General features: G+C 37.2%; 2 protein-coding genes across 4 annotated transcripts; both read left to right on the top strand.

Moving 5' to 3' along the window:
• The first annotated feature begins 35,866 nt into the window (after window positions 1-35,866).
• Window positions 35,867-36,808, top strand: LOC127557972 (olfactory receptor 6X1). Its single transcript, XM_051991217.1, has one exon. The coding sequence runs from the start codon at window positions 35,870-35,872 to the stop codon at window positions 36,806-36,808; it is 939 nt and encodes a 312-aa protein (XP_051847177.1). The 5' UTR covers window positions 35,867-35,869.
• Window positions 36,809-40,016: 3,208 nt separating this feature from the next.
• ZNF202 (zinc finger protein 202) lies at window positions 40,017-69,633 on the top strand. Of its 3 annotated transcripts, none has more exons than XM_051985875.1 (7): window positions 40,017-40,134; window positions 59,426-59,908; window positions 60,586-60,805; window positions 61,205-61,293; window positions 65,484-65,613; window positions 66,525-66,647; window positions 66,997-69,633. In XM_051985875.1, exons 2-7 carry the CDS (start codon window positions 59,522-59,524, stop codon window positions 68,049-68,051), a joined length of 2,004 nt encoding a protein of 667 aa, XP_051841835.1. In that variant the 5' UTR covers window positions 40,017-40,134; window positions 59,426-59,521; the 3' UTR covers window positions 68,052-69,633. The 3 variants fall into 3 exon arrangements, 2 of the variants coding, with proteins under 2 accessions (XP_051841835.1, XP_051841834.1); XM_051985874.1 differs by having other exon boundaries at window positions 59,426-59,959; XR_007951979.1 differs by lacking the exons at window positions 59,426-59,908; window positions 60,586-60,805; window positions 61,205-61,293; ... (1 more) ...; window positions 66,525-66,647; window positions 66,997-69,633 and adding an exon at window positions 50,937-51,644.
• The last annotated feature ends 2,456 nt before the right edge of the window (window positions 69,634-72,089 follow it).

Below are 72,089 nucleotides of genomic sequence, written 5' to 3'. Positions count from 1 at the left end.
GTCTTCAAGATCAGTAGCTTTGACTCCTATAGAGAATATGTGTTCTTTTAACATTATTGCTATTTGCTTGTCTTCCTCTAGATTGTCCTTTTCTTCATTATTTCCAATCTGTTGTGGGTTGTTGTTTTTTTGCTTTTTTAGGGACATTTACATTTGTATTTTCACATTTTTCTATTTGTTAATTATTATGACATGTAGCTCATAAATTTTGACCTTTCTTCTCTTCTAATCTCTTCTCTTATTGTTTCCATTTCTTTTTTGAACTAATATGTAACATTGTATTACAACTGCCTACTTTCTTGGGTTCTAAAGAACTCTTGTGTTTTAAAGCATTGGTTCAATAGCTTTTGTTTTGGAATATTTATGGAGAGAGATTTGTAATCTTTTTGAAGTTTGAGTACTCATTCTTCCTTTTTTAATTTTAATAATCTCTCTGTTATCTACTTTTCTTCTAGGTTTTTAATAGAATTTTCTTCCTTTTAAAATCTTTGACAGTTTTAGCTTTCTTTTCTCATGGTTCCCTGTTATTCACTTTCTGACCTCTTTTTTTTTTTTTTTTTTTTTTGATAGTAAGAATATTTCCAAGACTGCAAAACTGCCTCAGCCTCCATCCAAGTTGGATAGATGTTTTTCATCCACAAAAACCTTACTGGGTGTAGATTCTAAAAGTACGTATGTGGCTCAGTTGATTTCATTCCCTTTTCCTTCAAGTCTGGTACAACCACTCCATTCAACATATTCATTAGTTCTTTGTCTGGGCTAACTCAACTACTGCTTTTTGCAGGGGTAAGGGAAGACAGAGTCGGTGTTCTAGACAGATTTCTCTATAGCTTTGGGGTTACTTCACCCAGAACCAACCTAGAAAGAAGGAAGCTCTATTTTCCTCTCTTCTGATCCTCCTTTCTGATTTGTTGATCAGTCAGTGTCTTCTGGTTATTGCAATGGAGTAGGGTCTGATCAAAGTTAAATAAAAAGGAATCCTTACAATACAAATCTCCAGCAGACTTTGTAGTAGGAAGGGAAAACTTGTGTAGGTCCTAAAATAAAATATTGTTGATCAGTTTATACATGCTATAGGGATGTGGAATCTAGTGAGGAAAAAAAAGTATACTGAGTGAACCTGTTAAGAATTAATGTTCTTCATTGTTAATTCATGTTTGTTACCTTCTTTGATTTCTTTTCTTATTTTGTGGATTCAGCTATATTTATTCTCTGTTTGGTATTTAAGGATTTTTTTTTTTGAGAGTTAGTGGGGACAGGAGAAAATTTTCTAGTCTTTCATCTTTTTGGTCTTGTCATCAATTGTTTTTTATAAATCTTGAATTAGATGGCCCTCAGATATTTCAAATTCAATTTCCCGAAACAAAACTCATAATATTTTCCCCAAACATTGCCTTATTTTCAACTTTCCCATTAGTGACAAAGATAACATCATCCCCCCCATAAGCCAAACATATCCAATCTGTTGTCAAGTCTTACTGTTTTTACCATCTTCATAGTCACCACTTTTCTGCTCACATAATCACCACTTGTCACTTTATGCTTGGCCTATTACAATATTACAATGAACTTTTTGGTTCATCTTCCTCTTTCCACTTCACTCCATCATCCACTCCACTGCCAAAGTGAATTTTCCATCACACTATGCAATAATCTCCAATAACTCCCTACTACTTCAAGCATGATCAAAAACATTGTTTGCCATTTAAAGTCAGTTAAAAGTGAATCCTTTCTCTCTTTTCAGTCTTCTCAGATCTGACCAACTCTATGATTCTGCTTTGCCAGCTTAATTGTAATTTCTCACACAGGACATTCTATCTCCCGACTCTGTGTCTTTTCATTAGTTATCCCCCATGATTAGAATACTATCTCCTTGTCTCTCACTCTTAGCTTTCTTTAAGATTTAGATCAAATTCCATTTTCTTCAGGAAGTCTTTCCTGGTCTCTTTCCCTAACTCTACCTCACTATTGCTAATGCTTTCTATAAACTTTGTATATCTTATGTGTATGTATGTACATATATATACACACACATATATACATGTATATATGTATCTATGTATATATTTACATGTTGTCTCTTCTATTACAATGCTAGTTCTCTAAGGAAAAGGAAATTATTTTTGCCTTTCTTTGAATCTCCAGCATTTAACATAATACCTGATACTCATTAAGTATCTAATAGGTGTTTTTTGGCTCGCTCAACTGAGCCAATCCTAAAAATCTGCATAAGATTAAAAAAAAGGACTACTGTTCAGGGGGTATCATAGCATTATAAACTCACAGAAGGGACCTTTTAGATTCTCTAGATTAATTCTCTTATTTATAGATGAGGAAACTGGAGTGAACACAGGTTAAGTGATTTGTCCAAGGTGACATTGGTAAAAGTAGAGCTAGGTTTGAATCATGAGCCTTTGACTCAACATCCTCTTTCCACTACATTAGGATTCAGTTAAATGAGCCATATCCTGAGCTAATGGATCATGTCATCATGAATAAATTGATTTGTCTGATTTGTATTGAAGACACACAATGAAATGGGTCCAGGATTGAATAAGAGGAAGAAAATGTGCAGAATTATAAATTACAATCATCTCAATGATACTAAAGACCTTCATGAAATCACATGATATATTTTCAACATCAAAAAACATTTTAGTAATAGTGCATGATTCCACATAGCAAATTATCACAATCTCCAAAAAATAAAAATTTTGGGAAACCCCATACATCAGTTAAAAGTGGACACAAATAGACTGCAACACATTACTTATTATACCTCATAGGCAAGAACATCATCCAGATATGTAATTGGAAAGGTGTATTGGTCCAACATATACTAAGAGTAGGAAATAAGGCAGTCTTATTGCTGCAGTGGAACCTATGAAATGTTAAAGATTTTCTAGAAATGTCTTTATTATGTTAATTGGACCAACTCTATAAGAGTTATGAGAAGATATGAACAAAAATCACACAAGATGAAAAGGAATAGATACCCATTCTTGCCAAGAGTGCCCATATCAAGATCACTGATCCATTGAAGCACCAAGGCATTTATGATTTATAGATCTAGCACCTTTTCTCTCCATATTGCAGGGAATTTTCCTAGTGATTTTCATTGAATAGTAATTTTCTTCCATTATATTTTGTAGTCTTGGGTTTAATCAAATGCTGATTCCTTTGCTTCTAATTCTATTGATTGTCTATTCTTTTTTTAGTAATCTAGTTTTCTATTTTTATGCAGGGCCAGATATTTTTTGTAATTATTAGTTTAAAACTGAAATATAGCTATGCAAGTCTCCTTCCTTTTTAATCTACTCTTGATATTCCAGTCCATTCTCACATATAAATTTTATTATTACATTTGCTAATCTTATGAAATAGCCGATTGCTAATTTGATTGGTCTTATATAGATTTAGTAAATTGATTTGGGTTATTTTAATACTTATTTATATTGAGTCAACCAAAAGGTATATATTTCATTCATAGAATCATAGTTATAATAAAACATCAAGGCCAATATAGTAGTACTAGTACAACTCCATCATTTTACAGATGACTTGATGTGCAATCAGATGCTCAAATGACTTGACCAAAGTCACAGAAATTGTCAGTAGAAGAAATAAAACTAAAATTCAGGTTCTCTAAGTCCAAATTCAACATTTTTTCTGATACATTTAATTTACCCTTTATTTCTTTTATAAGTATTTCATAGTTATTTGGGTTTTTTAATATAAGAAGCAGTGTGAAGGTAATGGAAAGAACATTGTACCTGGAATGAGATGAGATATTTGAATCCTTGCTCTCCTACCTATAACTTTTGTGAATTTGGACAAGATGCATCATCTCTCTTGACTTTAAATATTTTACCCATAAAAGAGGACTATAAGGTACTTTTCATTCTAAATCCTACCTGCTACATATTTTGCTATTATTTCTATCAATCTCTCCTGATTTGTTAGTGATATGTAATAATGCTGATTTTTTTTTTACATATTGATAAAATAGTCTATTTGCGGTTTTATTATCATTCCCCTGGATTTTCTAGATGTAGCATATCATTTGTAAATTGCAGTATGTTTATAATAATAGCTTATTTTTCAAAATACATGCAAATACAGTTTTCATCATTCACCCTTGCAAAACCTTATGTTCCATATTTTTCTCCTTTCCTTCCTACCTCCCCTCTTCCCTAGACAGCAAGCAATCCAATATAGGTTCAATATGATGTGCAATTCTTTTTCTTTTTTTAAATAACAGCTTTTTATTTTCAAATTATATGCAAGATAGTTTTCCAACATTCCACCTTGTAAAACTTTGTTCCAAATTTTTCTCCCTCCCTTCCTTGCCCTCACCCCCATCCCTAGACAGCAAAAATGCAATACACATTAAACATGTGCAATCCTTCTATATGTATGTCCACATTTTTATATATTTATCAGGCTACTCAAGAGAAATCAGATCAAAAAGGAAAAAAAAAAACAAACAAACAACAAAAAGGGTGAAAATACTATGTTGAGGTCCTTATTCAGTCCCAATAGTCCTCTTTCTGGATGCAGATGGCTCTCTCCATCAAAAGTCTTGGAACTGGCCTAAATCAACTCATTGCTCAAAAAAAGCCACGTCCATCAGATCCTCTCATAATCTTGAGTAATTCTTCTAAACATATTTCCACATTTATCATGCTGCACAAGACAAATCAGATCAAAAAGGAAAAAAAAAAGAGGGGAAAAAAAGCAAGTATGCAAACAACAATTAAAAAAAGTTGAAAAATATTATGTTGTGATACACATTCAGTTCCCATAGTTCCTGTGATACAGATGGTTCTCTCCATCACAAGTCTAAAAAGCAATTTTTTAGCCTCTTCTTTGACAATACTTAATTCCTTAATTTCTTTTTTCCTGACTTTTTGTGTCTAATAATAATGGTGATTGATAGTAGACAGTCAAGTTTCTCTCTTTTGTATTATGTTAAATCAATTTTAATTCAAATTTTTATCACATGAAGGGCAAAAATCTATTTATATCTTTAATTTCCAGTTGTTAACATAAATTAATGTTATGCTTTTGTAAAAAGCTTATTCTCCATCTATTAAGGTAACCATGGTTTTATGTTTTTCCTTATTAATATGACATTATACTGATTTTCTTTATAATATTGTCCTTGCATTATTCATACACATGTTACTCATTGTGCATAATAAATTTGTATGTATCATATATATGAAAATATCATATTCACATATATATTATGCATATATACACATTACTGGCAAACAAAATATAGCTATTCCTGACAAAGAAACCACAAGATACTGTACATAGTGAACTAGTCTCAGAATCAGATGCCCTCTGGCACATCCTGGTTGTGTGACCCTGAGCAAATCTCTTAATCTCTCAGGGAACCCAGGCAACACTAAATTTCAGAATAATAGCTAATCTACATTGGCTTCATTTCCCTCCACTAGGAAGTATCTATACTATTGAAACCACATCTCTACAGCAGCAATAACAAAAGAAATCTTCCCAAATACAATGATTAAGTTTACTGTTATCTCTTAAATTTAAAAATATAATGTCACATCCCTAAAAAAGAGAGAGATAGAAACAAAGAGAGACAGAGACAAAGAAAGAGACAGACAAGGAGAGATACCGAAAAACTGCAGAGAGACACAGAGACAGAGACAGAGAGACAGACAGAAAGACAGAGGATGAGAGACAGAGACAGAGACAGAGAATCAAAGACAGAGATAGTTGTATTCAGTTTATGTTGTTTTAATATTTTTGTATCTCTTTGCTAATGATCTTGTCAAACATTTTATTTTCTTGCTTGTCGTTACCAGATCTGAGATAAAAATCACATCTTATAAGGAAGAAAAACGCAACTTTTTATGGGGATTATTTTTTCCTTTTCCTTTTCATGTTGGAGAGTATTCATAGGTTTAGTGTCTGAGAAGGGATTCATTTGTGAATCCATCTAGTCTCAACAATTCATTTAGTCTATTTATAAGGCAGCTCCTTCCTTTTTTTTTTTTTTTTTTTTTGTCTACCTGAGTATTTTATAGTTTTATAAATATTTAACTATTTCTTTTTTTTTTTTTTGGTTGTACATGTACATTCTTTTTTTTTTTTTTTTAACATATTTCCTTTTAGATCATGTTGGGACAGAAAAATCAAAACAAAAGAAAAAAGCATGAGAGAAAAAAAATAGAAGAAATAAAAAGTGAATATAGCATGTGCTGATTTACATTTAGTCTCCAAACTATTTCTTTTAAATACTCAGGCTTTTGGGATTTATCAGCAATTGTAATAATTTTTTTATATTTATCTTAATTCACTGTGATCTCAACATTCCTATTTTTTCAATTACATGTTAAAAACAATTTTTAACCTTTATTCTTTTACAATTTTAACTTCCAAATTCTCTCCCACCCTTAATCCCCTAATCCCTCATTGAGAAGGCAAGCAATTTGATAAAGATTATACAGATGCAATCATTTAAAAGATATGCAATCATAAAAGATATTAGTTATGCAGTGAAACATAACATAAAAACACAAGAAAAATAAATTTTAAAAAAATAGTATATTTCAGTTTGCATTCAGATTTCATCAGTTCTTTCTTTGGAGGTGTATGCCATTTTTCATCATAGGTCCTCCATTTCTATTTCTGATTCTGGTCATTTGATTTTAGTCCTTTTTTAAATTAAATTTTCCAATAGTTAACATTATCATGTTATTCTTTTAAAAACAGGCTCTTAAAAATATTTTAATGTAACTGAGAAAATAAAAATGTTAAATATATAAATATTTTAAATAGTTTCTTGTATTACTAAACAACTCAGTATTCTTTTTTTGGTATGTGCTTAATAAGTATATAAAGGAGCTGTGAGACCAAAATTTTCAAAAGTGCTTGATTAGTCATTTAGGACTGACCTTGGAGTGAGGAAAGGTTGTTTTTAAAGTCTGCCTTGTTGGCCATGTAACTTAAGATGAGTCAGTTAGCTTCTCTTTGACCTTGGGCAACCCTCTAAAACTATAAATTATATAGTACAAATAAAAAGAATAGCAACAGCAAAAAACTGTAACTGTAATTCAGGGACAGTTCAAAGAAATCATAACAGAAGGCACACCTTTCTCTTCTATCAGAGATGAAGAACTATGGATTTAGAGCACAAGCAAGTGTAATGTCAGACTATTTTTGTCTATCTGTCTCTCTGTCTCTTTGTCTCTGTCTGCCTCTGTCTTGTTCTACCTCTGTCTCTGTCTTTCTCTTTCACTCTCTTTCTCTCCTTCTCTCTCTCCCTACCTCCACTTCATTAAAAGAAAATGTCTCTTATCTTTTTCCATCTAAAATAAATTCACACAGCTACTTTTCTCATGTACATCCTTATCTGAAATTATCCAATTTCCCAGCTTCACCCAACTCTGTTTTTACTTATTTTTCCTTCTCTATATAATCCCTATTTTCATTCTGCTAGATTGCCTTTTTTCTCTTAAGGAAGAAGCCCACAGAGCATGTCACCCCTCACCCCAAATAAATGCCCTTGCTTGATTTGGAGATGTTAGAGCTAGAATTCTTTCAGAGACTACATACATCTCAGCCCCACAGCACTACTTCTTTGGTATACCCCAATATATATATGTATAAAAATTATATTATATATATATACACATATAGTTTATATAGTTTATGTGTATACTATATGTGTTTGTGCATTTTTCTCCCAATTACATGTTAAAACAAATTTTTTATTTATTTATTTTTATTTTTTTAGTTTTGAACTTTTGATTAGGAATTTTCCCTGGCTGTCTCCCATGCTTGAAATGCTCTTCTTCATCTCTGCCTCCTGGCTTTCCTGGCTTCCTTTGAATCCCAGCTAAAATGCCACTTTCTACAGAAATCCTTTTTCAACTCCTCTAGATTCTGGTGCCTTCCCTTTGTGGATGATTTCCTATCTTCGGGCTTTCTGCAATCATCCTGAATTATATCTTACCACTGATCCCAGATGGTTCTGGAGATGAAAGTGAGGCAGGGGATCTTGTCCAGCCCTCCCTCACTTAAATCCAGATCACTTGTATGTCATGGCATCCCCTCCCTGATGTCATGATCCCCTTCAAGAACGAAGGACAAACAACATCTTGTGAGTTGTAATTGAAGCTGCTCCACTAGGAATCCAATAGAAATTGGCTAGTTGCACAACAGAGCTCTTTGTTTTTTTTCTTTTTTTCTTTCTTTTCTTTTTTTATCTTCTTTCCCTTCCCTTCTCTTTCCTTTGTCCACAAAAGATATCACACCCTTATCTGTGAATGCTCTGCCCAAAAGAATATAAATTATGATCTCTGAAACCTCCCAAGATATCTTGGGATTTAAGGACTAGATTTAAGTGGAAGGACTGTTGGTACATGATTTTTTTTGTTTGCAAATGATTAGGCACGCAATGTGGCTTCTGAAGCTGAGATGCAACCAAGTATGGATCAATTTTAGGCCGCTTGCGCTAATTTTGGTCCAACTTTTTTTTATTTAACACTATTATTATTATTAACACTAAGAAAACACAGGTCCTCCATCAGCCAGCACCACATCATTCTTATGTGGAACCATCAGTTACAGTAAATGGTGAAATTTTGAATGCAGTGGATAGGTTCTCTTACCTTAGCAGTATACTTTCCAGGGATGTCCCCCTTGATAATAGGATTGACACATGCATTGCCAGAACTCAGTGTTTGGGAGACACTAAATTAAAGTGTGGGAGAGGAGAACTATTAGACAAACTACCAAACTGTCAATCTACAGAGTCATTGTGCTGACTTCATTCTTGTATGCAATGCCCGTGAAACCTAGACAGTATAACAGTGCCATATCAAGAAACTGAATTTCTTCCATTGGTGTCTCTTTTTTAAAAAATAGGTTTTGTATTTTTAAAATATATGCAAAGATAATTTTCAGCATTCACCCTTGCAAAATCCTGTGTTCCAAATTTTTTTCCCTCCTTTACTCTACCTCCTCCCCTAGACAGTAATTCCATATAAGCAAAAAATGTACAATTCTTTTATACATATTTCTGTTTTTATCATGCTGCTCAAGAAAAATCACATCAAAAAGGGGGAAAATGAGAAATAAAACAAAAAGCAAACAAATAACAAGAAAAAAAAGATGAAAATACAATGTTGTGATCCACATTCAGTCCCCATATTCCTCTTTCTGGATGCAGATGGCTCTACCACAAGTCTATTGGATTGGCCTGAATCACCTTGTTGAAGTTGTGAAGTCCTTTATCCAGGTGTCTATCATTGACATGCTAATTCTATGGCCCAGAGATAGGAGAGATGGTCTCTGGAATTTAGATCTCACTGACCATATTATCACTGACAAGATTATCAATTAGCAATGAATTGAGTAGTGATCTATTCAGAATCAAGACAGTTGTTCTTAGATTGGGAATGTGGGAAGACTGAGGCAGACTCCAAAACCAGAAGATTTAGGTTTTCTGACTTATTTAGAACAGAAGCCAGCCCTCCCCCCCTTCTCCTCCTCACCGCCCCCCCACCCCTTCACCTCCCCTATCCCTACCCCCCCACCCCGCCTAAAATCAGGAGACCACAAAATCATGTTACATCAACCTCATTGTTGAAAAAAGCCACATCCATCAGAATTGATCACCACATAATCTTGTTGATTCTGTGTACAATGTTCTGATGGTTCTACTCATTTCACTTAGCATCAGTTCAAGAAAGTTTCTCCAGGGTCAAGGTCTCTCTTAAGAACTTTATTTTATTTTATTTTATTTTTTGCTGAGGCAGTTGGGGTTAAGTGGTCACACAAATAGGAAGTGTTAAATGTCTGAGATCATATTTGAACTCAGGTCCTCCTGACTTCAGGGCTGGTGCTCTATCTACTGTGTCACCCACCTAACTGGCCCACTCTTAAGAACTTTAGAATTGATTATATGACATGGGAGACACTGACACATGGCGTGCCATCATCAGAGAGGGTACTGTGCTCTATGAGCAAAGAAAAACTGAATTACCCCAGAAGAAATGTAAGATGCTCAAAGTTAGAGAGTCCGCCCCAAATGTTCAAAGGGACAATTTGTGTCCGACCTGTGGCAGAGCACTCCGAACTCATGTTGGTCGGATCAGTCCCAGCCGGACACACTGTGACTGGACTCTAACATTGTGATGTCATTTTGGTGCTCTTCAGAATGATAACAACCAATTCTTCTTAAGGATCATGCCTTAAACCACCCTGACTCTCACTCACTGGCCAGCAATAGGTACCAGGTATAATTCCTGCTTGGTCATTGTTTGGTCCTGATTGGGAATGTAAGGGAATGTAAGTCGCAACTGTTTCTGATTTGGCCAGAAACCCTGAGGGTCTTTTCCTCCCAGGTTGGTGTTCTTTTGTTTTGTTTTGTTTTTTGGCTAGATAAAGGAGATCATTCTTTGCCTCAATGCTTATATAACCTTAATCACTGAATGAGTTTTACCTCAATCATAAAAAGGCCAAGGTCTCCCATTGCAAACAGGGCCATCCTATTATCTTGTCACTGGACCCAGATGTCTCTGAAAAAGAAAGTGAAGCTGGTAACTTTGAATAGCCCTTTCTCATTTAAAAGTAATTCACTCAGTTCCTGATGTCATAGTCCTCTTCAAGAACAAAGATCTGCCAATCTGGCCCCATATTTTAACATTTTTTTTTTGAAACTTGCTTTTTTTATTATTTTGTTCAATTTCTAAGTTCATTAATTACAAGCAACTAATTTGTTCTTTCTCCTATCAATATAAACATTCAAGAATAAATTTTTAAGATAATTTAGTATTTCTATGTATGTGGTTCAGAAATGGTGAGGGGTCACCATTTAATAAAAAAAGCTGGAGAGATCTCTAGAGGCAAAGCAAAGTTTATTATACATTCTCCCGAAAAGGGCGTCCCATCCATCAAGAAGGGAGGAAGAACCTTCGGGGGAGGGTCAACACTTTTAATCCCTAGAGCAAATACCCCCTCCCACCACTGATCCTCATCCTTATTGGCTGGGGATCTTACATTCTAAACTCCGGAACTACCCAAGAAATTGAACTTGACCAATAAGTACATAGTGCCCATATTTGACGGAAACAGGGAGACACTGATGTCATCAGAGGATAGCAGAAAGGGGACTTAAGTATACCCTTGACTAAATGCTTAAAGTCCTTCAGGCCTACTCCAACTCTGAAACAAATGAAGCCTTACTCGATTTTCACAACTGTCTTGAAAGATCTCACCTCATCTCGTTCATATGCTTTTTCTTTAGTCCAGACATTATTCAATAACTGACTTTTTTGGTCTCTATAGACGTGCATATTTTGACTGTATTTTTCCCAGTCATTGTCTTTTTTTCACTTTCTATTATGAGATACTATAGCTCCATTTCCTGCACTCTTCACTATTTGGCTTTCCTTGCACTATCTTCTAATAGTAGCTTCTCCCAGTTCAAATGCCAGCTTTTGAGTATATAAACAATGAAGATAATATAATGAATATGTCAACATTTTACCAACTCTTCCACAACTCTAGGAACAGAACAGCTCCAGGTTACTTATTCTTATCGTGTTTTTGTTTTTTAAATTAGTCTTGGCCAAGAAGCATTTTTTTAAGCAATAGAAGGCACTGTTCTAGGAACTGGAGGTAGACAAAATAAAAAAGAATCACTGGCCTGGAGAAGTTTATGTTTCAGTAGAATGATACAATGAAGAGCTAATACAATATGTAAACATAAATATATACATTATAATTTGAGGAGAAGAGAAAATTCTGAAAACTAAGAGGATCAGGAAAAGTTTCTTATAGAAAATGGCACATAAGCAGAGCCCTGAAGGAAGGTAGGAATTTTAAGAAATGCAGGTGTTAAGGAAATGCATTCCAGGCATGATTTGTCCACTGGCAGAAAGATATATAAGACTTAATGCTAAGTCCAAAGAACAACAAGTAGCTTACTTTGGCTGGAACATACTGTGCAAGGAGGGGAATAATGTGTAGCGAATTTTTTAATAAGATGGAACCAGATTGTGAAAAGTTTAAAATGCTATTCCAATCTGTGCCTAACTCGGTCCAGTTTACTGATAATTTAAGTTTGATAATGAAATAAAATGGTACTCTAGTAAGTTATTTAAAAGTTAACAAAAAGAAATTGATTTAGTCGGAGCTAGAAAAGGACATTCAACAAGGACAGATATTGAGGATTTGATTAGGCTCCATGTCATGTGAAGAATTCACAATGGCCATACTCTTTAGCAAAAGGTAGATTTATTTAGGGAAGAAGTTACTGGTAAAAGGAAAGGATATAATAGACACTGAGAATGGTAAATATGAAATAGAGTGGAAGAGCATATGAAAAACAAATTCCTCAGTGGAACTCACAATTGCCTAATCGAAAGGGAACACTCCATGAGGCTTGGGTATGTCCTTAGCTGGCAGGCTAAATCCTGAAAGGGACTTTAGTATCCTAAAAGAGTTGAATACCTTTAAGGAAGAAAGAAGTGGGATTGGGAAGCAGAGTGGAGTTAGGAGAGATACCACGTAGTATGAGGAAAGGGGAAAGGGAAAGACATCTTAGGCAGAGTGCTGTGGCAGGCTCACCCAAAGGAAGGCAGCAGACATGAGATAGCCCATAAGTAGATTTTATAATGAAAACAACCTCAGGGATGTGACTGGGATTTCTGGCAGGGGGTGACAAGGGGAGACTGCTAGAGCCCTCCATAGAGGGTGAGTCTCAGGGGTTTGAAATAACTTGGATTTCTGACAGGATGACCTCCTCAGAGGGTGGAACCATGGGAAACTAATCTCTATCAGAGCTAAACTGATCTCTAGCAGAGCTTTTTTCCTGCCTGCCTCGGGGATCAATTCCTTTGTTAATAATCAAGTTCTCTTCACCTCTATGATTCACTAGCTCACTAACCAAGCATAGATCTCTCCTAGTGGTCCTCATGGATTTTTCCCACTAAAACAATCAGGAAGTAATGTTAACAATTTGTCTCTTGGTACAGAATCATCTCTTTTTTAAGGAAAGTAATTTAATTTTTCATGCTGAGAAGAAATAGGATATTTTCTTTTCCTAAATGCAAAACTGAGAAGTTTGTAGTTTGTTCTAGAAGTCACTGAGAAGTTTTGAGAAAGAGAATGACCTGATCAAATTTGTACTTCCTTCTTCAATGTGCTTAATACCTGGCTCACAATTTTTCTCTCCTCAACTTTTGCCTTCTAGGGGACTTCAAAATAAAATTTTATCCTTCTTAAATACCCCAACTACTCAGTTCCTCAATCTACTCAGCTAGCATGAGGTATTCTTCTAACCCACTTCAGCTACACACAAAGATCCTTGTACTTTGACCTCTAATCCTTTTGATGAAGTTAGTGACAGAGTTGTTAAAATCCCCTTATGGTCGATGCTGAGGCTCTTCATGAAAGAATTCATGAACCTGAATTATTAATTGGCAAAAATGAAAGTTTATTGTTGGATAGGAAGCCAATTTTTCTAAGAGACTGACTTCTTTAGTGGCAAAGTCCTATTAGGGAAATGGAGGCTGGCACCGAGTAGAGAATGCCTTCTCAGCGGGCAGGGTCCTCGTAAGCTGCTTTAGACCTTCTGCAAAGTCCTGTTAGGGAAATTGCTCTTTAAAAGGGGTCTTGAGGCTTCAGATTTCAGAAAGCTAAAGTTCCCAGGCCTAGATGCTTATCGGTATCTAGTCCAAATCTCCTATTGGAATTAACAACACTTCACAGGGGTGCTTTTTGACTAAGCTTTCTAATTGAATCAAAGGATCTGGTATCCCCAAAAGATAACTTATCTGGGGGGAGACTCCAAGAGGGATCACAGATCACATGAGAACAAAGAGCACTAACATCCTTTGTGTAAAGGGAACAGTTTCCCTCCCCCTTCACTTTGACTCTTCAGTTCCCTCCCAGATCTTCTCTCCTATACTAGTCACTTCCTCTTCGTCTTCCCATTTTTACTCCTTAGTAAACCAAATCAACTCTACCTGTTCTCCTCTCTGCTTTGAATCACCCCCACCATCAGTCACCTTTACTCCTTAATATGTACTATTGGATGAAAACGGAGAAAATTATGCAATCATTCTGACTGGGTCCACTACAAATTTATGTTACATAACTTCAACTTGGCCCTTACTGCTGCTAGGCAATTCTATTATATTTCACTCTCTATCAGCTCTCTATGCCATTTTTAACAGGAGCTCTTTAAATTTTTTTTATCCTTTCTCAACCCTCCCAGAGCTCTCCCTCTCCCTCAATTGAGAACCTTACCTTATATTTTAAAAACAGAACTTGAGGTCATTCATTCTGAACTCCCTCTTCTCCCTTCTGTCTCATTTCCTGCCACTCATTTGCCTTCTGTACTATTTCCTCCTTCATTCCTGTTTCATATGTTGAAGTGTCCTTACTTTTCATCAAAGCTAACAATCTACTGATTTGTATAATCCCATTCCATCCTATCCCCCCTTTTCACTAATTTTCAATTTCTTCCTATTGGCTCATTTCCTCCCACCTACAAACATACCCATATATCCCTTATTCTAAAGGAAAAAAAATAAAAAAAAACCCTCACCTGATCCTTCCATTTCTGTTAACTATCATCTTTATTTTTTCTGCCCTTTGTAGCTCAGTTCCTTGAAAATGCCATCTACAATAGGTGTCTCCACTTTCTTTCCTCTCACTGTCTTCTTTATTCCTTACAATCTGGCTTCCTAACTTTATCATTTCACCAAAACTGCTCCCTTCAAAGTTACTAATGATCTTTTAATTGACAAATCCAATGAGCTTTTTTCAACTGTTATTTTTCTTGATCTCTCTGCAGCCTTTGACACTGCTGATTACATTCCCTTTCTTGATGTTCTCCCTAGGTTTTGGACATTACTCTCCTGGCTCTTCTCTTATCTGATCTCTCCTTGATCTCCTTTACTAGATCCTCCTCTAGAGCATACCTTTTAATCAGAGGTATCCCTCAAGTTCTCTGCTAGGTCCTCTTCCCCCCTCCTTCTCTACTATTTCACTTGGTAATCTCATCAATTGCCATGGAATTAATTATCACTTTTTTGCTAATGATTCTCAAATCTACCTTTCCTGCCCTAATCTCTCAGGTGACCTCCAGTCTCATAATTCCAACTGCTTTTCAGACATCTCAAACTGAACATCCAGTAGATATCCTAAACCCAATATATCCAAAATGGAAATTATTATCTTCTTCTGTAAGCTCTCTTCCTTCCTACTTTCTTGTTACGGTAAAGAGCACTACCATGCATCCTGTCCCTCTGGCTCACAACCTCAGAGTCATCCTGGACTCCTCACAATTTCTTACTCCCTATATCCAAAGAATGTCAATTTTATTTTTGCAATATCTCTCAAATTTGTGTCCTTCTCTCCTCTAAAATTGCTACCTTCATCACCTCATGCCTGAATTGTTGCAACAGCCTACTGGTGGATCTGCTTAAGTCTCTCCCCACTCTAATCTATCCTCCATTTATCTACTAAAATGATTTTCCTAAAGCACATATCGTGTAACACTCATGTCCAATAAAATGCAATAATCTTTTATTGCCTCCAGGAGTAAATACAAAATGCTTGCTTTATCATTCAAAGCTCTTCATAATCTAGCTTTCTTCCTACCTTTCCAGTCTTCTTATATCTTCCTCACCAACATATTATTCTTAGTTCTAGTGACATTGGCTTTCTAACTGTTCTATGAATAATACACTCCATCTTTTGGCTCTGGCTATTTTCTCAGACTGTCCCTGGTGTCTGGAATACTTTCTCTCTTTTCCTCCCCAATTATTGACCTCCTTAGCTTTAAGTCTTAAATAAAATTCTACCTTTTACAGAAAGTGTTTTCCAACTCTTCTTAATTCTCAGGGCTTCCTTCTGTTAATTATTTCCCATTTTTCCTATATATAGTTTGATATACATATATATGTGTGTGTATGTGTGTGTATGTATTATGCATATAATGTCTCTCCCATTAGATTGTAAACTCCTTCTGAGCAGGAACTGTTTTTTACCTTTTTTTGTATACTTAATACCTTACACAGCACCTAGCATAATGAAAACTAAATAAAGATTGATTGATTGTGGCATTGTATTAAAGATGATATTGAAGTTGGAATCAACAATATTTGGTAAATGATTAGATATAGAGGGTGAAAGATAAAGAAGAGTTAAGGATGTTTTCATGGTTATAAACCTAAGTAACCAGAAACCTGATAATACCCTCAACAGAAATAGGGACATTAATAAAATGGAGATTGAGGTCATCGGAATTAATTCTGAGGAATGTTGAGTTTGAGATACATGCAGGTCATTTAGTGATAAATGTCCAATAGCATTTACTAATAAGAGATTGAATTTCCAAAAAGAACATAAGCACAAAGAGAGTGATGTGAGAATTAATATGTAAAATTTGAATTATAGCCCGAAAAATTGTAAAGAGAAGGGTAAAAAGAAAAACTACATAATGGACTTTCAAATTTTCACAGAAAATGCCCCCTTGTTTGTTTCTCTGTGACACTGAGATTTTAATGTTTATTGTTTACAATATAAAAAGAAATTTATTAACTATAAAAGAGAGAGGGATCAAAGGTATTTTCTTTTTTTTTTTTTAAATAACTTTTTATTGACAGGGTAATTTTTTACAACATTATCCCTTGCACTCTCTTCTGTTCCGATTTTTCCCTTCCCTCCCTCGACTCCCTCCCCCAGATGGCAAGCAGTCCTTTACATGTTAAATAGGTTATAGTATATCCTAGATACAATATATGTGTGCAGAACCGAATAGTTCTCTTGTTGCACAGGGAGAATTGGATTCAGAAGGTATACATAACCCGGGAAGAAAAACAAAAATGCAAGCAGTTTATATTCATCTCCCAGTGTTCTTTCTTTGGGTGTAGCTGCTTCTGTCCATCATTGGTCAATTGAAACTCAGGTCTCTTTGTCAAAGAAATCCACTTCCATCAGAATACATCCTCAAACAGTATCGTTGTTGAGGTATATAATGATCTCCTGATTCTGCTCATTTCACTTAGCATCAGTTCATGTAAGTCTCGCCAGTCCTCTCTGTATTCATCCTGCTGGTCATTTCTTACAGAATAATACTATTCCATAACATTCATATACCACAATTTACTCAACCATTCTCCAGTTGTTGGGCATCCATTCATTTTCCAGCTTCTAGCCACTACAAACAGGGCTGCCACAAACATTTTGGCATATACAGTTCCCTTTCCCTTCTTTAGTATCTCTTTGGGGTATAAGACCAGTAGAAACACTGCTGAATCAAAGGGTATGCACAGTTTGATAACTTTTTGAGCATAGTTCCAAATTGCTCTCCAGAATGGCTGGATGTGTTCACAATTCCACCAATAATGTATCAGTGTCCCAATTTTCCCATATCCCCTCCAACATTCTGCATTATTTTTCCCTGTCATTCTAGACAATCTGACAGGTGTGTAATGGTATCTCAGAGCTGTCTTAATTTGCATTTCTCTGATTAATAATGATTTGGAGCATATTTTCTTTTTATTTTTTATTTTTATTTATTTTATGATAACTTTATATTGACAGAATCCATGCCAGGGTAATTTTTTTACAACATTATCCCTTGCACTCGCTTCTGTTCCAATTTTTCCCCTCCCTCCCTCCACCCCCTCCCCTAGATGGCAAACAGTCAAACATATGATGGCAAACATATATGTTAAATATGTTGCGGTATATCCTAGATACAATATATGTTTGCAGAACCAAACAGTTCTCTTGTTGCACAGAGAGAATTGGATTCAGAAGGTAAAACAAAAATACAAATAGTTCACATTCATTTCCCAGTGTTCTTTCTTTGGGTGTAGCTGCTTCTGTCCATCATTTATCAATTGAAACAGAGTTAGGTCTCTTTGTCAAAGAAATCCACTTCCATCAGAATACATCCTCATACAGTATCGTTGTTGAAGTGTCTAATGATCTCCTGGTTCTGTGGAGCATATTTTCATATGGCTATAAATAGTTTTAATTTCTTCTTCTGAGAATTGTCTGTTCATATCGATTGGAGAATGGCTTGATTTTTTATAAATTAGAGTCAATTCTCTATATATTTTGGAAATGAGGCCTTTATCAGAACCTTTAACTGTAAAAATGTTTTCCCAGTTTATTGTTCCCCTTCTAATCTTGTCTGCATTCATTTTCTTTGTACAAAAACTTTTCAAATTTTTCTATTTTGTAGTCAATAATGATCTCTAGTTCTTCTTTGGTCATAAATTCTTTCCTCTCCCACATGTATGAGAGGTAAACTATCCTATGTCTTCCAATTTATTTATAATCTCATTCTTTATGCCTAGGTCATGAACCATTTTGACCTTATCTTGGTGTACGGTGTTAAGTGTGGGTCAATGCCTAGTTTCTGCCATACTAATTTCCAATTTTCCCAGCAATTTTTGTCAAATAATGCATTCTTATCCTAAAAACTGGTGTCTTTGGGTTTCTCAAACACTAGATTATTAAAGTTATTGGCTGTTTTGTCCTTTGAACCTAACCTATTCCATTGATCAACTAGTCTATTTCTTAGCCAATACCAGATGGTTTTAGTAACCACTGCTTTATAATATAATTTTAGATCTGGTACAGCTAGGCCACCTTCATTTGATTTTTTTTTTTCATTAGTTCCCTTGAAATTCTTGACCTTTTGTTTTTCCATATGAATTTTGTTGTTATTTTTTCTAGGTCATCAAAGTAGTTTTTTGGGAGTCTGATTGGTATAGTGCTAAATAAATAGATTAGTTTAGGCAGTATTGATTGGAGTATTCTCAACTGAATTAAGAAAGCTTTGAGGAGAGATTGAGTTAGAAAGGAAGATAAAAGGCTCCATTTTGGACAGGTTGTTTTTGAAAAGTCTACTTGACAATTGTAGGCAAATTAGTCATTAGTGTCTTCTCCCTCCCCCAAAGTCCTCATCAGTGTGTATTTATTTTGCATATATCCTAGTTATTGTTGATGAGTCATTTCAGTTGTGACTAAGTCTCCATGACTCAATTTGGGGTTTTCTTGATCTAGGATCATATAGCTAATCAATGCCTACGGTCCTATTTGAACTCAAGCCCTCCTGACTCCAGGTGCTCTTATTGCCCTCCAGTGCTCTTATTGACTGTACCACTTAGCTGCCCTCACCCCCAACCCCCTCCTCAGTATGGCAGAGGTGGAGAACATCTGGTCCACAGGCCTTATAATGCCAGCAAAATCATTTGCTAAGGCAACCAACTGCAGACGATGATGAACTGAAAGCTAGGTACAACCTCCCACTGCCTGAGTTCTATTAAGTTGATAATTTTGTATGGCCCACACATGATGTTATCAATTGCTCTTGGCAAAAAAAAAAAAAAAAAAAAAAAAAAAGGTTCTCTACTCCTGCTATATGTATTTATTTATTAACATGTTCTATCTTCTCTTGTAGAATATAAGCTTGTTGAAGACAAGTACTATCTCGTCTTTGTATTTGAAATTTTAGTACTTATCACAGTGTCACATAGTAATGGCTTAATGGATGTTTGCTGATAGATTAATGTCCAACAGTAATTAACACTGTAAGAAACAAAATATTTTATGATGAAGGGAGCCCCGAAACTCTTTCTCTTTCTCTCACTCTGACTTTGAGGGTGAGCCATGAGGTAAAGCACTTGAGAAGCTCCTTGAAGGAGAGATTCCCCTTGAATCCTGCCTCTGTGAAAGACCTGCCCCAGGATCAAGATAAAATGGTTTCATTCTGTTATCTTGGTGGAACTAGTTGAGTCCAGGACCACTCCTACTTAGCTCAAATTTAAGTAATCTCATTTAGCTGGAGATCTAGATTTCTATTGACCCCTATTGAGGTGAAAATTGGCTCAATTCCCAGTAAGTGGTCTCATCTAGGCCTGAGGTCAGTGACAACAAATGAGAATCTCATTTGATTGAAACTTCTGTCTCCTGATAAAAAACTACAATTTTAAACTCATTTCTTTGCAGAGGTCCTAAAAACGCCCTATCAAGGAACCACTCTCTCCCCTTCTCATAAGTGGCAACCTTCTGCCCACGGAAATGATATTCTCTTTCAGCGTTATTCCCTCTTATCTCTTTCTCTCCTATTTCCCTAACAGGACTATGTCCTCTTTACCTTCTTGCTGGGATTTCTCTGGCTGACTTCCCCAACCCTTTTTACCTTCCTGCTGGGATTTCTCTGCTAGAAACTCTCTCTCCCTCTCTGCCAGAACTCCTCCACTAGAAACTTTATATCCCTCTCTCGGGGTACCACCAAGGAATTCAGTCTTTCTAGTAAAGCTGACTTCCCAATGCCAATAATAAACTTTTTTTTGCCAGTCTAGCTTTTCGAGTTCATAAATTCCTTTAAGAAGGACCTCTGAGCCGATCAAAGGGGTTCCTACAATTCCCTGTCCTGTGCCAAATCCTAGGGGAATCAAGGGGACCCTGCGCCAAACTTCATCATTTGGCTCCCTGACCAGGAATTAGGGGGAGCCGAACCTCAAATCTTTTCATTACCAAAAACTTCATTGATTCCCTGAAGAATGCTAGAATGATTTTATTTCATATTCTTACAAGAATGACTGCCTAAGGTTAGTAGGCACATTTTTGAAAACTCAGAAGCAATCTTTTACTCCCTATCCTGAAATGCAAGTTCCTTCCCTGATTTCCCATTAATTGGGTGTTACAGAAGTTATAGGTTTTACCCCTCATTACATCTCAAAAAGTATCTCCTATTCTAATTCTTCATCCTTGGTTACATAAACCAGTCCCTGCCCTCAGGTATATTCTTTTGGGGAGAGATATTACAAGGAACCTGAGAAGGAGTAGGGGACAAAATCCAGAGGGTTCCTTTTCAAATCTAAAAAACCCACCCCTGATTTCATTATTTTATTTCCTTGTTCTGGATCCCAGTCTCCCATTTCTTAGCATTGAATTTTCTAATTTAAGTTTCATTTCTCCAATTCAATTTTCATTATTATGGAAACTAGATCACCATCCAATTCTCACAATGCTAACTGTAGTTGGAATAGAACTAAGGAGCAAGTCCAAGTTTAGATGTATAGATCTAAGAGTCAGGTGCATAGCAATAATAACTGAACTCATGGGAACTGATGCCTCTTCAGGACCTATAAGAACTGCCTTCTACTTGCCTTGTTCCATGTCTCCATGTTCTAATCGTGAGTGAGTTAAGATGATTTATCCTATGTGTCCCTCCTCTTCCCAAGATACAGAATTCTGAAATTCTTTTCTCTTACCAGAATCTCTTCCAGATCTCTACTCATACAAAAGCTACTCTTTGCCATTTTGTTGAAATCTGTTCCTTTTGTTGAGGCTCAGAAATGAGACTCCAAAAACTTAAGTATCACGTGGTTGTCTCAAAAGAATTTCCAGTCTTCAACCCACCTCCAAGTCAAAGGGCCAGTTAAAGCAAGCTAAGTCCCAAAGATTTAGCAAAGAACCAGGAAGTTAAATTTATAGGAAAAAGAGAGAGAGATCAAGTGTTTCATGCCACTGAAATTCTAATTTTATGACCTAAAAGTAGAACTGAGGAGTGGTCTGTTCACTATCATATTAGAAATTTGGTTATCACTGACCAGCAGATTAGCCATTTGAGAATCAGCAATGTTTGTAGGTATCCTAAAGTCAGAAGACTTTAGAATCAGACAGATTGGGTTAGAACAAAAGCACTCTCAATTCAGGGGATCTCATCCCTGCTATGTATCCCCTGGGAGCACTCTACCCCATCATTTTCAATTGTCTATTTTCTCTATCTAATTTACCCACTTTGATTTCCCTTGCCCTGATGTCAGGATTGGCCACTAGCTAAAACCCCAGAAGTCTTTGTTCCTCTGACCTTTTGCTAATCTGAACCTACAAATTCTTAGACTTGGTTGACTCCCATTGAAGAGGTTACAGTCCCCTTGATTCCCGGTGGTCAAGGAGCCAAATGAAGAGGTTTAGGGTTGTGTCCCCAAATGATGAGGTGCAGGGTCCCCTCCATTCCCCTAGGATTCAGCTCAGGGCAGTGAGTTGTGGGAACCCCTTTGGTCAGCGCAGCAGTCCTTTGAAGGAATTTACAAACCTGAAAAGCTAGAGTGGCAAAAAAAAAAAAAAAGAAGTTTATTACTGGCATTGGGAAGTCAGCTTTTGCTATACATGAACAGAAAGGCTGAATTTCTTGGTGGTAAGATCCCAATAGAGAGTTATAAAGTTTTAACAGAAAAATCCTATCCTAGCAGAGAAAGTGAATAAGGTCCTGTAAGGGAAATAGGTGAGAAAGAGGGAGTAATACTGAAAAAGCATATCATTTCAGCAGCCAGAGGGTTGCAGCTTATGCCAAGGGGAGAGAGAGGTTCCTTGGCGTGGCATGTTAGGTCCTCTGCAAGGAGTGAGCCCTAAGTTGTCTCTCTTTATAATTGAAACCTTGGCTAGAAGCTGGGGGCAGCTCTTGGTGGGGGCTGGGAGCAGTTTGGGTTGGAATCAGAATAGAAAATCTTGAAATTGAATGAGTATCTCTGTGCTAATTTCCAACTCAATAGGGTTAGGACTGGTCCTTGACTCAACCAGTCCCACCCAAATAACAGAATGAAAACCACTTTATCTTGATTCCTCTAAAGTGGGTCTCTCAGGAGAGAGCTTAGCTTCCCCCCCCCCAAAGTCAGAGAGAAAGAAAGAGAAAGAGTTTCAGGGCTCCCCTCGTCATTCCCCCCTCAAGCAGTCACCCCCTAATTCATTTGGGATAAAGGGCAAAGGTCTCTTCTTCCATAACTGCTTTGAGCTAGCAAGGGTTATAGAGATCATTTGGAGGTTCATGTCAGGAGGGGAGGTGTGAGTTCCGAAAACAACATCTAAGGGGTGTTTGTCCCAGTCAGTCGTTCCATGTTCTCCAGGCTGAAGGGCAGTTGAGAATCCAAAGATTGAAGCCTAGAGAAAACAGATCTCAGGAGCAGATTAAAAGTGGGGTGTCATTCAGGGTTGAGATGGTGACATTTGGGAATGGGGCCTTTTTGCAGCAATTGCAGGAATGTTTCTCAAGCTGAATGTCTCTGCTCAAAGAAGGATATTTTTAAGAAGCAGAGGTTTTCTGCCTCATTTTTTCTAGGGGAAAAAAAACCGTTAGTGTTCCCGATTCAATAGCTCTTTGTGTGACTAGAAAGAATGTTTCCAATTTTACAGTTCCTCATCCTTCTCTAGAGAAGGAGAGCAACAAAATGCTCCCAGACCAAGGCATAATTGTCAGAGACTTGTATGAGACTTCTCTGAGAGAATGCTACTCAAGCCTGGGGTTCCTGATGAACCAGACTTACCCGGGCGTTTGAGTGTCTTAGCTATAGAGTAGACAACAAGTCTAAAGAGAGAGAAAGAAAGACAGGAATCCCCATAAAGGAATTCTGCTCGGGCCTGGGGCTCTCTGACAACTCAAACCCCGTGTTTAAGTGTCTAGCTGGAGAATAGGCAACAACAAGAAAGGCTTTTTATTTTTATCTTGTCCAGATTTCAGGGTTCCTGGTCAGGAAACCAAATGAAGAGGTTAAGCTCCCCTTCATTCCCGATGGTCAGGGAGCCAAATGAGGAGGTTCAGGGTTGTGTCCCCAAATGATAGATTTGGTGCAGAGTCCCCTCAGGATTCAGCGCAGGTCAGGAAGTTGTGGGAACCCCTTTGGTCGGCTCAGAGGTCCTTCATAAAGGAATTTACAAACCTTTAAAAGCTAGACTGGAAAAAAAAAAAAGAAGTTTATTATTGGCACTGAGAAGTCAGCTTTTGCTATGCATGAATAGAAAGACTGAATTCCTTGGTGGCAAGGTCCCGATAGAGGGATATAAAGTTTTTAGAAAAAAAATCCTATCCTAGCAGAGAAAGTGAATAAGGTGTTGTAAGGGAAATAAGTGAGAAAGAGGGAGTAATGCTGAAAGAGAATATCATTTCAGCAGCCAGAGGGTTGCAGCTTATGCCAAGGGGAGACAGAGCTTCCTTCAAGTGGCATGTTAGGTCCTCTTCAAGGAGTGAGCCCTAAGAAAGGGACCTGTATGTGCCAAAATGTTTGTAGCAGCCCTATTTGTAGTGGCTAGAAGCTGGAAAATGAAAGGATGCCCATCAATTGGAGAATGGCTGGGTAAATTGTGGTATATGAATGTTATGGAATATTATTGTTCTGTAAGAAATGACCAGCAGGATGAACACAGAGAGGACTGGCGAGACTTACATGAACTGATGCTAAGTGAAATGAGCAGAACCAGGAGATCATTATACACTTCGACAACGATATTGTATGAGGACATATTTTGATGGAAGTGGATTTCTTTGACAAAGAGACCTAACTGAGTTTCAATTGATAAATGACGGACAAAAGCAGCTACAACCAAAGAAAGAACACTGGGAAACAAATGTGAACTATCTGCATTTTTGTTTTTCTTCCGGGTTATTTATACCTTCTGAATCCAATTCTCCCTGTGCAACAAGAGAACTGTTCGGTTCTGCAAACATATATTGTATCTAGGATATACTGCAACATATCCAACATATAAAGGACTGCTTGCCATCTAGGGGAGGGGGTGGAGGGAGGGAGGGGAAAACAATTGGAACAGAAACGAGTGCAAAGGATAATGTTGTAAAAAAAAAAAAAAAAAATTACCCTGGCATGGATTCTGTCAATATAAAGTAATTATTAAATAAAAATTAAAAAAAAAAAAAAAGGAGTGAGCCCTAAGTTGCCTCTTTTTATAATTGAAACTTTGGCTAGAAGCTGGGGACCATTCTTAGTGGGGGCTGGGAGCAATTTGAGCTGGAATCAGAATAGAAAATCTTGGAATTGAATGAATGTCTCTGGACCAATTTCCAACTCAATAGGGTTAGGAATGGTCCTAGACTCAACCAGTCCCACCTAGATAACAGAATGAAAACCAATTTATCTTGATCCTCTGGAGTAGATCTCTCAGGAGAGAGCTTAGCATTTTCCCCCAAAGTCAGAGAGAGAGAAAGAGAAAGAGTTTTGGGGGCTCTCCTCATCACCATCATCTAATTTTCCAAACATAAATGGAAATGGTGGCCTCTGTACTTTTTTTTAACTCTGAGATTCTGTAGTTATTGATTTCCTCTTTCCCCATAATTTCTGTAAAAAGTCTTTTCTTTATAAATATTCAACTATTCTAATCTTCCTTCTTCCCATGCAAATGTAGAGCAGGCTCAAAGTCTAGAAAAACTATCTTTCTTATTATTAACAATCCTAATAATCACTAATATTTATATAGTGTTTTGAGATTTACAGATCACTTAAAATATTTTTCCTTATCTCATTTGACCTCATTTTATGAGCTACATGCATTCTGCCAACTAACCTTAGCAATTGTTCCTTTACCTTTTCTCCTTATTCACTCACATGAAAGATCATAAGAATTTTGAGGTTAAAAAATGTTAAGGTCTTCCCATGAAGCAACCCTATCAAATTTTATTGGAACTGATTTAAACTGATGTTAACACAAAGCAGTTGTGTAATAGATTAAGCAGGAAAAATAAAAGAAAGCTTTAAACTCTCAAAGTGAAGTCTTTAATAGAAACTTTGCCTTAATAAACAGGTGAAGTCAACAAGTGTGTTTTAATGCCTACTATGTACCAGTGTGAAAAAAGAATATTTCTTTCTTATTTTTAATAACTAATTATCATTTTAGGACTAAGGTTTTTTTTTTTTTTTTTTCTACTTCCTCATGTGGAAACAAATCAATGTGGGAAATCTCTCTTAGAGAATTACTCAGGTCAAAATTCAATAAGACAGTAAAAGAAATTCCAGGTATGGACTCATAGGTGTATTCCTCCTTATTGTGTTTGTCAGACAGACTTGGAAAAGGTTGATTCTTTCTACTTTCTAATATGAAGACAAATGATATGGAAATTAATGTCTCTTTGAGTAAGATTTGAGTGACTGATATCACATATTCCAAGACTTTAATTTTAATATAACCTATACTTGTCTTTGTGTTAACAAATCTAATTGCCAGCCCTAAGGAATATCTTCTCATAGAAGGGCATATAAACTGTGACCTATATAAACTAGAGTCTTTTTTCCTCTGAGAATTGACCAAATGACCACTCTTTCATTAATAACCTGCTGCTCTTATTAATAAAATGATTGGATTACTTAGAAGCTATGTGTCTCAAACTTTTTAATTTTCACAAAAGAAACTGTGTTAAATGCCAGGGATTCCAATAATAATAAAAATAATAGTTCCCCCTCTCAAACAAATCACAGTTTAGTAGGGAAAACAATATATAAACAACTGTTGTTTGTCCTTCATTTTTCCAAAGAGGACTAATGACATAATGGGTGATGTCTTGACTTGCATATTAATTGGATTTAAGTGAAATAGTTGCAGAAAATTGTCAGCTCCACTCTCCCTGAGTCACTGAAATCCAGTTTCAGGACAAAAGGCAAGGCAAATGTTGATAACCCAGAATGCAGTGGATACCCTTGGTGTCTTCAGTGTCTAACCAAGCTCTAAGAACTCCACAGCACCTGCTTCAGCTGTCTTGATGGCTATTGGAACAAATTGATGGATGAAAACATCCATCCATTCCATTGAGGGAAATCTTCATATACTCAAGGTAGATATGCTCCTAAGTCATTGATTGGTTGGAGGCTTGTTGATCACTTCAACTTGTGGAGATGGTTTACCAGGATGTAACTCCTGTGCATGCTACATATTCTTAGAGCTTCAGGTGAAAGTTGGGTGAGTCAGGTAGGCACAAAAGATGGTTGAGAAACCTTGAAAAGATTTAGTGAGATTTCCCATCAGAGATTTCGGATCTCTTGAATACCTCATCCACCCCATAAATAATTAGATACAAACAAGATATAAATGCAGTATAAACTAGAGATAATCTCAAAGGGAAGGCAACTTCTAAGATTAAGGAAGAATGGAAAAGATATCTGAGGAAGATAGTAACCATAAATACAAGATAAGAACTAGAATTGAGTCTCATGGTTTTGGTTATTAGGCCACTTTATTTTTTTTTTTTTTAAACATTGATATCAAGGTGAGATCTTCTTCTGGAGAGGAAAAGGCCATTCCAGTCAAGATTTGTAGGAAAAGAAAAAAGAAAGAAAGAAAGAAAGAAAGAAAGAAAGAAAGAAGAAAGAAAGAAAGAAAGAAAGAAAGAAAGAAAGAAAGAAAGAAAGAAAGAAAGAAAGAAAGAAAGAAAGAAAGAAAGAAAGAGAAAGAAAGAAAGGAAGGAAGGAAGGAAGGAAGAAGGAAGGAAGGAAGGAAGGAAGGAAGGAAGGAAGGAAGGAAGAAAGAAAGAAAGAAAGAAAGAAAGAAAGAAAGAAAGAAAGAAAGAAAGAAAGAAAGAAAGAAAGAAAGAAAGAAAGAAAGAAAGAAAGAAAAGAAGCCTCTTAATATTGTTGCTTGTTTGGTTAGTTAGTTCCTATCCCCTCATTACCAGTCCAGGGAAAGGAGAAGAGAGGAAAGAAGAAGAGAGGGAAGGAACTTTTCTTTAGGTTAAAAGCCCATTCCTATCCCTACAAGGAAGAAATAGCACAATAGCTAAAGGTGAAGACCACAGTTTTATTTCCAGTTCAACTACATCTAGCAGTAGCCAGTAGATCAACAAAATAATATTCAACCTGAGACCAGCAGGAAACAATGTCTAGCAAAAATTACATCTCCAACAGAACAAAGACAGTAGGGAACAACATCAGAAACATGAGTGGTTCTTCCATGTATGTCTTAGCTATATGTGTTCCCTATGTATATGCTGCTTCACATGTATGGCCCGGCTATACATATTTCCTATATGTGTACATTGATAATATGGATTTGTGGGGCAGGGATATTTCATTGCTACTTGTCTTAGTACGCTATTTCATTAAATGACCATTTTTCTTCTGAGTTAATTATGTTCTCTGTTGGATTAGTAAAAGCAAATATGTGAATTATTGTTTTGAGTAGATGCAGATCCAAAGAGTACATGGAATCTGGGGTAGACTTATCTGGAAAAGTCACATGTGAATTAGTGGAAAGTACTTCAAGTTGCTAAGTAATAGTAAATGACCTAGCCTCTTACTTCAGTAAGGAAGATAAGGAACATCTTACAGTAGGGTGCACATAACTTGAGACAAGCAATAATTATGATATTGTTTCATTTTGTGACAAAACTATTCATATGTTCATACTTCTACTGATGCTAGGCTGACTTAATACATTTTACCTTGTCCAATTAGTTCTCTATCAATGGAGAGCAAAATTCCATGTCGTGCATTTCAATTGATCTCTTTTACTGTGTTATTATATTATAATATTATAGCAGCTGTTGGTATAAGTCAAATATTTCAAGGACAAAATAATATCAGTTACAAAGGACACTGGTCAAAAAATAAGAAACAAAGCCAAAAGCTAGAATTATGGTTCTAAAACAGTCAAAGTAATCTTAGAAAACAAAGATTTTCAAGGAGATCTGTCAGATGGAGGATTTGTTACTGATTCCTTTCTTAAGGTGGCAAAATAGCAAAAATACCAGTAAAAATCATTGCTATGAACAAAAAATGTTTGTCATAAGCAAGACAATATGAAAACTGAAATACTGAGGAAAGAGGAGAAATGTCATTTTTACTGATGAAATTCACTCTTTCATGCAATCATGTGCCAAAACCATTCTCAAAAAGTCTATATGAGTTTATAGACATTTTTACAATATAAAACATACATCTAAAAACAAGTTTGGGAATTTGTTTTATATCCAGTGGGCAAAGAATTTTGATTTTAAAAAAAAAAAAAACATATTGCCATACTGAGAAGCAGCTTCATTCCAGAATCACAAAAATTTTCAGATGGAGATAAAATACTACAACAAATCTTGCACTTTGATGTACATAACAGAAGGGTAGGAACATTTCTCAGATGGAAATAAACAGGTTTTGATGGCTTAAGATATAAATCCCATTAAAAGCCAATTAGATGGGAAAAATGTGTTGTTTATCAAAGGTATGCTTACTATCTGTGTGTTGTTGTTGTTGTTTTTCAAATAATGCTTGTCAGAGCCAAATGCCAAATGAAATTTCAAAAGCTTATATTATATATATTATATTTATGTTAAAAGATGAAATTGAAAGTTTTACTAAAAAAAAGTTAATATATGAAAAAATAAAATAGAAAAATGTTTTTTTTAAGAAATGTTTACAACTACATATGACTTTATAATGGAAAATAACCTTCCCAAAGATTTAATTGCAAGAGTAATAACTGATCATCTTAACAGCCTGGTTTCAGAAATATTTTCCTTTTAATTTTGATTCTAAAAAATTAAGTTGGGTTCATAAACTACACTCAATTGAAATAAAAAGCATCAGTCATCAGCCATTAAAAGTTAAGAAGTTGCCAAATTATCAAGCAATACAGATTTGAAATTTGAGTTTCCTAAAAAAATGTTAAATGAATTTTCAATTGAGATTACAACAGAATTTCCAGTTTCTGAATTGTCCCTAAATATATTTCTGTCATTCTGTACTATGTATTTATGTGAAGCCACATTCTCCAGCAATAACAATTATAAAATCAAAATATTGGTCAAATCTGAAAAAATGTTAAAGATGATTTATATCTTGCAGTGTCAGATATTCTGCCAAGATGTAATTCTTGATGTAAAAATAAGCAAGACATCCATCTTATTAGTATGCAAATTTGCTTTCTTCCTTGATAAATGGTAAAATTATATGTATACCAAAGAATTGTTTTAAAACAAATTTCTTTTTGATTTATTATCTGTAAATATCTGATTTGTATACTTATTTTGTACACCTATGTATATGGGATCATGTAAAAACTCCTCAGGCAAAAAAGGGTTGAGAGTAAAAACATTGTAACAAGCCCTGATTTATGCCCACTATCACCATTATTATTCAATATTGTATTAGAAACACTAGCCTCAGCAATAAGAGTCGAGAAAGATATTAAAGGAATTAGAGTAGGAAATGAGGAAACCAAACTATCACTCTTTGCAGATGATATGATGGTATACCTAGAGAACCCCAGAGATTCTGCTAAAAAGCTATTAGAAATAATTCATAATTTTAGCAAAGTAGCTGGCTACAAAATAAATCCCCATAAATCCTCAGCATTTTTATACACCACCAACAAAATCCAAGAGCAAGAAATACAAAGAGAAATTCCATTCAAAATAACTGTTGATAGCATAAAATATTTGGGAATCTATCTACCAAAGGAAAGTCAGGAATTATTTGAGCAAAATTACAAAAAAGTTTCCACACAAATAAAGTCAGACTTAAATAATTGGAAAAATATTAAGTGCTCTTGGATAGGCCAAGCAAATGCAATAAAGATGACAATACTCCCTAAACTAATCTATTTATTTAGTGCTATACCAATCAGACTTCCAAGAAAATATTTTAATGATTTAGAAAAAATAACAACAAAATTCATATGGAACAATAAAAAGTCGAGAATCTCAAGGGAATTCATGAAAAAAAAAATCAAATGAAGGTGGCCTAGCTGTACCTGATCTAAAATTATATTATAAAGCAGCAGTCACCAAAACCATTTGATATTGGCTAAGAAATAGATTAGTGGATCAGTGGAAAAGGTTAGGTTCACAAGACAGAATAGTCAATTATAGCAATCTAGTGTTTGACAAACCCAAAGCCCCTAACTTCTGGGAAAAGAATTCATTATTTGATAAAAACTGCTGGGATAACTGGAAATTAGTATGGCAGAAATTAGGCAAGGACCCACACTTAACACCATATACCAAGATAAGATCAAAATGGGTCCATGATCTAGGCATAAAGAATGAGATTATAAATAAATTAGAGGAACATAGAATAGTTTATCTCTCAGACTTGTGGAGGAGAAAGAAATTTGTGACCAAAGATGAACTAGAGACCATTATTGATCACAAAATAGAAAATTTTGATTATATCAAATTAAAAAGCCTTTGTACAAACAGAACGAATGCAAACAAGATTAGTAGGGAAGCAACAAACTGGGAAAGCATCTTTACAATTAAAGGTTCTGATAAAGGCCTCATTTCCAAAATATATAGAGAACTGACTCAAATTTATAAAAAATCAAGCCATTCTCCAATTGATAAATGGTCAAAGGATATGAACAGACAATTTTCAGATGATGAAATTGAAACTATTACCACTCACATGAAAGAGTGTTCCAAATCACTATTGATCAGAGAAATGCAAATTAAGACAACTCTGAGATATCACTACACACCTGTCAGATTGGCTAAGATGACAGGAAAAAATAATGATGAATGTTGGAGGGGATGCGGGAAAACTGGGACACTAATGCATTGTTGGTGGAGTTGTGAACGAATCCAACCATTCTGGAGAACAATCTGGAATTATGCCCAAAAAGTTATTAAACTGTGCATACCCTTTGATCCAGCAGTGTTTCTATTGGGCTTATACCCCAAAGAGATACTAAAAAAAGGAAAGGGACCTGTATGTGCCAAAATGTTTGTAGCAGCCCTGTTTGTAGTGGCTAGAAACTGGAAATTGAATGGATGCCCATCAATTGGAGAATGGCTGGGTAAATTGTGGTATATGAAAGTTATGGAATATTATTATTCTGTAAGAAATGACCAGCAGGATGAATACAGAGAGGCTTGGAGAGATCTACATGGACTGATGCTAAGTGAGATGAGCAGAACCAGGAGATCATCATACACTTCGACAACAATATTGTATGAGGATGTATTCTGATGGAAGTGGATTTCTATGACAAAGAGACCTAACTGAGTTTCAATGGATAAATGATGGACAGAAACAGCTACACCCAAAGAAGGAACACTGGGAAACGAATGTGAACTATTTGCATTTTTGATTTTCTTCCCGAGTTATTTTTACCTTCTGAATCCAATTCTCCCTGTGCAACAGGAGAACTGTTTGGTTCTGCAAATATGTATTATATCTAGGATATACTGCAATATATTTAACATATATAGGACTGCTTGCCATCTTGGGGGGGGGTGGAGGGAGGGAGGGGAAAAAACGAAACATAAGCGAGTGCAAGGGATAATATTGTAAAAAATTACCCTGGCATGGATTCTGTCAATACAAAGTTATTATTAAATAAAATTAAATTAAAAAAAAAAAAACAAGCCCTGATTTAGACCCTTTCTGGCTCTTCTTCTGATCTATTGATAGAACCGCAGGCTCTCTAGACCTTGCTATCTATACCACTGCTGTAGGCTTGGGCTTTGCCATGCTCCTCATTCCTCCCAACTGAACTTTCTTTTATGTGTTATTTCCTCCATATAGAATTTGTGCTCCTGGAAAGCAAAGACAATTTCACTTTTCTATTTGCATGGCCAGTGGTTGGCACAAAGGAAGCATTTAATAAATGCTTTTTTCATTCATTTTACTTCAAAAATGAGCTGCAAAATACAAGAGGTATAAAAATTTGGAACCCTTCCTCCTCTTCCATCTTACAGGCAAAGGAATTATTTGTATCAATTAGAACTTAACAGAAAAAAAGTCCTTAGCATGAATGGTGATTAAATTTCTACTGAGGTCTTTCCCAACTGGGAGTGAAAATCTACAGAGACTAGAGTCCCAGAGGGGACAATATGAAAAAGCCCAACCAGAGAAGTCATTATTTTGAGAAGGTAAATCTTGACCAAAAGTAAACTGAAATTGCATACTGTCTCAATACAATTCTCCTAAGGCACAAGGAACCTGCCCACTTCCAGGAAACATTTGTCACAGTAATTTACACAGGTACTTGATACTAGTCCTAGAACAGACTCATTTTCTTGTTCATAAAAGGAGGGGAAGAAAAGATTTCTATTTGGTTTAACTGGTTTGTGACCATAAATCATCCATTTTTTTAGTTCACTTGTGAAAGTCCTTGTGGAGCCCAGCCCTTCAGAAGAACATTAAGAACATTTTCTTGGGAATCAGGAGTACAGTAAGTATGATGTGTGTTATTCTGAAGGAAAAATAAGATTTCTTCAGTAAAGCATTGATTATAATATTGATTGTTGATTTAAATTAAGTTTCATTCTTGTGCAGAAGAGCTCAGACTTGTATCTCCTTTTCTTTGAAAAAGTCTTAATGCATATTTCCCAGAACCATCAGTTCTTGGAATAAATTTCAAATTAATGATGTTGATTCTTTTTTTTTTTTTAAGTACAAGGTAGCCACATTTCATCTCAGTAAAAGCTCCTGAGGAGGAGGAGGGTGGTTTCATCCCTTCTGCAATCTATCATCTCTGCAGCTTACCCTATCAGATTTGAATTTATTCTGTGCTCTTCATTTGAAGAATGGGCTCTAACTTGATGTCTTCAGATCAACTTAGTCTATTCCATTAGATTCAATCCAACAACCAGTTATTAAATACCTACTTTGTATAAAGTACCAGGGAAAGCAACTTCAACTGCAAATATGTCCCATGAAGTCTAAAACTGTATCTAGCCCAGAAAAAAATTAAAAGTGGAAACATAGAAGATATCCTGAACATATTTACTTTTGCAAAATTATCTTTAGCACAGTCATACAAGAGTTAAAATAAAATTAATCAGATTCAGAGGATCTGTGTTCAAGTACCAATCTGCCATTTATCTGTAATGAGCCTGTTAAGTCCTGATTCAGCTTCCTCATTAGTAAGACATGAATAATAACACTTATATTATTTCACAAGATTATGAGGAAAAGTCTTTGTAAACCTGAAAGTTTTAATGTGTGTTTTAATCATTAAAGGCCTAAACACAGAATATAAGGAACCAAACTAAGACTTTTTTCCTTCTTGTCTGATTTTAAGAACTGAGACTGAAAAGTCCATGCAAAAACTAGCATTCCCTGATTAGGCAAGGCCTTAATTATGAAAGTACTATAAATATAATTAATCCCAAAATACTGAAAGCTGAATTAATTAATTTCATAATAATAAAAAAAACACGGCAAACCAGCAATTCCACATGAAATGGTGTCTCTATTATTAGGGAAAGTTAGCAACAGATCTGCCTGCAGCAAACTAAGAATGGGAAACTATTATGATAAGAGAAAACTGAAAATAGAAAGCAACATGAAAGCAGCAGTCCAGGAAACTATGTAAAATACTGCAGAGGGCATCTTCAGCAGCATTTTGAATATGAGATTTTAGGCAAGAATAGTAATGCAAGAACAATAAACCATATATGGTGATTATTTCTAAAGGCATATAGAGTATAAAGACTATATTGAAAAGTACAGTTTGGTACAATGTTTATTCACCTTCATTTCTATAAATGCTGTTTGATTATCCCAAGCTATGGATCTGAATCCAGGTATATGTAAGAATGTTTGCCTCTGAGAAAATGCCTCCTCACTTCTTTGTGGAAGTAGATATTATCACATCTGCCAGATGTGGAGGGTCATGGAGTATCTTGATTCCTAAGCACAAACTAAAATATTTAAAGCTTCACAGGAAAGTGTTAAGAGTTGAGCCATGTAAACTGAGAACATTTGTCTATTGAAGATAACTACAAGCTTCAGAAGATAATATAGGAAGGGCGAGAATAAGGTTTCCTCCCTGAGCACTGGAGGAATTCATATTCCATTACATAGAGAAAAAATCAAACAGTACATGACAGTAATTTTGTGCTGCTGTCCATGCTAAGATTTACTATACATATTGAAAACTGTGTAATTAATGCCTTAACATTTTACAAAGAAGTCTTCCTCCAAAAAAGATGAATACATAATAAGTAACTCTTTTTTATTTTTATTTTTTAATTTTTTAAATTATAGCTTTTTATTTACAAGATATATGCATGGGTTCAGCATTGACAATTGCAAAACCTTTTGTTCCAATTTTTCCCACCACCTCCCCTAGATGGCAAGTTGACTAATACATGTTAAATATGTTAAAGTATAAGTTAAATACAATATATGTATATATGTCCATAGCTATTTTGCAGTACAAAAAGAATCAGACTTTGAAATCATGTACAATTAACTTGTGAAGGAAATCAAAAACGCAGGAGAACAAAAATAGAGGGATTGGGAATTCTATGTAGTAGTTCATATATAATAAGTAACTCTTAAGGAGAAAGGTCACTATCTTCCTTTTTTCTTTTTCTTTTCCCTAGCAATTATAAAATAAATAGGAAGCCAGGACTGTAGTAAATATGTTCATCTGCTAGAATATGAACAGAAAGGAAGAAATTTTATTGTGTAAAAGAAATTTTTTTTGTCATTTAAAAAAAAAAATTCTTCCAGCAAGCTCCTCACCAGCGCTTCCCCCAAGGCAAGCCTAAATTTAAGAAAAAGAAAAAAAGGAAATATTTTTTAAATTCTTTGGAAGAACTCTACTTCCTAGCATGGTTGTCAAACAGTAGTACCCTTGTGGATACTCACAGGGAATATTCAGCCAAGTCCTTCCTTTTCACATTTAACATCTGACTTAATGTCACACATAGATTAGTAATTTGGTAATAGTTCAGGATAAATTTTTTCATTCTGCAAAAATTTTTTCAATCAAATTTGTTACTTATCAAAACTTTTAAACTTTAAAACCAGAATTCTCCTTTCCCTAGATTCTGTAAAGTTTATCATCTTTCCACTCTTTACCCCTTCCTTCTTCTTTGTGGTAGTCAGTTCTTCCAAAAAAAAAAAAAAAAGAAAAAAGAAACTAAATAGTGAAACCAGATGTATAAAAATTTGGATAGAAAGATGACTATTCAAATTTCCTGGCTCTATTCCAGATTTTAAAACAATAGAGTAAGAAAGTTTCCCCTTTGTATAGGAAATACATTCAAACCATATTTTGATAGTTCTAAGATCCTACTTTCTTTCTCTTTACCTGTTTTCTAGAGACGGCAAAGGATATGAGAAATGGCACAGTGGTCACAGAGTTTATTCTCCTAGGCTTTCCAGACATCCATGGAATGCAGGTTCCCCTATTCATAGTGATATTCCTCATCTACATTTTAACCATTTTTGGAAATGGACTTATCATTGCTATTGTGTGGGCAGAGCCTAAACTACAAACCCCTATGTACTTCTTCCTTAGCAATTTGTCCTTCTTGGAGATTTGGTACACCACCACTGTCATTCCCAAACTGCTGGAAACTTTTGTGGTGGAAAGGACAATCATCTGTGTTCCCTGCTGCCTGCTGCAGGCCTTTTTCCACTTCTTTTTGGGCACAACTGAGTTTTTGATCCTCACAGCCATGTCCTTTGATCGTTATCTGGCCATCTGCAAGCCCCTCCACTACTCTACTCTCATGACCAGCTCCCTCTGCCTCCAGCTAGCCCTCAGTTCTTGGATGATAGGATTCACCATTGTCTTCTGTCAGACAATTCTGCTTTTTCAGTTACCTTTCTGTGGCAACAACATCATCAACCATTTCTACTGTGACATTGGCCCCATCCTGAAAATGGCCTGTGCAGACACTAGCCTCCTGGAGTTTCTGGGTCTCCTGGCAACTATTCTGATTATACCAGGGTCACTGGCCTTCACAGTGATTTCTTATATTTATATAGTGTCCACTATCCTGAAGATCCCCTCGGCCACTGGACGCCAGAAGGCGTTCTCTACCTGTGCTTCTCACCTAACTGTGGTTTCTCTGCTATATGGAGCAGTTCTGTTCATGTACTTGAGACCCACAGCACATTCTTCATTCAAGCTAAACAAAGTGGTATCTGTGCTCAACACTATCCTCACCCCACTTCTGAATCCTTTCATTTATACCATTAGAAACAAGGAGGTAAAAGGAGCCTTGTGGAAGGCAATGGCATGCCAAAAAGCCCATTACCATCAGTGAGATATACTGTGTAATAAAGTGACTTCAGTGTGAAAAGAGGTAGAACCCAAGTTTCTAAGAAAATATTGTGTAGTTCAATGACACAAAACAATGAAGTAAAATGACTAATTGGTTCTTTGAGAATGTGTTGCTTATGAAAAGAAAGGAGCTTCTGGCTTAGATGGAAGAAAAAAACCTAATACTGCTTTGGAAAAACACTCCCTCCCCCCTAGTTGGTTGTGGTAGAAGGTGAGAGATATGAATACTTTCCCTAATAAGTTTTGATGGTAGTTCATAGGCACATGAAGTGAACTATTTCTCATACTTGAGAATCATTTCTGATACCTACCACTGGCTGTAGTCTAAGCAAATACTCAGTTGCACAAGTCTCAAACTAAGCTGGTGTTCTCACAGAATTAGCATATTAAAGAAACCATTAGAAGTGAATCAGAACCCCTAGTTATTTTATTGTAATGAGTATTATTCCCTATTATCTTTTTTATATAATATAAAACTTTGTATTACTTATTGTTATATAATATTAGCTCTTCACATTTTAGTATCAAAGAATATAGGAGCATTGATTTAGAGCTAGAAGAAAATTTAGGTATCTCCTAATATAATTACCTCATTTAAAACATGAGAAAACTGAGGCCCAGAGAAATGAAATGACTTGGTCCACATCCTAGCATCAGTCAATGGAAAAGTGAGAACTAAAATTCAGATTATCCAATTCCAACTCCAGTGAATGTCCTTCCCATTGCATTACTCAATCCAGATATCTTTGATCTGTTCCATGATTCATACCAAAAAGGTCAAACACAAGTTCAAACTTTCTGATTCAATAATATGTATCATGATGTCACTGACTCCTGTTCTATCCAATTTCCTGTGCACCATTATAGCTTTTGCCATACTAGGAAGGAATCACATAAAAAAACTACAGCCAATAAAACAGAAACAGCCTATCACCATCATTTCTTTTTGGATCCCTGGATATTATTTTTCTATTAATTTTTAATGATGAAAAGGCTTAGAGATAGTTCTGAACCAAATCTTGTTTTATTTATAGATTACTGAGACCTTGAGTTGGTTGGTTGCTGAACACAAAGCCTATCTCTATCTTTGCCTTTATATAGAATCAGATTCTTCCTTTGTATTTGAAAAGACCCATTCAGGATATAAGCCAGCCATTCCTGTGGCTAAGAATCAATTGCTTCCTTTGAGGTTCAGGTGTCCCAGTCAAACTCATAGTACTTAGTACTAATTAGTGCACAATACTATCTAGATCTCTTCTCAAGTTCAGAAGACTGAGGTTCTTTCTTCATTGCCCCTATAAGAGGATGTCTATCTCCAAATTTTAAAAAACCTAATTTAAGAAAATGTAAACTTAAAAGATAATTATTCAAAACAGAAAAGAGCTCATGACTGCAAAAGGATATGTCAAAATATTTTAACAATTCTCTTACTGCATGCATTTAAAATAGTCTTCAATTCAGCAATTCAGGAAGTAGTGTAAAACAAGTTATACCTCTGGTTCAGGCATTAGATTGGTTAGAGTAACGAATTCATTTGCTCTAGCATCTGGAAAATTACTCCTATAAATCCTTTCTCTGTCAACTGCATCCTTTTCCTTCCACCCTTTCTTGCCCTATGTAAGAGAATTTCTTTCTTTCCAATCCCTCCTATTGACTTACCTTTATAGCACCTAGCATATTAACTTAAAATTGTGTATTTGATAAATATTTGAAGAATTAATAGGCCATTAATGGCCATGCCCAATAGTCTAAGGAAATTGGAATTCATGATACTGACTAAATCAATTTGCAAAATCTTTATGTAGGGGAATGCAAATTTGTTGTTTTCCCCCATAATATATACCTCTCAGCTGATCCAGAGCATAATTTTTTTTTTAAGCTTTTTATTTACAAAACATATGCAAGGGTAATTTTTCCACATTGACCCTTGCAAAACCTTGTGTTCCAAATTTCCCCTCCTTACCCCCACTCCTTCCCCTAAATTAGGCAGGTAATCCAATACATGTTAAATATGTTAAGATATATGTTAAATACTATATATATGTTAAATACTATACATATATATTAACATATAATATATATGTTAAATACTATCTATAGTATATATAAATACTATATATTTATATATAGTTATGTAAATAACTTCTTAATATATTCTTATTATTATATTGTATATATTATTATAAAATAAATTCTTAAAGTAGTTAAAAGCCTGACCATCAAAAAAAAAAAAAAGTGCTTAAGTGTTCGAAGGGCATTGAAAGAGAAAGCCAAAAGAAAAAGATAGACACATCGAGTTAGGCATAAAGATTCAAAGCAAAACATACATTTGGTAAAGGCAGAGAGATTTGTGGAGTGGGGAAAGTCAGAGGGGACAAAGAGACAGATACAGAACCAGGGAATAACTAAGAATAGAATAGTGGCAAATAAAAAGAGAGGGGCACAAAGAGAATCAGGGAAGGAGGCAGAGACATATAAACGAGTAAGGGAGATGGTGTCAAAGGGACACACACAAAAAGAGAACTCATATACAGGAACTCAAAAATATACATGAAAGAGAAAGAGGGCAGAGACAGAAACAAGAAATGGAAACACAAAGAAAGGACAGAGAGAAGGGTATAAAAAGAGACTCCTGAAGGCTAAAAGAGAGACAACAAAATTGGGTCGGGCATGGGAGGGAGAGACAGACAGGGAGAAAGACAGCAGGGAGGCAGAGACAGAGAGATAGAGACAGAGACAGGGAGAAGAGGGGGAGAGGAGGGAAGGAGGGGCGCGGAAGGGAGAGACAGAGACAGAGAGAGAAAGATACAGGGAGGGAGACAGACAGGGATACAGAGAAGACGAAGTCGAGAGACACAACACAAAAGAGACAGTTGTAGAGAGTCGGGAAGAGACGACAAGCAGAGGTACGAGGAAAGGACAAAATAGGTGAGCAGAAAGGATAGGAAGGACAGGGGGACAGAGCCAAAGGCTCAGTAGTAATTGACAGGTTTTCGAGGGGTAAGACCAGATCTGGGGGTGTGGCTAAAGCAGGCTTGGCTCGTGCACGGGAGTGTACTTCCGGTTCGGCCACCTAGGGGCCTCTTCTCTAGGGAGAGCACCAGAGAGTCACCACTTAACCTCCCATAGCCTAGAAAGGCTCCAGGCAAGGTGTGGGGGCGGAGCCTTCTGTATCTTCCGGTTCCGGACGCTGCGTCCCCACGTGTTCGGGACCTGTTTGGCCCTGCACTGCCCAGATCCGGCGCTGCCGCTTGGCTCTGGGGTGGGTGGGAGAGAGCCCGGGGAGGAACCGCCGGAGCTGCCGGAGCCGTGAGTGCAGGCACTGGGGGCTGGGGGGTGGGTGCCCCAGCCGTACGAAGGCGAGACGGGCTGGACTGAGTTAGACTGTGTAGAAAGGAGGGGGAGGGGCAGAGGAACGGAGACCCGCCCCTGTCTCGCCACCGCCCCTGAGCCAGATGAGGGTTGAGGGGGGTAAAAAGAGGGAAAGGGGGCTGTCTCTCTGTTAGGGCGGGGGAAGCAGGTGCTGGGCCTAGGTCCTGAGTCTAGAGCAAAGGGGCAGCGGATGACGTTGTGACTCCGGCCTGCGGCTGCCCTGCTCAGCCGCCGCAGCTCCGGCCCCCCGATCACCTCAGTTCCCAAGTTCTTCCTCCGTGAGATCGCAGCCTCTCAGCCCCCCTACTCTGGGAGTTGGGGGTTGGATCTGAAGCGCCGGGGCGGGGAGTGCAGGTGTCTCTTCCTACTCCCCCTTCTGCAGCGCTCCCACTAACATGCCTCCCACTCCCAGTTCCAGGGTTTGTCTCTGCCCTGCCCTACCCCCCCTGAGCGTTTCCTCCCTTACCCCATTCTGCCTTCCCCCTTACCCACCCACATCCCGGCAGTATCCACTCTTGCCATGCCCTACCCGACCCCTGGACACTTGTCTTCTACACCATTACCTCTGTCAGCCCAGTTGCTCTTTCTCCTGTTTAGGACCTGGCCATTTGGGAGGGGGTGGGGAAGTGGTTCGAGTTCCTTTCCTAGTTTTGTCCGTGGGAGGAAAGCCTAGTGTCAATTCATAGGCTCGGGCCTTCTGGGCTCCTTGGCCAGTTGCACCTCGTCTTACCGGACATGGGGGCAGTTCTGTGCTCTAGCCACTCGGTTCTCCCCTCTCTTTACTGACAGTCTACGTCAAGCTTGTCCAAATGACTGAAGCCTGGAGGGAGCAGTGTCCTACCTAGCCCTCTGAAGTAGCATCTCTACTCGGAACTCTGGGGGTTTTTTTGTTTTGCTTTGTTTTGACTACCCTATAGCACCTGGCTGGGTGGCTCAGATTAGTTAAGGAAGCTAGCTTGACACCCCGGAAAGGAAGCCTCTGGGAGTCTCTTGTTCTTCCCTCAGCTTTCCTCACTCCCTATTCTGAACTGGCCCCTGGGCATTAACCACAGGACACCTGATAGAAAGTGTGACAGTCACTCCCAGGGCCTGCAGTTGCTGATCTTGGGTAATTTTTTGGACTCTTAAATTTCTTGGAATTGGGAGTGTGTGTTTGTATATGCGTGGGGGTAGGGCTGGGGCTGTGAATTTTCCATCTTTTGGAATTCATAGTTTTTCCATCTTTCTTTTACCAACCCTTCCCCTCACAGGATTGTTGTGACAGTCTAGGTTATGACTCTATTTACTATAGTGAAAGAGTCTTGGGATACAAAGAATATTCAAATAGAGTACATTTCAACTTTCCAGTGCCTGGTTTTCTCTGTTGATACTCCCCTTCTAGTTAGTAATCCTTTTATAACCCTGACCTCTAGAGGCACTGCCCTTTCTCTACAGTTCACCTTTCACTCCCTGCCATAAATTAAGCTCTCTGTCAGTCTTTCAGTCCCCTAGGTTCCTGGAGAAGCAAGATTATTTTCTCACTATATCATGTTTGAGACCTGTCAGTCACCAGTTCAGTCACACTGTTGTGGAAAGAGAACTACATAGGAGTTTTCAATGTCCGTAGATCTCAGTGTTACTCTACCCCACCACTAACTTGCTTCATGTCCTTAAACAAGTCACTTAGCCTCAAGGGATTAGACTAGCTAGTGCTTGAGGTTTTATTTGCACAGATTTTGAACTACTAGAGAGATCTACCTTTTTTCAATCTCAGGCTCTAAAAAGTCCATACATCTTTGTCCACAGAAACTTCCTGACATCCTCCCTAGATTTTGAGCATTTCTTGATTACATCTTTGATTTTTTTTCCCCATAATTATAACTTTTTATTGACAGAGCCCATGCCTGGGTAATTTTTTACAACATTATCCCTTGCATTCACTTCTGTTTGACTTTTCCCCTCCTCCACTTCCTCCCCCAGATGGCAAACTGTCCTATACATATTAAATATGGCACAGTATATCCTAGATAAAATATATGTGTGCAGAACCGAACAGTTCTCTTGTTGCATAGGAAGAATTGGTTTCAGAAGGTAAAAATAGCCCAGGAAGAAAAACAAAAATGCAAATAGTACATTCATTTCCCAGTGTTCTTTCTTTGGGTGTAACTGCTTCTGTCCATCATTGATCAATTGAAACTGAGTTAGATCTCTTTGTGGAAGAAATCCACTTCCATCAGAATACATCCTCATACAGTACCGTTGTTGAGGTATATAATGATCTCCTGGTTCTGCTCATTTCATTTAGCATCAGTTCATGTAAGTCTCGCCAGTCCTCTCTGTATTCATCCTGCTGGTCATTTCTTACAGAACAATAATATTCCATAACATTCATATACCACAATTTACCCAGCCATTCTCCAATTGATGGGCATCCATTCATTTTCCAGTTTCTAGCCACTACAAACAGGGCTGCTACAAACATTTTGGCACATACAGGTCCCTTTCCCTTCTTTAGTATCTCTTTAGGGTATAATAAGCCCAGTAGTAGGACTGCTGGATCAAAGGGTATGCACGGTTTGATAACTTTTTGAACATAGTTCCAAATTGCTCTCCAGAATGGCTGGATGTATTCACAATTCCATCAACAGTGTATTTTAGTGTCCCTATTTTCCCACACCCCCTCCAATATTCCGCATTATCTTTCCCTATCACTCTAGCCAGTCTGACAGGTATGTAGTGGTATCTCAGAGTTGTCTTAATTTGCATTTCTCTGATTAATAATGACTTGAAATATCTTTTCATATGGCTAGAAATAGTTTCAATTTCTTCATCTGAGAATTGTCTGTTCATAATCCTTTGACCACTTATCAGTTGGAGAATGGCTTGATTTCTTATAAATTAGAGTCAGTTCTCTATATATTTTGGAAATGAAGCCTTTATCAGAACCTTTAACTGTAAAAATGTTTTCCCATTTTATTGCTTCCCTTCTAATCTTGTCTGCATTAATTTTGTTTGTACAAAAACTTTTCAATTTGATATAATCAAAATTTTCTGTTTTGTAATCAATAATGATCTCTAGTTCTTCTTTGGTCATAAATTCCTTCCTCTTCCACAGGTCTGAGAGGTAAAGTATCCTATGCTCTTCCAATTTATTTATAATCTCATTTTTTATGCCTAGGTCATGAACCCATTTTGACCTTCTCTTGGTGTATGGTGTTAAGTGTGGGTCAATGCCTAGTTTCTGCCATATTAATTTCCAATTTTCCCAGCAATTTTTGTCAAATAGTGTACATCTTTGATTTTTTACCCATCCTTCCCTAGCTTCACTCTTTGAGTCCACAGGATTTCTTTAAAAATCCCCCTCAAAACTACTCTTTCATCTTCCTTCCTGTATTGGATCTGTGTAGTTTGGAGATACCAGCCTTCCATCACAATTACTGTACCCTTTTGGTTGCTTTTTAGCAAAATATTTACCAAGATAGCTTCATATTAACACTTGAGCACATCCTATCATAGTGTTTCATAATTATTCTTTCACCTGTAGCACTTGTATGTTATTCTATTTTATTCACCTGCATTATTATTAAAATATTATACTTTATTCCCTGTAACACTAGCATATCCACATTTTTACTATATCAAAGCATGTTGACCCTGATGATCTTAGAATTCCTATCCTTATATAATAATTAAGGGGTAACAGAGTATTCAGTACAGGCAATGTCACTGTACGGATTCTCCAGCCCTCAAGGAGGACGCACCCCCTTAGTCAAGTGGAATGGTGTCAGGATGTAACTGGTGCCAACTGACTTTCCTACCTCTTAGCCAAGATCAAAGGAAGAATTTCAGTGGTAATCCCTGTAGTACTTTTTTAGAATTATTTCACCGGTAATCCCTGTAGTACTTTTTTAGGAATTACTTTTTCTTGGTAGCAGCTGAATGGCACAGCAGCTATTGAGGTGACAGTTCAGGAGTCAGGAAGACCTGAGTTCAATTGTCTGAAAGTGTCTGAAGTCACTAGCTGAGTGACTCTGGGGAAGTCACTTAACTTCTGTTTGCATCAGTTTCCTCATCTGTAAAATGGGAATAATAATAGCATCTACCTCCCAGAATCAAATGAGATAATTGTAAAATGTTAAACATAGTGCCAGGTACACATTAAAACACTATCTAAATGTTAGGTACAATACTACTAAGAATTATAGATATCAGATCCTGAATGGCCTTGTGATATGAAAATTGGGAAAAAAGTGAAATAGCCCCAGGAAAACCAACTAATTGTGAATATAGCCACTTTGTGAAATTGCCCCTCTCAAAGTCTAAATCAAGACCTCTAGCCTTCTGTGATATGCTGGGGCAGACTCTTAAGACAGATACTTATAAGAACTGCTTTCTGTTCCATTAATCTTTAGCATTATCCTGGAAGAGAAGCCTAAACATGAAGTGCCTGCTCCCCAGAATTTCTTCCATTAGTCCCCCTTTCTCCATCCAAAACTTTCACTTTGGTTTAGGCACTGGTAACCTCACCTGAATTGTTGCAGTACCTTCCTAATTGCTTCTTTTGCTTCTAGCCTCCACTCTCCAGTCCATCCTCCGCATAACTGCAAAATTGCTTCTAAAACATAAACTTTATTCCTTAATGTAGAACTCAGCAGTGGTTCTCATTTTCTACTAAAATGGAATACAGACTTTACTTTTTTGTGTTAAGTCTCCCTGAAGTATGTCTTCTATCTTCATTTCTGGTTTTATTTCGTATTTTCTCTTTGATGCATCTCTGTGCAGGTGGCCTGCTAAAATGCACTCCCTCTTCACTTCTAACTGGCTTTCTTCACAGTGTAACTCAGGTGCCACCTACAGTGAGTCCTTTTCTGTTTTCTCCCTTCAAATCCAGTTGTTAAAATTCAGTGTTTAAAATTTTGTATGTATTTGTGTGTGTCACAACCTCCTGCAGGATATAAGCTCCTTGAGAGCAGGATCATTTAGTTCTTATCTTTTTATCCCCCAGCTCTTAGTATATTTACCTTCTATGTGGGAGGCATTTACACTAGGTTTTAAAGGAGGTTGTGAGATGGTATGATAGATGAGCCACTATTCTTACTCTCTAGAAACTGATCTTGTAGGAAGATAGGAAAGGTTAAAAATAGCAATAATACACATTAGGATACAGGACAGGTGCAAAGCACTATCCTTGTTGTTGTAGCTTAGTGTCCATGATAGGATTGGCATAAGGTTGTTCTTCAGACTCCAATGTATTATGGAGTAAAAACTGTAAAATCAGTCTTCAAATTCAGCAGTAATCCCATTAGCCTTACTCCTGAGAAAAATCCTTGGATATAACTGAGAAAATACTGAGTCCAAAATAGATTGAGGTGAGTAACTATATGAATTCTAAAGGCTAAATAAATACAAGTCAGTAAAATAGTCATTTCCAGAAATGATAATTGGAATCACAACCACTGGATTTTTAGACCTTTAGATAGGTTAAATAGGGACATATGTTAGGTCCTATACTTGAATTAAAACCTAAATTGAATTTTTAAAATTGAATTTATTTTTAAAATCATCAGTAAAAAGTATCTAAAAGAAACTTGTCTAAGTAGCAATTACTATTTCAAAACCCTGGGGATAGTATTGACTACATGCTCCCCAAGAAGGGAGATCTTAAATTACCTTAAAAGTAGTATATCTAGAACAAAGTGGTGATCCTGTTGTTTTCAGCTGATTTTGGTCCTTGTCAGGAATGGTGCATTCTATTCTGGGGCCATGTTTTACAAGTGTCATTGGTAAATGGATATGACAACCAAGTGGAGGACGACTAGGTTAGTAAGGATACTGGAAATGATAAATATGAAGATCAGTCTAAAGTACTAAGATTATTAACCAGAAGAAAAGAATTTGTTTAAAAAAAAAAAAAAAAGGCATAGATTTACCCCAGATGGTAAAAAAGATTTCTCTTTACTCTGCCCATTGTTTTCCTGCTACATTGTACTTTTGATTTCCCCATTCTACATACTTACCTGCTTATTCTAACTCATTACTTACCTTTTTTTAGTCTCTTATTGAGCCTCAAGTATCATATTGACTCCCGTAAAAAAAAAAAAAAAAAAACTATTCAAGTTAAAATTTAAAAAAAAAAAAAAAGACATTGGATTAAAATGAATTTAATCTTTAAATAAAATCAGTGGTTAGACATTTTGGGAACTAATTGTGGCTCATTATAAAAACATTGATAGTAATTAAAGCTATTATACTTTTGATCCTTGCTGCAAGAGGTAGTTCTTATATTTTACACATAACAACCTGGAACAAAAAGATAATGGCTTGTTAAGAGTCACAGTGTCTTAAACAGGATTTGAACCCAGCTTTCTTACCTTCTCTTAATAAATAATTAAATCACCGTTTTTTTATTGGCTCATGCTATAGTCATAATCTAAATTAATTACATTTTAAAATAGCAAATAACTTCTCTATAGCAAAGCTGCTTGATAACTGGTGAGGTGCTCACTGCAAATATCTGCATCTTTCCCACCTCAAACTATCATTAGTCCTTTTCTTGGCTTCAGTTGACCTTAAAGGCCTTCAGATTTAATCTGAGCTATCCATAGGCCATGACAGACCTTGCTAGTCCAGAAAAATAATATGTATAGGCCTGACTTCAAACTGTACATCCCACCTGGTAATTTGGCTACAGATTTTTTTCTGCCATAGCATTTCTCAATAAACTACTCAGTTATAGAGAGGTTGTGATTTGTAAACAGTATTTTTAGCAACAAAGATAGATTATAAGTGCTTCCATTACTTTCCTCTGATAAACATGAGCTCTGTGTGAAATGCTTTTTTGTTCTTCCTGTTCTTTTTTCTGTCGGCTGATCCCAGAGCTAGATGTCTTCCTTCTTTCCTGGTTTTATTCTTTCACCCACCCTCTGTATCTCTGCCTCAAGAGGATCAGATAAGTTTAATCATTTGTGGAGTCAAGATTTGTTATTGTATTGACTAAATTCTAACTGCTTTTTTTTGACAGTCTTTTAGATTTTTGTTTTTGTTTGCATCCTTGTAAATTTTGTATGTATTCTTTACGTTTTACCTATGTTACTTCACAAATTCTTATCACTTCTATTCATTTATAGTTGTTGTTTCCTTTGGCCACTGAGCCTGGAATCAGAAAGACCTGAGTTCAAGTTTGACCTCAGACACTTAGTAGTTGTGTGACCCTGGACAAGATACAACCTCTTGGCAAACCACTCCAGAATTTTTGCCAAAAAAATTGCCCAGGACAGTATCAGTGGGCTGTGATCCATGGAGTCACAGTGAGACATGCCTGCATAACAATTTTGTACTACATTTATTTGCCATAACCATTCCCCAATCTGCATATATAACTTTTTAAGTTTTTCTTGCTACAAATACTTTGGAATCTGTGATCCTATTCTCTATTTTTGTCTTCCTTGTGGTATATGCCAAATTGTGACATTTCTGGGTCAAAGGATATGTTTCTGTATAGCTGTAACCCTGCCAGAAGCCAGTATTTCAGTCTTTTGCTAATTTGATGGATATAAGGTAAAATCTGAGCATTACTTTTTAAAATAACTTTTTATTTTCAAAATACATGCAAAGATAATTTTCAACGTTCACCCTTGCAAAACCATGTGTTCCAAATTTCTTTCCTTCATTCAATTCTTCTATACATATTTCTACTTTTATTTTCAGCATTACTTTTAATTGCATTTCTCATATTTCTTGGAACATTTGAGAGGTTGTCAATAATCTGCATTTCTTTTGAAAGTTGTTTATTCATATACTTTGACCACATATCAGAATTACTTGTATATACATATATGTACCTCAATTTCCTATGTGCCTTGGATATCAGAACTTGAATTAGAGATATTTGATATAAAAAATTTTTCCAGTTGACAATTTTCTAGTTTGATTTCCTCGCATAAAGGCATTTTAATCTTATATAATCAAAATTGTGCATTTTGTATTTTTGTGTTTTCTGCTTCTTTGGTGATAAATTTTCCTCAAAACTTTAATTCTAAAGGTGTCTTTTAGGCAGCAAACTAGTGTAGTGATTAGTGCATTGTAAGTCAAGAAAACTCAAGACACTCGGCCAATGGCCCTGAGCAGGTTACTTAACTTTTGTCTGCCTCAGTTTCCTTTTGTATAAAATGGCAAAAATAATAATGCCTACCTTCTGTGGATTGTTGGAAGGGTAAGACAAGATAATACTCGTGAAGTACGTTGTATACCTTAAAGGGATATGTGATATATAAATAATAGTTACTATCCTGGATGGTGTGTGTGTGTGTGTGTGTGTGTGTGTGTGTGTGAGATGAACTTTTCATTTATATGCATTTGATGATTATATGGGTTTCAGATTAGTTCTTCAGACACCTAGTTTCATATTGAGCATTAAACACTGAAGGATACAGTGCCTGAGTTTTTATTCCCAGTCTCTTCTCAGCCATTGTGGGCCTTCCTCTGCTGACGTATTCATCATCCCTCTCCTTCCAGAGTTAGTGCTGTACTATGAAGTTTACTTGGTTCCCCTTGCATTTGCCAACTACTCTCCATTCCAGCAGAGGCTGGGATTGTTTACTCATCATATGGTACCTTCAGCTTTTGCATCACAGGAGCTAGCCTGATTGTTCCTTGGGAAGTATATTATTATCATATATCAATTTCTCATTTGGAAAAGAAAGATGAACTTCATGGCTGATCCCTTCCAGTTCTAAATCAGTGATGATCAGTGATTAGAAAAAACTGTTTGCATTCATTGCCTCTGCTTTTTCAGCCCTTTGTAATTTGACTTCTTTGAAATTGCTAGACATCTGTTTATTGCTATGTCCAGTGGCACTGTCTTCATCCTTCTTGAGTTCTCTACAATATCTGACATTGATCAACCCTGTTATTTTGAATACTTTTTCCCATCCTGAATTTTTGTGACATTTGTCATAGTTTTCCTCCTATGAATGAGTGAATAAAAAATATTAAGCCTTTATTTTTCCAGTATTATGTTAAGCTCTAAAACTACGGATACAAAACCAGAGCTAGTCCTTGCCCTCAGGTAAGCAACAAATATTGAGCAATAGTGGATAAGAAGGAACACTTTGAGATCAGTGATAAGGGTGATGAGTAGAATAATAGCATAATCAATCAATGGATTGATAAACCTTATCCTGGAGCACTGGCAGAGTTAATTTGATCAGGTCACCAAACTCGGAGTGGGGGCTAGTAGGAGGGGTAAAGGGATGGCTATGTTTGAGTGAGGAAATTGAATCATGACTAGGCTTTCTTCAGCTAATATTCTGAGAGAAGCAATCACTGATCAGGAGAGTGAAGTACAATGGTGGAATCTTCTTTTGTGTGAGCAACTATGTAAGTTTGCAAAGAGATGATAGGAAAAGAAAAGAGTTCCTTCTTGGTCTCTTTTGTAGGTTCATTATCCCCACCTTCCATGTGGAGATGTACCCCAGAGTTTGACACAGGGCCCTAAACTCTAAGTGAACTCATTCCCATAGGTTCAGCCCTTCATCTTCCTTCAGATACTCCTAAATATGCACATCCAGTCTTCTGATTTCTCCTGAGCTTTAGTCCTTTAGGGAGTTTCTTAAATTCATCATGTCCAAAACTAACCAATTTCTTCCACTTACTCAACTTCATGAATTAGGGAGATATCCTTGACTCTTGCATCTTTTTCTAATTCTTTTCCCCCACCTATACCCATCAAATCAGTTTGTCAAGTCTTATGCTAAAAGAGAAACTAAAATCTTGCATTCACTGTTTGTTGAGTGTTTATTTTTTTAAAACTTCTGTTTGTGTTCGAATGGACCCGGGTCTTTTAATTGAATAGAAATGCCTGCTTTTATTCCCACCCAGAACCCGTTTCTTTCTCTTCAGTAAGACTTTGTCTTGCAGTTCCATCATTCTTTTTAAAATGTTCTATCAGCTTTAACTGACAAGATAAACAAGAACAAAGATTTTTTGCCCTTTAAGTCCACAATTATTTTGAGATGACAGATATGTTACCTGTCTTGCTCTTCCCCTCTTTCTAGTCACACCACAACTACTGTAGGTAAGACCTTTATCTTACTCTTGAACTGTTGCTGTAGTCTCCTGATTCATTTTCCTGTCTCCATTCCACTAGGCTCCTAGATTGATATTTCTTTCTAAAGCATAGGTCTGCCCATGTTACTAATAGGAAGCTGCTGTGGCAAGAGCAAACTGAAAAACAGTGGAAGGAACATGTAAAGAGTTTGCTGTTAGGAGTTTAAAGCACTTCTGTGCAGGTTTTCTATTTCCCTCTGTTCTAGAAGTACAAAGATAAAATGAAGAACAGCATATGCCGACTCCTGGGCTTGGCATTTAAAGACTCCTTCCCCATCCAACTCCAGCTTGTTTCCAGACTGAGAACTCCTCACTCCCCCCTCCATGCGTTCTGCATCCCCCATGCACAGCGTGCCATCTCCTTCCGCAACGTCTTTGTCCGAGCTGTCCCCGTGCCTGTAATCCTGTCCGTCCTCACCTTCCGTATTCTAAGGCTCTTTGCAAGTTCTGTATTTTTCAAGAGGTCACTCCTGATTCCCCCACCTCTCCCCAACACTGAGAATGTATATACTGTATGTATCTGTGAGCATGTTGCATTCCCCAAGCAAAGTGTAAGCTCTTTGAGAGCAGGAATTGTCCTCAGCATAATGCCTGGTACTTAGTGCTTGATGCTTGTTGACTGAATGATGTATTTCAGCTCCTTCATTTTTCAGATGAGGAATCATACACGGAAAGAGTGACTTGGACACAGTTACTTACCTGGCAGAGCTAGGATTTGAGCCCAGGTTCTCAGATGCCAAATCCAGTCCTGTTTCCAGTCCTGTTTTCATCTTACCAGTTTCTTGGAGCTGTGCAAAAGTGGAAGATGCTATCTGAGGGGCTAGTGTGTGGAGGACATCGAGCAAAGGGGCTGGATGGCCACTTTTCAATGGTAGAAAGAGAAGTGAAGGGAAAGTCCTTCCAGGCCTGAGATTCTAAGATTTATTGAAAATAGTACTGGGCCATACAGAGAGCCAAAATTGTCTTTGAGTGTTTAAAAACAAGAATTGTATTTCTATTCCAAACATTTACATTGATATTTGTCTAATTCTTTTCTCTTCCCTCAGGATTTTCTACCCCAGTCACAACCCCCAGCAGTGTCAGCGCACAAGAATTTTATGGCCAAGTGTTCACAATCCCCTCAGCAGCCTCATGTGACTTGGCCTCCCAATCAGCTCTTACTTTCTGTTTTTTTATGCTTCTCTTCTTAAACTTCTCCACCCTTTGCCTTTTGTTCTTGTTCTTGTTTTGTTTTGTTTTGTTTTGTTTTTGTCATTGCACACCTTTGCCTGCCAGCTCAGGTTCTGTTTTTGATTTCTCCTCATCTCAAATACCATCATGTTGAACCCAATAAAGAACAAATAAAGAAAGTAAAACAAAAATTGTATTGGATTAAAAAAATACTTTGAACCATAAAATGTTAAGAGCAGGAGATGACCTTAATTCATCTCCCTCAGCTCATTCACTTGTGATTTTCTTAAGGTTTACAAAGTAAGTGTTCATAGAAAAAGCTCAAGGCCTGTGATTCTCTGGCCACACTATCTCCTATAGGTCAAGTTTAGTTTTGCAGGTTATGGTATGAGATCTGTTAAAGGCCATGCGTGTTATTTGTAGATATATACAAATGACTGTGTAGTTATACTTACATATGTGTATGTATATATACGTATATATTTACATGTTTTGTGTGTGTTTTTTATTTATATAAATGTATTATATAGATTTACTTCTATATATAGATATATATGTATGTGTGTATATACACACATACACACACACTGAATCTGTGATTTTATTGGTATAGAAGACTTCCAGGTAGGAAACTTACTGCCAATACAGACTTACTCGGTCTCCAACAGCTTTGGCTTAGAATTAGCTCGGGGGCATTAAGGAGTCAGGGAGTTGGGCAGTGCCCTCTAGGTAGTATGTGCCAGAGGTGAAGCTCTAGCTAAGCCTTCCTGACCAAAGCCAGCTCTCTTAACCACTAATCACTGTTGCTTCATATAAATGAATCAATTCCCTTAAGTTTACCATTAGCTTTTGGCTTAAAACACAGATTCCTGAAGTATCTGGGACCACTTCCTGCCATCAGAAGAACATACTTGTGTCCCCTGTTCCCCATGACATGGTGTCCTGGGAATGGCATCAGTGCTGGTAGCCAAAGCCAATGCAAATGTAGAGACTCTTGGACTTTGGCTAAAGAACCTATTGCAAGGTCCTATTTTGTGCTTGAGCATTTTATTTACTCTTACACAAGAAGCTCTCAGCACAGGGGCTTTGTCCTTTGGCACAAAGCAGACTGAGGTAATTACTGCATGGGTTTTCCTGATACTGGAGGGAAAGGGCTCGAGAGAAAAGCTCTTCTAGCAGACCTTTATGGATACAACCATTTCATCTATGTCCTGTCTCCTTTGACACTCCCCTTTCCCCCAATCCCAACAAATTGAGAAAATGTCTGTGATATACATCTTTTTACATTCAATAGGTAATATCCTTGATAAAAAAAATCCTGTGATTTTTTTTCTGGAAATTTGGATTTGTTCTGGAAACTAACTATTAAAAATTATTTCAGGGGTAGAGAATTCTTGCATTTAGGAAGAAGGAAAAGGAATAAGGATTTTCATAGCACCTACTATGCCAGGCACTGTTCTAAGCACTTTTTATCAATATTAAATCATTTTATCTGCTGTTACTCAAAGGAATTGAGATTGGCATCTCATATAACAAACATTATACCTTCAGTCAAGGTTCATAGAGACTGGACTCTCAGGGTAAGAAAGTGCCCCTCTTCACTACCATTCCCTTCTTATCTCTACAACACAGACTACTGAACAGAATTATTTTTAAAAACATTTTAGAGCTGAGAGGGACATTAAAGTCATCTCTACCACTCCCTCACCCCAATAATTTTGCAGACAAGTCCCAGACAAAATTTTTTGCATCAGTATTATTCTGATGTTTTTGGCTTGCTCAGCTTCTCAGCATTGTTTGCTCCAGCCTCCAACTGTCCCTGTGCCTGGCCACTGCTCCTCCTTTCACCTCTCCATTCCCTTCCAACCTGTAAAACTTTACTTCTGAATCCATAGAACAGGAAAAAATTGAGTATGGTTAATTGGCTAAAGATACAAAACAGACTTGGCAAACCCTTATCCTTCACATTTTTCTAACACTAATCTGATGAGAAGAAATTTGATTTTGTAATCACAAGACTAGGTATGAATCCTTGTTCTCCTTATTAGCTGGGGAAATCACATAACTATTTCATTCTCCGTTTACAAAGTGGGGGCTAAGACCTGTGCTGCCTACTTCACACTGATGCTATGAGGATCAGATGAGGCAGTGTTTGCAAATGTCTTTTCTTTTATTAGGTAGTTCTTTAACCAATCCCCTTCAAGATGATCCTCTTGCTGCCCCCTGACTTTATAAATTGTACTTTCCTCATATTACTTCTCCCCAGTTAAATTCAGTACAATCACAAATACATAAAAGCTGAAAAAAAATTTCCAGAGGAATGTCTTTTATGTGCCCTTGACTTTTCCAGGCATAAGATATCTCTTGAATTCAGTTACTTAGAAGAGCATTTCCTGTATTTTGTTTCAGTCATGGCCAATTTTTTATGATTCCATTCGGGGGTTTTTTCAGCAATGATACTGGAGTTTTCTATTTCCTTTTCCCACTCATATTACAGATGAGGAAATTGAGGAAAACAGGATTAAATAACTTGTCCAGAATCAGTCACCTACTAGTGTCTGAAACCAGATTTGAACTCTGGTCTTCCTGATTCCAGACCTGGCACTCTGTCCTTTGTGCCACCTGGTTGCCACTGTTATTTAATATATAGTAAAGACTACTTTAATCAATTGATCTCAGGAATCAATGATTTACGAAAAGATGGACAGAGAGCAGAAAGGGTCCTATTGGTCATCACTCCACCACTACCTCTTCAACACACAGGCTTATGGAATGCATAGTTAAATAGCTATTAATAGGATTGCTGGTGTCTTAATTTTTAAAGAATGATTCATGTAAATACAGATTTTTCAGTATGTGTTTTAAATAGTTATGAACATCATTTTGGACTATCTATGAACAAACTATCAGTAGCCCTTATTTGATATACATTGTCATGACTTATTTCCCTAATGACCCCAGGTCCAAAAAGAACTGGAAATTTCTCAAAAGAAAGTACTGAAAGCTGAAGATTTATCATCTAAAACCAGGTGATAATAGCCTGCCCTCAAACTTGAGCACAGATATGAGACCAACATATTTCCACTTATTTTCCAAGTACTTTGGGTACTTTTTATCTCTTAGTGATGAAATAACCCCTTGTTCATTTATATAAGCTTTACACAGTCCTGTATGTATACCAGCTTATTCCACCATTGAAGCCAGACCATGGGCAATCGGGAGGTTGTGAAAATAAAGTCTAGTTCTTATCATTTCTAAGAACAAATGTTCCAGCATTTTCTTCTGATTTCTTTACCTCACTCCTAGCTCCCATAAAGCAGCAGATGAAATATTTTTCTAGCTTCAATGAGCATATCTTAATCTCTTTCAACCTTTGATGAGTCTCCTTAATTCTTTTCCATTTCTTAAAATTTCTCTTTACTCTTTTTCACTCTGTTCTCCCTTAGCAACATCATTTATTTCTGCAATTCCAATTTCTTAAGTACAAAAAGTGGTTCATTTCTGTCTCTGTTAATGCACATTGGTCTACATTCTGCCAGTACATTTGATCCTGTTTCCTTTTTTCAAGACCTTATATTACGCCTGTCACCCTGATCCCCCAGTGCATCTTCAGTCACACCCCCACTGCTATCAACTTTTAATAGTTGAGTTTCTACCAATATTCTGACATAATCATCAAATCCAATGACTTTCAGTTTCCACCATTTGCTCTTTTTGGATTCTTTGATATAATTATTAACATTTATATAACATTTTACTTCTCATTCCCTCCTAATAAATATACTTCCCTTGATTTCAAAAACACTATTCTCCTAGATCTTCCATTTTCTTTTTATTTTTCCCCTCTTTTCTGTCTTCTTTGCTAATTTGTTTTCTTCCTGAATCCTTAGTGTAATCATCTACCTGACATTAACTCTATGCTCTTTAAGAGGGAGATTTTAAAATGTTTTTTTGTGGGTCATGGTCCCCATGGCAGTCTGATGCCTCTTGGTTTATGTGCATAAATAAAAAGATTGCAAAAGAAACCAATTAGGAAGTAACACAATTATTAAAGTTTGTTAAACCAAAACAATTCATGGATCTCAGGTTAAGAGTCCTGATTGGGCTTCTCATTTCCTTCCATGGCTTCAACTATGACCATTAAGCATATGGTGCTCATGATTATTATTATAAATTTATCACTCTTCAGCTTACCAGACCTGAATCTCCAAGTCCTTAAAAGAACATCCTTACTTGGATTCAGTTTGATTCACAAATATTTACTAAGCATTTGCTGTTCAAGTTTCATGGTACAGTGTATGAAAGAACACTGGGGTCAGAAGCTGAGTTCAAATTGTGGTTCTGCAAGTTCCTTAACCCGTTTATCTTTGGGTTAGTCATAGCACCTTATAGAGAATGTGGCATTTGAATTAAATCTTGTAGGAAGGTAGGGATTCCAAGAAGTAGAAGGTAAAGAGGGAAAAACATTTCAAACGCACCACGGTACAACGATCACAGAGTGGAGGGTTATGTGAGGAACCACAATCATCTGGAACACAAATGAGGGAAATGACATGAAACCATACTAGAAAGATGAGTGGGAGCCAGGTTACTTAGGGCATCCAATGACAAAGGAGATTGAAGGGTAGATTAGTAAGGAGAAAATTTCTAAACTCGGGATCCAGTTAGTTTAATATGATTTAGTGAGGGAAAAGGAGAATGGATCAATTGGGTGGCGAGAAGGGAACTGAAGGAAAGAGATGCAGGTAGAATTGAACAAGACTTTCTACCTGATGAAATATGGGGAATATAGGAGAGTCAGATGACTCTTGGGGTGCAAACCTGGTTTCTAGAAGGTTAGTGGTAACCACAGTAGAAATCAAGAACTTAGAAAGTGGGCTTCAAAGAAAAGAATAGGTTCTGTTTTGGAGTTTGAGATGCCCATGGGATAAGTAGGTAAGAGATTTCTAACCAACAGTTGGTCATAAGGGAGACTGCAATATGGGAGAAACATGAGAAATAAAGATGTAGATTTAGACTCTTCTACAGGATTAATGGTTGAATCTATGTGACTCCTGAATTTCCTCAGAAATTCTCACATTTTAAGAATGCCTTAGAACCCTGTAGTAGATACACTTAAACAAAGGGATGGGACCCAACTGTTGGTTCAGTGAAGAAGTCAGAATGAGAGGAAGACATCTAGGAGAATAATATCATGAATTCAGGGAGGAGAGAATATTGAAGGTGGTAGTCAGAAGTAAGGTGAGGATTGAGGACAAGTGGATTTGGCTAGTAAGATCTTTAGTAAGCTTGAAGAAAACAGTTTCAATAAAATGTTGAGATGGGAAGCGATATTGCAGGGATTTTAAAATAGAATGAGATGTGAGGAAATAGAAGACATAAGAATCCACACCTTTAAGTAGAAATTGAGCTTTGCTGGGAAGGAGAGATAGGCAGCAAGGTGATGCAGTGAATGGATCACTAGACCTGGATTCAGATAACTTAATAGTGAGGGGACCCTGGGCACATCACGTAACATCTTTTTGCCTCAGTTACATCATTTGTAAAATGAGGATAGTAGTGCCTGTCAGAATAAAATGAGATATTTATAAAGTACTTAGCACAGTGACTAGCACATAGTAGTAGTCACTATATAAATGTTAGCTCTTGTTAGGTATCTTGAGGGGACTGTAAAGTCAAGTGAACATTTTTTGTATTTGTAGGCATCAGGGAAGGAGCCAGTAGAGACTGAGAATTAAAGAAATGGTTGATCCAAAGCTTATTAACAGAGGAGAATTTATATACCATGCTACATTTTTCATAAGTAAAATTTGTTCCATTTGATTATTTCTGCCTATTCTTTCTTACCTAATATTCACTAAGTTACTTACAAGTCATATCAGTTCCAAAATTTGTACCTATCTTGCATGTATTCTAGCCCCACTTCCAATTATAGGTCCTTATTCCCATTGATAGGGATTATTGCAGTAAATCCATCTCCATTCTCCCCTCCCCTCCTTTTCCCCATCTTTTTTTCACACTACTGCCAGAATGAACTTTCTTATTAGCTGATTAGCTGATCTTATTAGCCCTCTACTTAAAAGTTTTAGAACAGGTTTAAACTTTTTCCACTTGCAACCCCTTTTCACCCAAAACATTTTTATGTGACCCTAGTTATATAGGTATGCAAATCAAACATTTACTGATAATGTCTAAATAAATTTATTTTAAAACTATACATATAATTATACCATTCATTAAAGAAGAAAGCAGATTTCTGTATTGAGATGGATGTGCTTGTTTATTTTTACATAAAGATTAAGTCTTAGTGGAATATTTAATACCTTTTACTGTTGCCAGATTTTTCACCATGCCCCGAATTCAGTTATATAACTCCATATGGACATATTGCCTATTGCCTACTTAAAAAGTGAACACTCAAAGTCCTCCAGAATTAGAGCCTTCCATGTTTTTCTAATACTGAAATCACACCCTCCATACACACTGTGCTTCAGTCAAGATGTACTACTCTGCCAATTCTGTCCTCTCCTTCCCCACATCTGTCCACATTACCTCCCTGACTATATCCAACCCCTGTAGCTGTATTTCCTATACCTGGGATGTCCTCTCACCAAAACACAGTTCAAAATTACCTCTTGGATGAAACCTTTTGTGATGACCTTCTAATCCAATCCAATAAGCATTTATCAATCATTTGTTATGTACAAGCCGCAGTGTTAGACCATCAGGTTAAAGAAAAAATTTGAAATAGTCTCTGCCCTTTAGTAGCTTGTCTTCTTCCTACTACAGCAAAATTGTGTTTGCTTTTGTCTAATAATATTTTTATAACACTTCTGAGTTTACAAAATACTTTACATATATTACCTTCTTCAGGTCTCACAATAGCCCGGTGCATTTATTCTATAACATGGCGTATTATTTGTATTATGTATATTTACTACATATATGTAATATATATTTACTTCTTAATATATATTACCTATATTTATATCTTATTTTTTTTTAAACCAGGTATTCTTAATCTTTTCTGTATCTTTGGCTCCTTTGGCAATCTGGTAAAGTCTAAATTTCTCAGAATAATTTTTTTAATGCATAAAATATAGGATTATAAATAAAACCAATTATATTGAAATATAGTTCACTGTATATTTTTTAAAATGAGTGAGTGGGCCTCATAAAGAATTCCTTTATTATATAATGCTGGTTTAATTAGGCTTAGTTTATCAGCATTTGGAACCCCTCCTACATACATTCACAGCTTTGCTCCCCTGTCACCTACCTTCCATAGCAGGCATTCAATAAGTGTCTGTTGAATATAAATGGATCAATTCCTTTCTGCTACATGTAACGAGAATCCCTTGCTTTCAAGACTCATTCAAAATCTTGGTTCTATGCCACTTGTTCATTTTTATCTTTTAATAATCTCCAATCCAGAATCTTAGTGTTAGAACTGAAAGTTTAGATACCATCTAATCAAATACACTTGTCATAGAGTTGAGGAAATTGAGAGACAGAAGGGAAGAGACCCTACTGGAAGAACTTTCTTACTGTCCCTTGCAAACTTTTTCTCTGATTACTCTAGACCATATTGGCCCTTCAGTGCTTATGTAGTGCTTTTAGAATCAAACCTATATCACCATACATTTCAATAGTAAATTACTGATTTTTCCTTAGTGTCCTTCCTAATTTCCCTTTAGTTCTTTACAGACATGATTCAGTTGTAACATCAAGAGATGAATTAAGAAACGTGGTGATTTCCTTTGGAGCAGGAACTTGATACACATTTATAAAATCACCTTCCTGCCCTAAGTGGGAGTAAGTTAAAATAAAGTGAAATCTGCAAAGATAAGAGTGAATTAAAATGCAGTAGATTAGGGGATATCCGGAGAGTTAGTGGTTCTGGGTTAGACCTCAAATACATGGCCTTTATGTGAGCTTTCTTACTGACATCGGATGTTTCTTTCTTCTCTAGTTCCCTTGGGAGAACTCCCTTCTACAGGTTTCCAGTCAGACCGGGAAATGGCACGGTGAACTCCAGCTATACTTAGGTGAGCTCCAAAGCCAGATAATGGCCACAGTGCTGGAGCCCGAGGACCAGGATCTCTGGGAGGAGGAGGGAATCTTAATGGTGAAGCTGGAAGATGATTCCACTTGGAGGCCCGATCCGGACGATGCTGTTCTCGAGACTTCTCAGAATTTCCGGAGATTCCGCTACCAAGAGGCGTCAGGGCCCCGGGAGGCCCTGAGCCGGCTCCGGGAGCTTTGCCATCAGTGGCTGAGGCCGGAAAGGAGGACAAAGGAGCAGATCCTGGACTTGCTGGTGCTGGAACAGTTTCTGACTGTTCTTCCTGGGGAACTGCAGAGCTGGGTGCGGGGGCAACGGCCAGAAAGTGGCGAAGAGGCTGTGACACTGGTGGAGGGTTTGCAGAAACAGCCCAGGAGACCAAGGCGGTGGGTGAGGAGGGGGAGTCCTGAGCTGTGTGATTTGGAGGAGGAAAGCTTGATGGTGGGTTGGGGTCTGGGGGTGACACGGGCCTCATTTTTTCAGTTTATTGACTCTTAGGCATAATTTGGGTGCTGGGCCTGGGGCAGATGGTTGGTGTCTGTGAGAAGTTTTCAGTTGAGCTTAGCATCTGAAATGTTTGCCGGGGTCTGTCCTTAGAGCTATGGGGGTTTTGATGGCTACTGCCACCCACAGATACTGGCTTTGGTTTTCCCTTTTTCAGACACTGATTCTCAGTTTGCTGGGGGAGGAAAGTTCTGTCATTTCCTCAAGCGTGCCCCTATGTCCCCAATTACAAAACCCCCTTTCAGGTTGGTAAGGTATAAAGGCAGGTATGAGAGGGCTGCAGGCTGGGCAGGTGGAAGTGAGAGGGAGCCTAGGTGACTTGGGGAGAGCAGTGGGGGAGGTGGAGAACGTGGCTCCCCAGTGGAGTGTCCAGGCCTCTCCTGGCCCAGGACTTGCTCCTAGTAGCCCCTTTGCTGCTCCCCAGTGGAATGAGACTCTTCCTCCTTTCCTGTCTTGTGTCCCTAGGGGAGCTTTCCTGCAGGCAGCTCCTTGTAGGTTAAGCTCTGATTGCCCCCAGAATTTCCTCTGGGCCTGTGGTGACAGGAGATGGGGATTGTTCCCAGGTGACGGTCCATGTGCATGGCCAGGAAGTCCTCTCAGAGGAGACATCAAGTCTGGGAGAAGACCTGGAGTCCCCAGTGGAACGGCCGGAGCCTGCGCACACCCCATCCCTGGAGGAGTCCCATGAGGAGTCGCATGAGGAAGGGCCCCAGAGCCCAGATCTGAGTGGGGAAGAGCAGAGCCAGTGCCACGAAGAGGAAGCCCAGCCCCTACAGGAGAGCGGTGGGGAGCCTGAGAGTGAAGGGGCAAAGGGCTTCTTGGAACAGCAGAAGGGAGGGAAGAAAGGAAGGGTCTTGCAGCACCAAGAGCTGGTGTGAGCTCTGAGAGGGGATTGAGCCTTAGACTTTGGCAGTTGGAAGGAGGCACAATCTCAATTGGATTCCCTAAGCAGACCCCAAATGATGCAAATGTTCTTGCTATTCCTTGGCAGTATGTGAGTATATGTACCAGTGTTAAGTGGTAGGGTGGAGGCAAAGGATCTGAGCTTTTCTCAGTAGAGAGCTTCTTGAATTCCCCAGGGGGAGTGGGAGTGTTCTTTCATCACCCAGAGTAAAAAGGGATACCTGCTCTGATAGGAGGAAATCTAATCTTTCTTGGCTCTGGCTCCTTTCTTACCCTCAGGCCTTCCTGTCCCCCAGGACCATGTCCTTCCTGTGGAGGGAAACAATGGAGACCAGGAGATGGTTAACCTTCTTACAGCCATATCCCAGGTGAGCTGTGGTGGCCATCCCTAGGTACAGTGTTGCTGGTTTGGCAGCCCATTACTAATGGTGTTTGTTAGGCCCGGACCCTAATTCTGAATTGTGTCCCATTTGGAACAGACCTTCCCCACACACATACAAGAAATTGCCTGGGTTGTAAAACTGCCCACTTGGCCTTTCCTGAAACAAGGTGGCAAAGTGCATTAGAGTTGAGTTTTTGAATTTTTAGTCCTTAAAACCTTCCCCCCCCCCACACCCTTTACTGAAGTGAGAGAGCAAGAGGCTGGAGGAAGCTGATAAAAATACACTTTTTTTTTTAACTGACTGGAAAACTGCGTGGTTATAGAATCGGGTTTTTTTGTTTGTTTTTTAATGTTTTGGATTACTGGAAGGAATTGGGAGGACCTCTTAACTTCTATACGAGTTGGATCAAATGAAGTTATTCCATAATTAGTCAATTCTTTGCTTTCCCAATGAACTGCTCACTGTGATCAATCATTTAATACAATGCCCTGGCCCCACGGCAAAGAGGTGGTTTCACAAAAAATGGGAAATACGGTCCCTTCTTAGAGAAAACTTACTTTAGTTTTTGATGGGATTGAAATACATGAGAATAGCTTAATTTAGAAGAAATATTCTACTCTCAACTGCTACTGAGTCTTTACTTGCCTCCATTCCTAGAATGTACCCTATCTCTACCCATCTCTGCCCTCTCCATCTTTCAATCAAGATTTAACCCAAGTGTCACAATTTTTTCCATCTCCTCAATAACAACCCTACTTTTAATTAACTTATTAACTTTTCTCTTAGAATCTTTATAATGCTGTTTATTATTTTCATGCATATTTGTTTTACATTAAGAATAGGTATAATAGTTATCTTTTTTTTTTTTTTGTCTTCACTTCCTAGCCCAATACTTTTTACACGGTAGGTATTTTTAAATGTTTGTTTTGAAACAAATGAAAATAATAACAGATGAGTGTGTGGAGTGGGTTAATTTATAATGGCTTCACCAAGAAATTATGTTTTCAACCAAACTGTGATTGAAAAAAGGGAAAGAAACATGAATTAGTGAGAAGGAATGGAAAGATTGAAAAAAAGTATTCCATAAAGGAATGCAAGGCAGAACAAGCTCAGAATAGAACATAACAGAATCTAAGAATTGGAAGGGAGTTTAGAGTTCTTACAGAACAGCATTTCCTTCTATAACATCCCTGACGAAAGTCCCCTTAGAGAACTTTATTGAGGAGAACTTCACTGTTTCCTGAGCCAGCGGGTTCTACTTTGTTTTTGTATGGTCTCGTCACAAGTCATTTCAATATCATATTCATCTTCTGGATGTGATTTAGTTTGTCTTTCTCCTTAATGAAATGTGACACCCTAAATTGGTGTGAAAGGGACATGATGCAACAAAAGTCACTTCTCTGTTGGGGACCTTATGCCTTTTTTGATGTGACCTAATTCTGTTAGTGTTTTTGGCTGCTATGCCATGTTATACCTTTGGACTCTAATCTCTAGATATTTTTCAAGTCTCTTAATCAAGCCTCCCTTCTTCCATCCTATACTTGTGAAAATTGATTTATTTATCCTCTCTGTAGGACTTCACTTTTAAGCATATTGAATTTTATTTTACTAGATTTAGTTCATTGTTTTAGCCTGACCAGGTCTTTTTGGAGATTGACTCTATCTTTTGGTATGTTTGATGTACCAGATTTGTATTATCTGCAGATATACAGGTCCTAGAACCAATCTCTGTGATATGCCTTTAGAAAGTCCTTTCAAATTGACCTTAACCATTACTCTTTGGGGCTGGTGTCTATGATATCAAATAGGCTATATCTCTTTTGCTTTATACATAAGGATGGAAACCTATTATATATAGATTTCAGCAAAGCATTTGATAATGTCTCTGCTATTCCTCTGATCTATTGATCCATCAAATAGAAAATTAATTAAGATGATTGATTGAAATTAACTTAATTAAAATTAATAAGAAAATAAAAAGTTAATCTGTTACAACCTTATTATGATCAAGCCATACTGGCTTTTCACAATGGTTATTTTATTTTCTAATGCTAAAGGATAATTTTTTTTAAATGATCCAGAAATCAAATTCAAGTTATCTGGCCTATAGAATGACTATTATATTGTCTTTCCTGTTTTGAAAATGATTAATACTTTCCTCCAAATTTTTTTTACCTTTCACATTCTACATAATCTTTGAAAAATCACTGATGGTGACCCAGCAATTACTTATGTGTCAATTCCTTCAGTATAATGCAGTTTGCCTAACCTTGATGTTTTAAAATTAATGGAAAGCAACCAGATTGTCTCTTATTTACATTAGGTTTCTCTGTTAATCATTTTTGATTCTAAAGTAATTTTCATTGGCATTGAAGACTTATCAAAATGGGAGTAGTTTTAACTCTAATCTCTTATGCATCTTGAAAAATGTTTTGTCTATTTCTTCTTTGGTCTTTCTCTCTCTTTCAAAATAGCTAAATACTGTTTGTTTTCCTTAACTCTGATTATCAGCTTCAGCTTCTTCTAAACCTTACTATTCCTGACATTTTTATAGGCCTATGCTATTCTTATAATCTTATCCTTGTTTATTTTATGTGTATGGTTTTTTTTTTTAATAGGGTTATGTTATTCTGTTCTTATCCTTGTTTATTTTGTGTGTATGTTTGTGGTTTTTGTTTTTTTTTTTAATTTTAGCAAATGAATTCTTTTATTCATCTACTTCTTCCTTCTTAGACAAATTCCTTCTATCCTTTTTATCTTTATGTACATGTGAAAGAACACTGGCTTTGGATTCAGAGAACATGGGTGTAAATCTTAATTTCTGATGTTTACTACCTATGTGATTATAAGCAAGTCACTTACTTCCTTGGTCCTCAGTTTCCCCAAAAGTAAAGTGAAGGAATTGGACTAGATAGCCTCTGAGGTCCTATCTGACTCCAGATCTATGTTTTAATGATCCTGTAGCTTCATATTCTCTCTCTCTCTCAATCAATAAATATTTATTAGGCATCTACTATGTTCCAGACACGTTGCTAAAAAGTGCTGTAGATACAAAAAAGGGGGCAAAAAATGATCCCTGCCCTCACAGAGCTCACAAAGGAGGGAGACAACATGCAGATATATATACAAAGCAAGCTATATACAAGATAGATACTTCCTGTCTTCTTTTTACTAGTTTCTACTATAAATTTTAGGCTGTGGAATCCTACCTATCTTTTCTCTAGGCTGCTTGAGGTTCATTATTCCAAAATTTAGAGTGTGCCTGATTGAAAGAGACTCTTACCCAAAAATTAATTCTTTTTTAAAGTAGTATTTTATTTTTCCAATTGTATGTGAAGATAATTTTCAACATTCACCTTTGTAAAACCTTGTGATCCAAATTTTTCTCCCTCTCTTTCCTGCTTCCCAAAATAACAAGCAATCCAATATAGGCTAAACATACAATTCTTCTAAACATATTTCCATATGCATCATGCTATGTAAAAAAAAAAAAAAATTATATCAAAAGGGGAAAAAAGACACAAGAAAAGAAAAAAAATCCAAGCATATTAACAGCAACAGCAACAACAACAACAAAAAATGAAAAAACTCTGCTTTGATCCATATTCAGTCTTCATAGTTTGCTCTCTGGATGTGGATGGCATTCCATCCATTAAGATTCCTTAAATCACCTAATTGTTGAAAAGAGCCAAGTCCATCACAGTTGATCATTACATAATCTTGTTGCCATATACAATGTTCTCTTGGTTCTGTTCACTTCACTCAGCATCAGTTCTTTTCAGGCTATTCTAAAATCAGCCTGCTCATCATTTCATTAGAACAATAATATTCTATTACATTCATAAATATAACTTATTCAGCCATTTCCCAACTGAGAGCCATCCACTTGACAGAAATTAACAGCCAGTGCCACCTTTTGATTAGAATCAGTTCCAGGATAACAAGTATAACATATTTGCTTCTTCTATCTTTTGAATTCAATTATTATGGCAAGTTAAGAATTTGCCAACTCCTGCTTTTAGTAGATCATTTGAAATAAAGCTCCATCCTGTTGGGAAGCCCTCCTCCCCCTGATCCTACCTTTACAATAGCTGTCTCTGCCTCTCTTTCCAGAACCAAAGTATAGGCTTGTTCCTGAAGCATCAGTTACTAAGTGAAATTTCTTCTTGTTTCAGGGGCTCGCAACTTTTAAGGATGTGACTCTGTCCTTCTCCCAGGAGCAGTGGGGTGAACTGGATCCAACACAGAAAGAATTCTATGGAGAATATGTCTTACAGGAGGATTGTGGAATTGTAGTCTCACTAAGTAAGGGCACATTTCCCTTGATAGTTAGTTTGAAGGCATTTTTAATGCATATGCTCTCTCCCTTATTGGAAATTTCTAAGATCACAATAACGTCATCTAGTCTAATCCCTTCCTTTTATAGTTAAAAAAATTGAGGCCCAAAGAGGCTGACTTGCCCAAAGTTAAGCAGGTAGTAAATAGAACCAAAATCTGAACTCAGGTTCTTTGATCTAATTAGACATAGGTTTTTCTTATATCTATATAATATATATTTATTATATAATTATATATTAATATAATAATAATAATATATAATAATATATATATTTATCTGTATGTATAGGCATATTTCCATATAGATAGAAATATAGATATTACATATATATTATATTTCTATATAACATATACATAGACATTTGTCTAATTAGACATAGGTTTTCTTATTATATCCAACCCTACCAATGGAGTGGATTTGTGGCTAGAAGGGAGGTCGTTAGTCTCTCAGGCTAGAGTGAAGAGAGGATTGCTGGTATCCACTGCTTTCAAGATTGAAGAATAGTGTTGGAGGTGCTAAAGAGATCATCAGAAGGAGAAAGGGAGAATTGTGATGGGAGCAAAGTGGTGTCCATTTTCATGTTTATTATTTGGACATGACAATAGGCATGGGCAAAACTTGGAGAAGTTAAGTCACTGAAAAAGGAAAGCAGCCTCAGAAGTGATTTGTAATAGGAATGAAAAGGAGTACTTGAAAAAATCAAATAGAACATATGTAATACTTATATGGATAGCAAACTAGAGGGAATGAGGGTTTGACCTTATTACTCAATTGTTCCATAGTTACTTTACCAATGTCTGCCAAATCTTAGCTTTTTTCTAATGCCACATTAACCTGCTGAATCATCTTGAAATTCTTATTTCCTTTCCTTGAATAGCATTTCCAATCCCCAGACTAGATGAGGTCTCCCAGGTTGAAGAGGAAGAAGAATCTTGGGTCCCTGATTTGGAATATCCACCAGATCCTGAAGAAACAGAGATCCTGAGTTTTACCTATACAGGTAAGGAATAAGATGTTAAGTTTAGTGACCCTCTAGAAGTTACTCCAATATTTTCCCATTCCAGAGTAGGTCTGGCTCCTGTGTTCACTTAGCAGCTGATGTCTGTGGCTGAGTCTAAACAACCAAGATGAAACCCTCCTTCCTACCTAGTCTTTCCTTATGGAGGTTGGACATAAGGTAGCATTCTTTCTTGTTTCTGCTCTCCTGTCAATGGATCTCTCTACCAGTTTCTAGTCTGACTTCTCCATGATCTCTCCCTCCAGTTGTCATTTTGTTTTTTTTCCCATTGTGAGGAAAACATCACTGACTGTGTCTGATTCTCCATTTTTTCTTGTCATTATTTTCATAGGTGATAGGAGTGAGGATGAGGAAGAGTTTCTTGAACAAGAAGAACTCAATATTGAAGACCTGCAAAGAACTATTTTGGGAAGTCCAGAAATTCCCCAGAATATTGATTGGGAACTACTCTTTGAGGATGAGCCAAGTAGCCCTAGTGAAAGAATGAGTACGAGTTTTTCTCCAACACATAATTTCATGAGCCTTCAAGAAAACTTACAATTCCATCCATTATTAGGAAGATCTCATGAGTGTCCTGTGTGCAGGAAAAACTTCAGTTGCAACTCTCATCTTATTAGGCATCTCAGAACCCATACAGGAGAGAAGCCTTATAAATGTCCTGACTGTGGGAAAAGTTATACTCGTAGCTCACACCTTGTCAGACATCAGAAGATCCACAAGTTACAAGGACCATTTACATTTCCTCATAACAGGGACAGATTTGATGAACTCTCTCAGTCATTCCGACATGAGATAATCCCACAAACTGAGAAACCTTATAGATGTGAAACATGTGGGAAACACTTCCGCTGGACCTCAGACCTTGTCAGGCACCGTAGAACACATACAGGAGAGAAACCCTTCTTCTGTAGCATTTGTGGGAAAAGTTTTAGCCAGAAGTCTGTCCTCACAACGCACCAAAGAATCCACCTGGGAGGTAAACCCTATTTGTGTGGGGAATGTGGGGAGGACTTCAGTGACCACAGGCGTTATCTGGCTCACCGGAAAACCCATTCATCTGAGGAGCTCTACCTCTGTAACGAATGTGGCAAGTGTTTCAGCCACAGCGCAGCATTCGCCAAGCACCTACGAGGACATGCATCCGTGCGATCCTGCAGGTGCAATGAGTGTGGGAAAAGCTTTAGCCGGAGGGACCACCTTGTCAGGCACCAGAGGACACACACAGGCGAGAAGCCGTACACCTGCCCCACCTGTGGGAAAAGCTTCGGGAGAGGATACCACTTGATCAGGCATCAGAGGACCCACTCAGAAAAAACTCTCTTACAGGACTCCAGTATAGAGAGAGATGCACTCAGAAAAGACTCCCAAGCAGAGGACGAGCTGTGAGAAAAGCCACCCTCTCACCTTGAAACTGGGGCCTCTTAAAGGGAATCCCACTGGCCAGCCCAGACCTTGCCTCTCCTCCTTCTGCATTCTCGTGCAAATCCTCTCAATCTTCTTTGTTGCATTGAGGGGACATTTTTTTCCTACTCTGCTACCCAGTAGGGCTTCTCCACTGAGGGATTCTGTTTCCACCTCTTTGGGATAAGTTAGGAGAGTGAGAGAGAGCTAAGGAGATGTGGTTAAGACACCTTCCCAAGAGAGGCTGTGGTGTCTCTAAAGGTATTTTGGCTTTCTTGAGTAAAAAGTGACACAAATTGAGCCACAGGCTTTCTGGGCTTCTGCCTGGCAGTAAACAACCCTGACTAAGAGACAGGAGATATAGAGCCCTTTGACTTGGCCACAAATTCACTGGATAACCCTGGACAGACAGACCCCATGTTCTTTCTGTGATTCACTCACCACATCTCAAAAAAGAGAACACTGTTGATGCACTTTCCTTTGATGGTACAGGGTGGAATGGCAGAGAATTCTGTTCTTACCAAACAGCACTCAAGGCTTATTAATGGAGGCCCTTTATGGCTTCTCCCTTCCCACTTGCCAAGGTTGTAGTAAACAGTGCTGAGATGGGGCTGAGCAGAAGGTCTCCTACCAAAGATGGGGCCTCTCTTTCTGCTCAGGCTCTCTCTCTTGCTATTCATTCACACTCTTAGCTTCCTTCCTGTTCCACCAGGTTCTTCTGGTTCTGTCCCAGGAAATACTTCTACTACTCAAGGTGAGGCGGGGAAATAAGTAAGGCAATTGGGATTTAAATTAAAAGATGTAATTTTCCCATCCTTTCTCCTACCCCCTTTCTAGATTTTATGGGAATTCAAGAGTAGTAACAGTTTAGAACGGTATCATGATACTGCTGTCATCTTGAAGAGAATGTCATAATTCCATGGGAAATTCTACCAAGTGAAGAGCTAAGAGTGACCTTGCAAAATCAAGAAAAAGTTATCCCAGTCCATACAAGTTGGATGAGTTTCCTGCTGACACCTTGCTCTATCCATTTCTGCATAGTATATTGTATCTCATATCAGGAAAAGATTTCAGCCATTTTCCTCTTTCCTCAACTTCTCTAGCCAGCATCTGAGAACAAAGAGATCGTGTTAGGAGTGGTTGATTTTAATGCATTTGTGAGCTTTTTTTCCCTTTTATTTTGTGTTTAGCTCCATTCTTGTGTCAGTGACAAAACAATAGCAATCTTTCAGTGCTCCCAAGAACCCTTGTTGCCTGATGAGGGTTACCATGGAAATAAGGCAGGTTGCCATGGCAACTCAGAGACCCAACTTGGTCTGTCTAATGTGGGTGTGGTAGACAGGAGGAACTTTTTTCCTATCTTTGGAACACAAAGTCTGGGCATGAAAGCACAAAGGGGAAAAAGGTCCTTCTATTCAGTGCCTGACTTACTCTGTCCTACTGTGCCATCTGGTAGACTCTGTGCCCCAGCTGATATGGGTTGGTAATGCCAGCTTCTCCATCCAAATGAAACACCTCTGTACCTGCTTCCCCTTATAAAAGAACTTCCATTTCATTCATCTCCCAAGCCTCTGTTATGTGACTCCTTGCATTCTCTGAACTTCCCGGGACTTGTCATTTTTCTTCTCAGCATTGGTCTGTTCATAGGGGTCTGGAGCAGAAGCGATCTAAGTGTGAGCTTGCTCTAAAGAAGCTTTGAGTGAGCAAGGTACATCTTCATCCTTTTAAGGATCTCTCCCCATTCACAGGAGATACATTCTAAAGATCTCTGGGAATGAAGAAATCCCGATAATAAAGGTTTCTGAACAGATAACTGGCAAAACTGCTCCAAAATGGGACTGAAGGAAATGAAAATCTCTAATCTGAATCCATAAAATCAGAATTTGATAGTTGGACAGGGCCTTTATATATCATTAGCTACAATATTAGCATTTTCCATATGAGATAGCTGAGTGCCCAGCCCAGGTTAAACAGTGACACAAAGCAGAGCATAGAATAGAGCATTTTAAGAAATCATATACAAATTTCCACAGAAGTAGCCACAGAGGTAGCTGCAATAATAGGAGTTAAGTGTCATACTATTGTGATTCTGTATCCCCTACTTAGTGGTGGTGATTACAGAGAAGGTGGAGAGAATTTGTTGTATATTGGGACTTGGAAAAGAAAGGGTATCATAAGCATTTGAGTCTTTGTTTAGTGCTAATGAGGCAAAGGTACATCTCTGCTAAAGTACAAATCGGGTTGTAGAAGCTTTAAAAAACAAACACTCAAGATATAGTAAACCAAATCAATAGGATACAAAGTTATGTACATTGGCAGTATAAAAAAGTTTAGAGTGAAAAATAAGAACTTGAACAAAGTTGAGGACAACAGGAATTGAAACATAAAATCAGAACTATAAAAAAACCTCAAACATTGTTTAATCCAATTAAGTACCTAACAAAGTTATATCTTAAGTGAGCATCTATCCATTACCTGAAAACTTCCATTGAGAGGGAACTCATTGTGTTCCAAGAGAATAAGACAAGCCTAACCTCATCCATATAGTATCTCCAAAATAGTTGTATCACCAGTTTCCTTCAGACTAAATGTTTCCTATTCTTTCAATCAGTTCTTGCATTGCACAGTCTTCCCTTAAGTAAGCATCCATGTCTTCCTCTGGACATGCTTCAGTTTTTCAGTCAATGTCCTTCCAAAAATACAATTGTAGGAATAGGATACAGTACTGAAAATGTCTTAATCAAACAGGGCATCACATTCCCCCAGGGATTAAATCTCTGAATAGAGGCTAAGATTATATTGGGAGCACCATATTGTTAAGCTTTGAGGGAGCAAGGTACAGTTTTATCCTTTAAGGGAAGACTACATATAGAAGGATCTCTCCCCATTCACAGGAGATACATTCTAGAAAAGCATATAGTCCACTAAAATCCCCAGTTAATTTTTCACTACAAGTGTTTAATCACACCTGCCCACATATCATTTGAAGTTTTCAACTTATTTTTTGTATAAGACTCATGTGTCCCTATTAAATTTTATCCCCTTAGAGCTGGCCCATAGCTCTCCGTTGTTGACAAATTTATAGATAATAATTCTCTTTCATATCTTTGTTCATTGACAAATACAATAAGCTTGCATCTGTGCCTTTGCCTAAGTCTGATAAAAATGTTAAAACTACACTAAGCACAAATTCCCTTGAACATTCCAATAGATACCTCCCTCCTAGTTGACTTCTTTGGGCATATCTATTCAACTAGTTCTGAATCTACCTGGTTATACTTTAGCTCACATATAAATCTTATTCATAAGAGTAACATAAGAAATATTGTCAAGTACTCTGCTGTGTCTGTAGCATGCTGGTCATCTACAGTCAATATCAAAAGAAAAAGATGAACATGGGAAGGCTGTTCTTGATTGAGTTTAGCATGTGAAAGAGAGCTATGCCATCTAGACCAGCCTGCACTTGAATAAGCAAATTCTCTTATGATATCTATGACATATGATCATGCACCTTTTGCTTAAAGATCTCTAATGGGGAAAAAACCCCACTAGCTCAGGAGGCAGCTCTTTGCAACTTTTGAATAACTTTCAGGAAGCTTTTTCCTACATGAAACAAATCTGTCTGTCTTCAACTTCTGTGCACTTTTCCCCATTCTCTCGTCTGGGTAAAACCCTTTATGCCTAATGACAACCCTTCAGGTACTTAGTACAGCCATATTGTCCATTCTCCTTCCCCTAAATCTTTTCCAGATTAAACAGTTGCAGTCTTTCATCTTACCCTTCTGGCATAATCTCACCATCAGAAATCTAGAGCTGGAAAAGAATTTTTTTTTTTTTTACAAATACATTTAAGGTAGTTAAGTAACTTATGCAAGACCAGTTCTTTCCTTTTTTCTGTCCCTGCTTTTCATAGAATACATTGGAAAGGGGAGAACAGATGTAAGAGATATCAGGGAGGGGGAATCAGCAATATATAATGACTGATGTATGATGAAAGAAAAAAGAATCAAAGATAACCCCAAG

The sequence above is a fragment of the Antechinus flavipes genome, chromosome 3 (assembly GCF_016432865.1).
Source record: "Antechinus flavipes isolate AdamAnt ecotype Samford, QLD, Australia chromosome 3, AdamAnt_v2, whole genome shotgun sequence".
Taxonomy (NCBI): Eukaryota; Metazoa; Chordata; class Mammalia; order Dasyuromorphia; family Dasyuridae; genus Antechinus; species Antechinus flavipes.
This window is presented reverse-complemented; position numbering and strand designations above follow the sequence as displayed.

Excerpts from the sequence above, each read along its gene's own strand:
- ZNF202 (XM_051985874.1), top strand. The coding sequence starts at position 59,522 with ATGGCCACAGTGCTGGAGCCCGAGGACCAGGATCTCTGGGAGGAGGAG. Across the intron at positions 59,960-60,585 it reads TGGAGGAGGAAAGCTTGATG|GTGACGGTCCATGTGCATGG; the intron begins GTGGGTTGGGGT and ends GATTGTTCCCAG. Across the intron at positions 61,294-65,483 it reads TTCTTACAGCCATATCCCAG|GGGCTCGCAACTTTTAAGGA; the intron begins GTGAGCTGTGGT and ends TTCTTGTTTCAG.
- LOC127557972 (XM_051991217.1), top strand. The coding sequence starts at position 35,870 with ATGAGAAATGGCACAGTGGTCACAGAGTTTATTCTCCTAGGCTTTCCA.